This window comes from Leptopilina heterotoma, unplaced genomic scaffold, assembly GCF_015476425.1.
Source record: "Leptopilina heterotoma isolate Lh14 unplaced genomic scaffold, ASM1547642v1 Lhet_165, whole genome shotgun sequence".
Classification (NCBI taxonomy): Eukaryota; Metazoa; Arthropoda; class Insecta; order Hymenoptera; family Figitidae; genus Leptopilina; species Leptopilina heterotoma.
In genome coordinates this window covers 10,874-82,962 of record NW_025110881.1, presented here as the reverse complement: position 1 = coordinate 82,962, position 72,089 = coordinate 10,874, and the positions used below count along the sequence as shown (strand labels likewise).

The window sequence follows — 72,089 nt, the reverse complement described above, 5'->3', positions numbered from 1 at the left end:
CTAACCACTTAAAACGTTCTTCTTCTAATAGAGGATTCAAAGTTTTAAACATCGTTTGATATATATTTACATCATAGGAAAATGGCACTTCAGATTCTGCTGAAAAACAACATACTGCCATATCAAGTTCAATATCCTCCATGTAATATTTATAGTCATCAAATAATCCATTTGCCATTGCTTGTACGTGAAAAGAAGAGTCACTTTGATTTAAAATTGTTGTTGTTGCATCTGACCAGGTTCTTTCACATTTCTCATCTTCAATAATAAGTAATGATTTTTCGGTATATAACTTCTTAGATGTCTTAATATTCGATTTACTCCAAAAACTAATGTCTTCATCAATATCACTTTGATATTTTCTTTTCAGTGTTTGGTTCTTCTCTTGACTCTTTATTTCTTCTTTTTGTGAATTATTATTCTTTCTAGTTTTAGGCAAAACTTTTGTATTACTCTTGTCTGCATTTAAACCTCTTGTTCGTCTCTTTTTTATCTTTATTTTGTCTAATGTTTACGTAATCTGATAAATTCCTTTTTAAGTTTTTACTTTCGAAGTGGGTAGATTTTTTTCCAGGACGTTTATCTTTTCCCTTTTTCCACAATTCTTGTAGAGCTGGATCATTATATCTAGGAATAAGTGATGCCTGTTTAGAAAATTCAGGTTTTGCAGTTTTACTTCCTTTGTAATTAAAACCAGATCGAATTGAAGTAGTTAACGATTGAGAATATTTTTTTAATTCTCTAACAAAACGTCCTGCTGTCGTATCCTTTTTCCTTTTTAAAAGTGTGTACTTAACAGTATGGAAATGTGCTTCAACATGTTGATTATGAACATGCGATATATCAGAATTTCTTTTACTTAGTATAATTGCTGACCAAATTGGAGCAAAAGGCATAAAATGATCAACAATGTACTTTGCTAGTTTCGGCGATTGGAATTTATTTTTGCTGCCTTCTTTATTATTTGAAGAAAGTTCCAATTCAGTTTTTATTTCTTCAAGAATATTCGTGTAATGTTCGTGAAAAGGAGAATTTTTATATATTGGCATTTTATCATTTTTCTCTTTTAAAAATTTATCTTGTAATTTTTGTCTTTCGTTCTCTTCTTTTTCTTTTTCATCTTCTTCATTTTCCAATTTAATATTTTTTTCTTCAGGATTTGAAACCTTATCAAATCCTTCGAAACGCATTTGGCATAATTCCTTCCTTTCTTTTTCAGCTTCATTCTCATAATCACATATAAGTATTGTAATCATTTTTCTAAAGACCATATCTAATTCTTGTATAGTTTTACACTGAACCATAAAGGCCATACAGTCCATTATGAATGATAATCCAATAAATTCTGGTTTCTTTTCATAAAGTCGATCATATACTCTTTTCAAAAAATGGACAACACAAGTTAGCATTATTAACCATTCTTTAGGAAATGCAGTTTGATTGATCACGCAATCATAACATTTTCTTAAATATTCATGAACATTTGTTGAATTGCACTCCATTATAAATGAATGTATAAATATCCAACTCCAATCCATTATGACAATTGGAAAGTAAGGCCACGTTCCAGTTACATTTTCAACAAAATATCTAAAACGTTTCAACTGTACACTTATATTTGTTGTATCATGATTTGTTGTCACAAATTCTAAAATGGGAAAAACTATCCCACAAATATAAGTAACAAATGCATAATAGTAGACACGTTTAGCTTCAATAAATGTTGGCTGACCGCAACAACATCCAGTGGAATCTGCTCTTAATATTTTTCCAGGTCCAATTATTAGCAGTTTTTCTTCATTGTACATTACTATTGACATTGGCAACTCTACGGTTCTTAGAAACGGATCTCTTGTCCTAGTTTCTTCGATCCACAGTTGAATAAGATCTTGTAACTCCATAGACGTTAAAGTTAAATCGTATTTTGATGCTTCTTCTGATCTTGCTTTCTGGTAAACGCTTAAGCTTTTTGCTTGCTGCATATTTCCAGAGCTTGCCGTGTATTTGTCGATCGTATCTATAACATTTAATTGATATAAACGAGGTTCAATATTCTTTAATTCTTGTTTTAATTTTAATCTTTCTTTTTGCCTAACTTGGTAATTTGCATCTTCTTTCCGACAGTGATTTTCATCACTGTAATTAGTACTACTGATAAAAATTGTTGTTTTCAAGGGCCATTCAGAAACAATGTCAAACTTGAATTTTTGACGACAATCCTGTGCTCTACATGTCGAATATAACACATGATTTCGTTTATTTTTTCTTAATGTGCCAAATGTCATTCTACATTTTATATTTCTTGAACTTGGAAGCGTACCTCTTAGAATTAAACGTAAATTTTCTGGATCTAGGTCATTTGTACCAGGTATTGATATGTCTACATTAAAGGGCAACCTTAATTCTCCACGATTTTTACAATATTTTGCTTTCATTTGTTTAGACACATGTGGACGTGCTACATCTGTGTTACATGGATACTTTTTTGATGATGAAGTATTGCTGCTACTTGAACGTACACTACTATCGCTGTAGTTACTGTTACTCATACTACTGTCACTATTATAATCTTCTTCATTATTAGGTTTATCTTTAAAATCTTCATCCAAATCAGAATAACTTTGACTTTGTATTGTTAATTCTTCGTTGTCATCATCTTTTCTTTTTAAAATTTCAATATCATTCATATGTGATTCTTTTTTTTCGTGATTATTTTCTTTAATTTTGATTTCATCATCCTTTTTTTTATTCTTTTCTTCTTTAATATGTTTATCATTAGAATGTTGCACTACTGATTCTTTCCTTATTTTATTGATATTTTGATTTAATTTTCTTTCTGAATTTATATTTTCATCTTTTCTTGTTGTTTCAAAATTACCATTAATTTCCTTCTCTTTACTTTTATCATTTTCTATTTCCTCTTCAACTTTTACACTACATCTATTTTCATATTGAGATCCTTCCACTTTCTGTTCTATGTCAGTTACGATTTCTACATCTACATTTACAAAATCACTTTTTTCTTTACATATATATTTCCTTTCAAAATTAATATGTTCTTGATTTACTTCAAGTTTTATTAAACGTGTTTCCTCTTCAGTTAAAACTTCTTGAATTATTTCTGAATCTATGTTTTTAATTTCAGAGTTTTCATGATTAGAAACACTTACCTTATTCGTCTCTAATAATACATTTCTATCAGCAGTTGTTTCTTTATACAACAGATAATTGACTTCCCCTTTAATGTTATCGACATTGTTATCCCACATTCTTTTCATGGTCAAGATTTCTTTCTTGGTAGCAGACCTTTTACTTTTCTCGAAAACCTACATTTAAAATGATGTACATATGTAAAAATATATAACTAAAATTGAACTTTTTAAATAATCTAATTTCATATTTTAATATACCTAAATAGAAACATATGTATACATTATTCAACGTAATCTTGTATCTAGATCAATTGCTATATCGCTAGTTAATAAATCCTGAACACAATTCAGGTTGCGCTAAATTTGCACTACAAGGGAGTGCTATATTACTGACGCTATTTAAGGCTATAACGTTGTTTGTGCGATTCCATCCACACGTGTAGGAAGAAAATAACAGTTTTTATTATGGAAAATAAGTATTTATAATAAGCCACGAAGAATCGATTCCTAGTAGCCGCTGTCATTCATCACCGCCAGAGACCAGATATGAAAAACAAATAACTCCACGCCGAAGTAGATCCCGCTCTTGTTCCTCCTCGAAAATACATAAAAAAAACGCAGCCCGAGAGGTGCGTCAAAACGAAACCAAAGTCGTTTTACCTTATCCCCTGAAAACAATTCAAACCACCACGAGCCGAAGTGCGCAGCCCGACAGACGAGTTAAAACGCAAACGTTCTTGACATCGTTCTTTATCCTGTATCCTCTTTCTTATATACTTCATCATCCTCAGACATTTCCTCTGACTAATCGAACGGCCGTCGTAAAATTCGAGATAAACAACATGACAATGCGAACATAACAAAAGAAAATTAACGAAATGATTCAGTAATAGATGAGGAACTAATGCCATTATTATGATTTCAGTCATTTTTCACTGATTGGTCAATTAAAAAATAACTGAAATTTTCAATATGCGTGACAGAAATTTTCAGTAATTTTTTAAGTGGCTAATTCGACGCCTCCCGTTCATATAATGCTTATTGAAAAACAAATGCAAGATCATTCTTATTCAGTTTTTAGTGCAAGACAATTCTTATTCGATTTTCCGTGCAATAAAATGCTTATTCAAAATTCTATGCTAAAAAGTACAATCTGAAATTAGCTTACACTATGAGTTTTATGAAATTTTCAATTGAATATAATTTTTAATTACAATTGCTTAAACAATATTTCTTAATACGTAAGAGATAATCAAGTATTAAATTTTCTAATAACAATAGATACGCACTGAAATTCTCAGATATTTAATTGCAATTTAATATTAAAAAGATGATTTAGGGTTACATTTATTGTTCTGTCAGTGGCAATTGTTTTGCACACAATTTTGAATAAGCATTTTATTGCACGGAAAATCGAATAAGAATTGTCTTGCACTAAAAACTGAATAAGAATGATCTTGCATTTGTTTTTCAATAAGCATTATATGAACGGGAGGCGTCGAATTAGTGAAAATTGACTGATATTTCAGTAATTTTTAACTGTTTTGCAATGAATTTCCACTGATTCAAATCGCGAAATTAGAGTCACTGATTCTTAGTAAAATTTCATTAATCTTCAGTTGAATTTCGCTGATTCAGATTTAGAGAGCAGGAAACGTAAACGAAAAAACAAAAAATGGTCTTGACATCAACCATTCTTTTGCAGAAATTTGGCTCAAGGAATTGAAGAAAGATCTCTCTAAAGAATCTCAAAAAAAATCTTATCGAAAGATATCCGACGCCCTGTAATTATAAGATGCTAAAATCCACAAAAGTGAATCCTGAAATAAAATTTGTTGCATGCCAAATGTCTATGAAAAAAGATCACTATCAGGAATTTGACAAGGTCATTTGTCGCAATTTTTTATATAAAATACGTATACATGAAATTCGGAAAACATACGTGTTTCGAATTTCAGCTCATTAAGTTCAGATATGTAGAAGTTAAGGGAGCAGACACCCTATACTGGAACGGACACACGAGAGATTTCATACGAGTTTCGTCGGCACACCTGCGGTTTACGGAAGCCTGACAGTGAATTTTTTTTACTGCTATGATAAGTTTTTTTTTACTAAAAATAACGCAATTATAAATGTTTAGTTAATATGTTATCTAAAATAAACTGAAATCATTCAAATCGTATGTGTGACTTTAATTAATTACAGTTGATCTAGAGGATGAGATTACGTTTCAGAAGCAGTCGATTAAACGAACTGACAGTAAGTAAGGTACAATTGAGATTATGCAAGTAGATCTCACCCAAATGAATCACTCTCGCCTTTCTCTTATAAAACCAATTGATTTTATAAGGAATATTTGAAAATAAAAGTGTAATGTCGTTATAAAGCTCCTTTTGGAACGCAAAATTTTGTGCCAACTTTAAAAAGTTATGGTCACGATCGACCAATTAGGGTTACTACAGTTGATCTATTTAGACGATATCTACCTGCATTTTCTCAATTGAACTTCACTTAAGGTAATTTTCTTTAATCAATTAAATAAAAGTTAATGTAAAAACCTGAAAAAATTACAAGTTTAAAGCTGTATAAGTGGAAAATTCTAGGATTTTGTAACTTAATAAATATCTCAACCAGGTAACAATTTGGAAACTACTTTTGGTGTATTCCACGTCAGTTCAACACAAAAAATTTTATTAGGTTTTGGGATTCGGTTGAAATTGGGTAGATTATATCCTCTGGTGGTAATAAATAAAATCCCTAAGCGATTTTAAAAAATTTCAAAAATTGGCGGACACATTGGATTTTTAATTTTTTTGTACTTTTTTTTGAAAAATATATATCTCTGCTTGTTCTTAACGGATTTTAGTTTATGACCTCTTAAATTGTTCGTATTGAAATATACTTTTATTTAAAAAATTAAAATTAAAAAACTTATTTAAATTTTTTGTTTAAAAAATTAATTTAATTTTTTGAAAAGCCATAGAAAAAATATGCTACTTTCAATTTTGATCATTTTTTTACCATTTGTAGCCATAAATGTGTTGAACTTGTCCTAAAATTTTCATCGTGGGACAGCCAGTAGTTTTTGAGAAAAAAAATAAAACGTAAATCCTCGCATAGCGCTGTAGCGCTCAGTTTTAATGCCGCACGATTGTAAATGGAATTTTAATGAAAGTACGAGTTTTTATTAACCCTAGAACTAAAATATGATTTTTTTATAGACTAACGAAAAACTGGGGTGGTTTGGTACCCCAGATTTGAAACAATTGTAAAAGGTTACCTTTTTTGTAATTTTTTTAATTTGTCAACAATGTGGCTAATTTGAAAAAATTAAACGGATTTTAAAAGGTAAATAAAGAAAAACTGTAAGACCTCGGAAACTCCGCTGAAAAAAATAGAAACCTCCTTTGTAATAAATGATTTTTATTCTATTTTAAAATCATTTAACATTTGTATATATTGTAAATAATATTTAAATTTTCAAAATGCCTTAATCAAAATAAAATTGTCTCTATTTACCTTTTAAAATCCGTTTAATTTTTTCAAATTAGCCACATTGTTGACAAATTAAAAAAATTACAAAAAAGGTAACCTTTTACAATTGTTTCAAATCTGGGGTACCAAACCACCCCAGTTTTTCGTTAGTCTATAAAAAAATCATATTTTAGTTCTAGGGTTAATAAAAACTCGTACTTTCATTAAAATTCCATTTACAATCGTGCGGCATTAAAACTGAGCGCTACAGCGCTATGCGAGGATTTACGTTTTATTTTTTTTTTCTCAAAAACTACTGGCTGTCCCATGATGAAAATTTTAGGACAAGTTCAACACATTTATGGCTACAAATGGTAAAAAAATGATCAAAATTGAAGGTAGCATATTTTTTCTATGGCTTTTCAAAAAATTAAATTAATTTTTTAAACAAAAAATTTAAATAAGTTTTTTAATTTTAATTTTTTAAATAAAAGTATATTTCAATACGAACAATTTAAGAGGTCATAAACTAAAATCCGTTAAGAACAAGCAGAGATATATATTTTTCAAAAAAAAGTACAAAAAAATTAAAAATCCAATGTGTCCGCCAATTTTTGAAATTTTTTAAAATCGCTTAGGGATTTTATTTATTACCACCAGAGGATATAATCTACCCAATTTCAACCGAATCCCAAAACCTAATAAAATTTTTTGTTTTGAACTGACGTGGAATACACCTTTTTAAATGGGAATGCGTCATTAGTAAGAACACCTCATTAGTGAGAAGGAAGGTATACGTAATGAGAGGATTAAAAACAGGAATGGGGGAGACCGGGGCGTAATGGCTAACAATAAGAGGCGTAATGAATAATTGTAATTTATTTAAAAACGGTAAATCGTAATAATTTCGCACAATAGACAAGTTATTGTATTTTTTGAGTTTTCGTTAAAAAATGCAAAATATTTCTAAACATCACCATAAGTAGTTAAAATCGTATTATTTAGTTCTGTTTTTTCATTATATTATAGGTGAATATGTGTAGATATGTATACTTGTATCAAAATCGAGATAATAATAAAATTTGTGTGAGAGTCCTATATTGTGTTTACATGTGTGTGTTGTGATTGTATGAGTAATGAGAACGATGACTGAAGGTACGAAAACGTAGAACAGTTCGACTTGAGCCTTGGCTCCGATAACTTAAAACTTATTATATATATTCATTATCGCAGTTATAAAGATTATAAGTAATTCTCGAGATTCCCATGTGTTTTATTGCGTTTCCCTCTGATTGCATCCTGACATCCCTTACAGTATCAGAAGTGGGATATGTGCTCAATTGCTCCTAAAACACGCGAGTGCGGATTTTAGATCAGAATTCGGTCAGGAAATTGAGACTTGTTGGCGTCTGTTAATGGCGCGAAGGTTTGGAATGTTTCTTGCAACTGCTAATTCGTAAAGAATTATTTGTTGATATAGCGAATAACGAAATTTTAATCCCTAGTTTCGGTTATGTCGTTGTTCGAGTTTTGGTAAAGTAAACTATTTGAAAGCTTTGTGCCTGAAGACGGGTTAGCGTCATTGGCGGACATTTTGTCGAAGTTTGTTCTTCGAGTGTTTGAGTTTTTTGTATCATTCCTTCTGGGAATAAGGGTTTTGATGTTTTGGTAATAGAAGAGGGAGAAATTGTTTTGCATTTGGAAATAAAGATAAAATTAGTGCGCCTAACCTTTGACTTTGTGAACTGTGAAAATTAGGAAAAGTACTCTCTAAATCTGAATATGTGAAAATTTACATATTTGTACGTTATAAGTCGTCTTTTCGATCAATAAGTGCATATACACTTATAATAAGTGAAATTTCACTCAGAATAAGTGAAAAATTCACTTATTTATAAGTGTATATGCACTTATTGATCGAGAGGACGACTTATAACATACAATAAGTGAAATTTCACATATTCAGATTTAGAGAGTACGCCATTTTGTGCATTAGTCATACTTTGGCTATGTGATTTTATCAAGTTTCTTAGTGTTTGTGTAAATCACTAGCTGGTTTAATATCAGAGCCGTGTTTGAAGTGACTCATGTCGAATACAACCTTGTGAATTGTTGAGTGTCATACCTCACTGTGTTTATTTTTTTTGTGTATACGAGTTTTGGACGATTTGAGATGCTTGTAAAACCGTTGAATGCCTTTACAGTTGCTGAACTGACTAAATTACAAGCATTAAATTTATCAACGGCTGGTTCGAAAGCAGAACTTATTGGTCGATTGATGGAAGTAGATCCTTCGGGTGAGTGGATGATAATAGAATAACAGGAGACAAATCAATCAGGTAGTGGACCACCTCAGATTCAGGTACGCACTGTGGAGGATATGCAACGCGAGATTGATCTCTTAAATAGGGAACAAGCTGTAATGCAAAGAGAATTAGCTGTATCACAACAGGAGATTGCCATGCTTAGAAGGATGTACGATTCGGACACAAATGGAGTTGTTAGAACTGGCACTCCAATAGTTTCTGCTAAACAACCTCAAGCTAATCTTCGAGTTTTATCTGAGATTCTGCCAGAATTCACTGGAGCAAAAGACGCATTTTGGAAGTGGGAGAAACAGCTGCAGCTTCTGATAACAACCTATAACCTTGACGAAGATTCGTCTCGGTTGTTGATTGGTCTTCGACTTAAGGGTGGCGCTTTGGAGTGGTTTCATTCCAAACCGGAATATTTGGGAATGACCTTGACGAATATATTGGATGAGATGCGAAGCATGTTCGATCACCGTCCGACGAAGTTGGCTCTTAGGCGACAATTTGAGGGTCGAGTGTGAAAGTCTTCGGAGACCTTTTGTGAATATTATAAAGATAAATTAGTTTTAGCGAATCGTGCCTCAGTACCCGAGGATGAGATGGTCGATTACATTATCGACGGGATACCTGATGATCTACTTCAAAACCAGACTCGCATTCAGCAATTTGAATCAAAATTATTATTGCTGAAGGCTTTTGAAAAAATTCCGCTGAAACCAGAAAAAAAGGATGAAACAAAAAGAAAAATGCATCCTGTAATAAAACCCGGAGTTCCTACTACAAGTCAAAGGAACATCTCATGTTCAACCAAAAGTGGAAGGATCAATGTCATCTCAGGAAAATAGAATGTGCAATTATTGTAAAAAACAAGGACACCTTAAGTACCATTGTCCATTGCTGTCGAAAGAACGCAGAGCTTGTTTCAAGTGCGGTGGTCTAGATCACCAACTAAAGGATTGCCCGAAGAATACGTCACAGGTCGGCAACGTGGAGGAGGAGACATCTACACGATCCTGTTACGATGAGTATTTTCGCAAGGTTTCTTATTTTATGAATTGTAATAGTAATGATTTTGTTGATTTAAATACGTTATTGGACACGGGAAGTCCAGTTAGTTTTATAAAAATAAAATATGTGCCTAGTGATATTATTAATTCTATTGATGAAAATAACAGTAGGAATTTTTGCGGAATAAACAATAGTGGGTTAGTTGTCTTGGGATCAATTGAAATAGATGTTCAAATAGATCACAAAAAAATTAAAAAATTGCGTTTCTTTGTCGTGCCTGACAATTCTATGTCATCAGCTGTTGTTATGGGAAGGAATAGTTTAAAGTGTATCGGTTTTGCTTTGAGGGAGATTGACTATTTACCAGAGAATAATATTATGCTTATTGATGATATATCGGGTAATGATGAAGATGAATTATTAATTGTGAATCCTAATATTCTTTTTGAACATAAAACAAAATTAGAGAATTTGTATAAAGTAAAATATCAAAACGCGGAAAGACCAATAGTTCCGGAAATACCGGGAGAAATCAAAATAACTTTGACAGATTCTAAGCCGATTAGTTTTCAACTACGCAGATTGTCACATGACGAAAAGAGTCGTGTGCTTTTGCTCCTCAAGAAATTGCGAAAGAAGGGGATCATTAGACCAAGTAAGTCTGAGTATGCTTTCCCGATTGTTCTTGTTCGTAAGAAAAATGGGGAGATACGCATGTGCACTGACTACCGCCCTTTAAATAAAGTGACACAGAGAGTCAATTATCCACTACCGCTTATTGAGGATCACATATAAATTTTAAACGAAAAGAAATATTACTCGATATTAGATTTGAAAGACGGTTTCTTTCATTTACGTGTTGCCGAAGAATCCATAAAGTATACTGCGTTCATTACTCCTTTTGGATTGTATGAGTATACGCGAATGCCATTTGGTTTAAAGGGGGCACCTCCTGCCTTTCAGAGATGGATTAACGAAGTATTTAGACAATTAATTGAAGGTGGTGATGTCGTAGTGTATCTTGACGATATTCTTGTCGCCACAGAGACAATAGAACGTCATTTTGAGGTGTTGGAATCGGTATTTAACATTATGGTTCGTAATAAGTTAGAATTGCGCGCTGATAAGTGTACATTTCTTTTCACGGAAATTCAGTACTTGGGATATCGCGTTAGCGGGGAGGGGATTCGCCCGACTGTAGAAGGGATAGAAGCTATTGAGAAGTACCCCACTCCGCGTGACGTTCGAAGTGTCAAACGCTTTCTCGGCATGAGTTCTTACTTTAGAAAATTTTTTGGGGTTTTCTACTCTTGCTAAGCCGTTGACAGATCTGACAAAAAAAGAATCTGTTTTTAAGTTCGGTGAATTGGAATAATCTTCTTTTGAAGCGCTGAAAAGAAAATTAATCGAATCCCCTATTTTAGCAATTTATAGTCCACTTGATGAGACGGAATTACACTGTGATGCGAGCTCTCATGGTTTTTTTGCAGTGCTCATGCAGAGAAAAAGCGATCGCAAATTCCATCCTGTATTTTATTTCTCTAAACGCACAACCGAGCCTGAGAGCAAGTATCACAGTTTCGAGTTAGAAATGCTATCGATTATATATGCGTTGCGTCGGTTCAGGACATATTTGCAGGGAATCAAATTTAAGATTATAACAGATTGCAATTCACTTAAAATGGCACTAAATAAAAAGGATATTAATTCTCGAATTTCGCGATGGGCTCTTGAATTTCAAAGCTATGATTATGACGTTGAGCATAGAGCGGGAAATCGTATGCAGCATGTGGATGCTCTAAGCCGAGTCAATGATATTTTAGTGGTAGAGGATAACTCTTTTGAGGTCAATCTCTCTCTAAGTCAAGGACGGGATTTGGGTATAAAAGAGCAGCGTGACCTATTAGAAAAGTCAGAGTAGAATGTTTGAGATGCGAAATGGCCTAGTATATCGGAAAGAGAAGGATAATATTTTGTTCTATGTGCCAAAAAGTATGATTGTGCATGTGATTAGAAAGTGTCATGACGAAGTCGGAGATCTGTCATTAGAAAAAACTTGTAACGCGATTAAAGCTACATATTGGTTCCCAGATATGAAAAATGTTGTCAAAAATTACATACAGAATTGTTTAAAGTGCATCGCGTACAATCCTGTGACGGGAAAAGCTAAGGGTTACTTACATAGTGTATCAAAGGGCAACGTTCCATTTTCGATTGTGCATGTTGATCATTTTGGACCCATAGAGAAAGCAAGATTATTAAAAAAACACATTCTTGTTGTTGTAGACGCATTTACAAAGTTTACAAAATTATATGCTACTAAAAGTACCATCTCTGAAGAAACAATTAATTGTCTTCGACGTTTTTTTGCGGATTATAGTCGCCCAAAATGTATAATTGCGGACAGGGGAACCTGTTTCACGTCAAATGAATTTTCCGAGTTTCTGGAGCAGAATAATGTTAAACGGGTGCTGATTGCAACAGGCTCGCCAAAGGCAAACGGTCAAGTAGAGAGAATAAATAGAGTCTTAGGACCAATGCTTGGTAAACTAACTGATAATATTTCGGGAATGTATTGGTATAAAGTATTGACAGATGTCGAATTTGCTCTCAACAATTCTGTGCATAAGGCAACAGGAGAAGCTCCTGCTAAACTTTTGTTCGGAATCAATCAACGGGGTAAATTGCCAGACGAAATTAAAGACTATATTGATGAGAATGTTGCGATCAGTACGCGTGACCTTGAAGCGATTCGTGAAAAGGCTGCAGAAAATATTGTAAAATCTCAGAAATATAATTAAACCTATTTTGATAGAAAACATAAAGAATCACATAAATATGAGATTGATGACTACGTCATGATAAAAAATTTTGAGAATGCACCTGGGGCACTTTAAAAAATAATACCAAGATTTAAGGGTCCGTATCGAGTGATACGTGTATTTCGCAATGATCGTTATGTTATCGCTGACGTAGAGAATCATCAACTAACACAAAGACCGTACACGGGAGTATGGGAAGTTCAAAATTTGAAACCTTGGTGCAATCTCAAAAATAATGAATAAAAGAAAAATTTAAGATTGAAGTATGACTGATAATTTTATAAATTTTAAAATTTTATTATGTAATTGATTCGGTGATGGTATAAAAAAATTTATATATTTTTAAAGTATTGTATTTAAAAAAAAGAAAAAGAAATGTTTAGTCCGAGACGGACTATTGTCAGGACGACCGAACTGTGAGAGTCCTATATTGTGTTTACATGTGTGTGTTGTGATTGTATGAGTAATGAGAACGATGACTTAAGGTACGAAAACGTAGTACAGTTCGACTTGAGCCTTGGCTCCAATAACTTATTATACAGTAAGAGTATCTAACTATGAATCACCCCTAAGCGTGAGTGCAAGTTAGCGAACATTGAACGCCGCATAAGAGTCTCCTCTTCGCACTCGTGGACTGACTGACAGTTAGGTATTCTTACTGTATATATTCATTATCGCAGTTATAAAGATTATAAGTAATTCTCGAGATTCCCATGTGTTTTATTGCGTTTCCCTCTGATTGCATCCTGACATCCCTTACATTTGTTTATGTTTTTATTTTCTTATTCAAATTTTGACGGCTTTCGTTATAAATTTTGAAAATTGTAAAAGATATCACCTTATGAACCAGATTTTAAATTGAAAAATAATTTTTGGTGGAAAAAATGAAAAATTTATTTTTTTTCAAAAATTTTTTATTCAATTTTAATTTAGGAAAAAATGTATTCTAAGTCTAAAGTTTTGGCTTCATTGTAAGTATTAACACTTTTTTCTATTATAAAACAAAAAATATTCCTAAAAAATAGAAATTTTTTAAATTTCAAGTGAAAGCACCCCACAAATTGGGTGATCGCAAAAAATGTATTTTCTTTTCGAAATTTTTTTTTACAATTTACTTTCTCTTTTTAAGTTTCTAATTAAATATAATTAGGGAGCATCCATAAATAACGTTACACGATTAGGGGAGGGGGAGGGTGGTCGAAAAGTGCAACTGATAGCAACAAGGGGGGAGGTGGGTGATTTTGAAATGTAACGTTGCAAAATGTTTCTTAATATTATTATAAATTATTATTGTTGTGTAAATCATTATCAGAGTTAATTTTAATAAATAATAATAATATGAGAAATAAGAAAAATTACTTCATTAATCCAGAAAAATAATATAAATCTTATTTTTGGGGGTATAAGTCATTTTTGCAACGTTCTATTTAGAGGGGGTGTTGGTAATTTGCAACGAAGGGGGGGGGTAAAAAACCCGAAAATCAGTGTAACGTTATTTATGGATGATCCCTTAAAGATGAATAACGAAATGAGTAGAAAATGACGAAAACAATGTAATATTGTAAAGATAAGTTGGTTTTTAAACAATTTTACTTAAGGGGCTCCACTTCCCCCACGCTCCCCAACTTATAAATGTTTTCTCTTTTTTTCCTACTTTAATACATTTTAAACTTAACATTGAATTTTATAAAATATTTTTTAAGAATAACAAATTTATATTTCCTTAAAATGTTAAATTGAATTTAATTATAATATCATTATTATAATACTATTTAAATGTAAATTTTCGAAGTTTACTAACAAAATAAAAGTAAGTTAAGGATAACTACCTTGTTATGATTCACTAATTTTAACTTTAAGTTATGTTTTTTGACTATTAAAATAGTTGGCCGCCTCACCCCACGTTTTTGCAAATATGCCAAAATCGTGGTCCTTTAAGTAAAGGTTGTTCTACTCTACCTTTTAACCAATTTTAATCAAGTTTATCTTTTTCTTAGATTCACACAAAAAACACAAGAATTTGGTATAAAATTTCAATTTATAATTGAATATAAAAATTTAATTAATAAGAAAATCAATTTTTGGTTGACCTGGTATAAAATCAAAAAATTTAAATCTTGCGCACACATTTTTTCAAAATTTTTTATTTTCCGAAAAAAATTACTTTTCAATTAATCTGAATCCGGTTTACTGTAATTTTCTCAAAATTATCTCATAAAAATGCACCAAAAAGCAAAAAGTACGGAACCTTAAAAGCTAAGTGAGTAATGATAACTGAATGCCAGTTTCAACTTCATAATATAATATATTTGAACCAAATAAATATGTTTAACCTCCATACGGTTAACCCCGAGTATACTCGGGATGCATCTTTCATTTATTTATTTAAAAAAATTAAATTCGAGAGTCATATAAATAAAACTCTGAGTGTAACTTGAATAAGCTAAATAGTTGTATTTAATATCAAAATAAATAAGAAATAGTCAAAATAAATTTTAACAAAATTATAAATTTATTTCCTGCAAAATTGAAAAATAATAAAACCGTAGGAGGGTTAATAAAATATTTGATTAAAATATTTCTTTTACAGAACAAAATATTTTATTAAAAAAATAAAAGTTAGTTAACTGCAGTAATGTGTTTGGTTCATTTAAATAAAAATATTTAATTGTAAAACTTCATTTAATTAAAGAAACGTTTGGTTAACTGTATAGCAATACATTGATTTGGTTGATTCGACTTTAATTTTGTTATTTCCAATATTTTTTTTCTAGTGTAAGGGTTAACCCTTACACTAAAAAAAAAAAAAAAAATGTAAGTGGAAAAATTGTAGCGGTTCATATTAATATGAACCACTACAATTTTTCCAATCGCTTAAATATTAAATTTTTCGAATTTGAAGGAAGCAACTTATGTAATTTGACAGCAATTTTGAAATATAAATAAATTTAAATGAATTTATTTATTTCTCATTTGTACGAAAATAGGAATAATTAAAATTAAATGTTATATAATATAAGAGTTAATTAAAAGAACAAAGAAAACTTTACTTAAAGTAATAATTTAATTTAATTAATTATTGAACATTAATAGGCATAATTTAAATTAATAAAATAATAATTATTAAAAGAAAATAATTTAAGTAAATCTTATTTTATTCAAATCAAGTTTAAAGAAAATGGATAGGGAATATAAAATTCCCGAACTAAGAGAGGGCTTCTGTAACTTTTTAACCTACCAAAATTAATATTTTTGAATAAAACCATTTTTATAGTGATAACAGAAAGATAAAAAAATTTTTAATAAAAAATTTAAAAGGAATCTATTTCATCACCTTATTTATTACATTCATGTCAACTCGATAGTTTTTAAACTCAATATGTGGGTTTCCTCCAAATGAATGGCAATTAAAGATGCCAATAAAGATGTCTTGCTTCTTGAAGTCATGATTTAGATCACTAGTTTTAACATTCAAATATAACTCCTTCAGAAATATTTCAATATTAATTTTCCACAAAATTAATAACACTTTATTAAATTCGTATCAATGTTTCTTTACAAAACGTCAAACTTTAAAAAAGTTAAGGTTACAATAAAAATTGAACAGTCAATTATTACATTGTGCCAACTTTACAGCAATGTAAATATGTATATTACGAAAGTTGTAAAATCAACAATTTTTCAATCTTGATGAAATAAAAAATAACTAAACATTATGATGAATAAATTTCTTCTTTGGAAAGCAACAAATGCTTATAACATTAAATTAATTTTTAAATTTTTTTACGAATATTTGCTGAAATTTAAACTTTTTATATGTTAATTGCTTCACTCTGCATAATAAAAATTATTCTGAAATAAATATTATTATTAAATAATAATAATTATTATTTACAATAATTTCTAAAAATTCAACATTTTAATATTTTGTTCAATATAAAAATAGCTCCTTATTATATAAATATTGGTAAAATGTATTGAATCGTTTTGTTGCTACGAGTAGAATTTTGAGAAGAATTAATTAAAATTTCTTATAGGAAAAAGTTATATAAAACAAGTTGTAAACTTAAATGTTTATTACATAAACATTTTGCTTCCTCTTTACGATAAAAAAAATTTTTTTTCGTGGAGAAAGCATTAACGACAAAAAAATAATTGTAATTATTTTTCTTTGTTTCTAACATTTATAAAATCGAGTTAATACGTTTGAATGGAAAGAATAACATTTTATTATTCAGTAATATGATTCTAAATAAACAAGAAAATTTTTATTAAAAGTGAATTTTTTAAATTTAATTGTCTTGATGTAAAGAATAAGATTTTTTATTCATTTTAAAGTAAAAAATAATATTTTATTGCACAGAAACATAATTTTGAAAAGGAAATGAATTTTTAGATAAAAAGTGAAGTTTTCAACTTTAATTGTAATTAATTATATTAATTTCCAATGCAATATAGCATTATAAACAACAATCCGTCCGTCTTAATGCAAAGAATAAGATTTTTTATTCATCTTCAAGCAAGGAGTAAAATTTTATAGTGGAGCAACATAATTTTGCAGAAAGAATTGAATTTTGAATAAAAATGCGAGTTTTTGACTTTAATTGTCATTAATTCTATAAATTTTTATACAATCTATACTTTATATAAACCAATCGATTCATCTTGATACAAAGAATAAGATATTATTTTATAATAAGTTCAATATTGAACTTAAAAATTTTTAAAAGAATTTTGTTTTGATAAAAGTAAAAAAAAAATTTCCTGATGATTTTTTAAAACCCGTCAACCCATTTCGAGATATTATTATCACGAATATCCCTAGCAATTTTTAGCCAAATTTGTTAAAATGTCTTCGAGTTATTGTTTTCACAAAAATTAAACTACCACTAATCTTCCTCCACGAGGAAGCAAAAATAAAAGAAAATTTTTTTCTTATAAACAAAAAGCCTACAAAATTAAAGTTCAATCTGTCAAAACGTGTCTGAGATAATTTGTACATAATATTTTGTGACATACATAAACACACGTACATCAGGACATTTGCTAGATAGTAGTCTTAACCACTATAATGATTAATGTGGACAATAAATGAAATAAATAAATAATATAATTCACGGGGATACTATGAACTCACATATTATACAAACATGTCATTTTCAATACATAGATAAAAGAAAAAACCATGTAAAATACAACTTTATTAAAACTTTATTTAACAATAAAAATCTTACCTGAAAAATGTAGCACAGTCTCATCACTAAACACATTAGCCACATAACTTAATATTTCTAAACAGTAACCAAAACGATTCACATTTTTTCTTATTTATTTATTTAAATTCTATCAGAAAACGCTGAATTAAAATGAATAAAAACGATATAACACAATAGAACAGAAAAAAGAGTTTAAATTACCTTTTACAATACATACCTACATGAAATTCAAAATATTACTAAAAATGCAAAAATTAAATGAAATATAGAAGTCATAGAAAAATAATTATACGAAAACATTAAAAGATAATCACTGCAATGTAACCAAACAAAAAAGTTCTGTGTCCACAAAGTATTTCTAACATTTTAACACTGAAAAATAAAGCAAACTTTAAATGCAAATATAGGCATTGCAGAAAGCTTGTCAGTATTAGAAACAATCTATCTCCAACACATTTTCTATAGAAATAAGGTACCGACACGGACACAAAAAAAACAAAAATTCGTATCGTGTCCGTGTCGTGCCTTGACACGACACAAACTACGCATGGTAATTCGTGTCGCGTCAAAACACGTTTTTTAAGAACACGCATGAAAGTCAAGGCTCTATTGATTGGTAATAAGCATAATGGGAACAAAATTTAGTAATTAGTCAAAAAGCCATCGTTAACGTTTAAAAACTGTAATTCGAAGATTTACTGCTCCTTTTTACCCCTTTCCGAAACATTTTTTGAAACATCTCCGACTTTTTTTGACTCACTTTTTGAGGCTCTATCGATTGGCAATAAGCATAATGGCAACAAATTCTAATAATTACTCAAAAAGCCATCGTTAACGATTAAAAATTGTAATTCTAAGATTTTATGCTCCTTTTTACCCCTTGCCGCAACCTCTAATGAAACGACTAAAACAGTTTCTGACTCCTTTTTTTATGCTCTTTCGAATGGTAGTAATTAAAACGGGAAGAAATTCTAATGGACACTAATAATCACGTTTTTAATTTCGTTAAGGTTTTAACGTTACGTTCTTCAGCTCAATGAAATATCTAGAAGTTAAGGGAGGGGGACAGCCTGTTCTGCGTTTCTGGGACGGACACACGAGTGATTTCATAAGGGTTCTGTCAGTACATCTACGGTGTACGGAACCCTAATAATTGGCTGGTACAGCTAGAATTATGTCTATTTTTCCCATAAGGAATTGGTAATAACCTGAAACTGGCTACTGCCAGAAATTATAGGTAGTTCATCTATACTGATCGGAGCGCTACACATACATATGTTAACGTCAATACATCAATGTGTAACTTGTAGAGCTGTGCAAAATTCGAACCGAACCAAGTTTTGTTCGGTTTTGGGGCGCCGAAATGTCGAATGTCGAATATTCGACATCCGAACTAGACGACTAAAATGTAGAATTTTAGAATTTTTTTTTTTAATTTTATTTTTTTATTTCACGAATTATCAGCTGGGTGGAAATGATCAACCAAAATTTGTCGCTGGATCCTAGACTATTCCCCATAATATCACGCCATCTCTCGACTGCTCACTCTTTCTTTTCGACGAATTACTCAGAAATTTCGCGGAAATATTCGGGTTCTCTTCAAATTGTCGGTTTCCTCACAGTTCACACACATACACACATTATTCTTATATGACAAAAATTCCATCTTTCAAATAGTAGATATTGGAAGGATTTTATTATTGATAAAGATAATTTAAGTTTTTATGGGAACTTGTTAAAATTTTTGAACATAATTGAATTTCTGTGAAGAATTTTATTACTTTAGAAAATAATTAAATTTCTGCAATGATTTGTAACTTCTCCAAAATTCAATTTTTAAAATGTTTTTAACTAAAATTCTTGTATATAAGTAAGAAGTTAGCCACGCGCAAATTTTTGCTAGTTTTTTTTTATAAATTCTTGAAAATACGTCCCTTTAGAAAATTAACCATTAATTTATTAATGTTGGTGCAATAATAGCAACGAACATTGGACCACAATTGCTAGAGTCTTGGGATTATCACGACTTTGACAAGCATTGGCAGCCAATATTAATGACCAATTTATTATTTACCAATGCTTGAAAAGTAAATTAATGCTTGATTTTTACATGGTTACGAATATTCGACCAATGCTTGAAATCAATATTTTTCAAATACCAAAACTTAGCAAAAATTAAAAAAATAAATCATTAGTCTAAAAAAGGACAAGTAATTAAATTAATTCGAACACTCCATTAAAAATAGAATGTGATAAAAATCAGACGAAGATAATATTTGCCTTAAAGTTTAAGAATGCAAGCGTTCCATTTTTAGAACAATAATAAGCACTAAAGTACTAAAACAATATAGTACAAAATTACAACTAAATGATTTGGTTTAGTTAGCTTCACAGACATTGTTAACTTGACCAAAGAGGAAAGGGGCCGTCCATAAATTACGTAACATGTTTAGGGGGGAGGGGGGGTCCGAGAAAATGTTATCATATGTTACATGGGAGGGGGGGGGTCAATCATCATTGTTACGTAATATTTATAAGGATTTAAGGAACTTAATCTCTTTATAATGGATAAATTTTTAAAAAGCTGTCCCTTGCCGACACTTCAATATAAGTAAAACTCGAACCATTTCGCGAATCGATTCTTAGGAATAATATAAAATTATTGTTAAAAAATCAATGTTATATTTTTGGTTGTTCAGTATGATTAATAAAATTATTCCTCTAAATGTTTTTTATATTTAACTTAATTTTGTATTGTACGATATAACTACTAAAACTAACAGTAATAAACAAATTTGTTTCGAAAAACGTTAGTAAAAAAAATATTTTAAAAAATTACGTAACTATGATAGGGCGGGGGGTGTAAAACGATTTTGTTACAACTTGTTACATAGGGGAGGGGGGGGGGGGTTCAAAATTTCACTAAAAACGTGTTACGTAATTTATGGACGGCCCCAAACAGAATATCGTCAAAAGATCGAACCGGAAATCGCAAAGTTATAGTTAATAATTATAAATTTTGTAATTTGTATTTTTGTAATCTGATAAAGAGAGTGCATTGGTTTTTGACGGTTTTGAACTATTTTATAGACATTAAGGGGGTATTCTGGTCTAGAGGCCTCAATTTTAAGGCGTTTTTCCGAGTGGGATAAAAAAGAAAGTTTAACATTTTTAATATTTACTTTTTTTGCAAGTTGTTTATTAATGTTCAAAGAATACAGAAAAAAATTAGGAAAAAAAATAATTAAAAATTTTAAAAGTTATGAACTGGTGAAGTGGGAAATGAAAAAAATTCTTGTTAACACGATAACTCAAAATCTACTCAACCGATTTACTTCAAATTTTGTAGAAATGTTCTTTGTATATCTCTTTATGGTCGGAACCTTGGATTTTGAAAAATATTTTTTTTACTATTTTTAAAAAATTCAAAAAAGTTAAAAAACAGAATCAAAAAACACCATTTTTTTAAATCGTCGCCATTTTGCTAAAAAATTTTATTTTTTTTCCAAGGTACCGACCATAGCGAAGCCTTTAATAATCAAGAATTTCTTTGAGTTTTTTGTTTTAGAACATTACAAAAGTCTCCACACAGTCAACCAGTACGCACTTTCTTTTTTTCAGTCACCACTTCATCAGTTTATAACTTTTAAATTTTTTTATTATTTTGTTTCCTAATTTTTTTCTGTACTTTTTAAACATTAATAAACAACTTGCAAAAAAAGTAAATACTAAAAATGTTAAACTTTCTTTTTTATTCTACTCGGAAAAACGCCTGAAATTGAGGTCTATAGACCAGAATATTCCCTTAAAGGATTATGAATGCAAAGATTACCAGAAGAGAGGTAGTTTTGATCGAGTACACGTGTCGTAATATGCGATAAATAAAAAAAAGAAAATATGGGGGCGCGCACAATCGAACGAATATGTTGAAGGTACGCTTATACATATACAAACATATACTTCAGACATGGTGATTACTTATCAGAATTTATTAATTTCCTTGATGGTTTTTAGCTGCTTCGAGTGACAGATTGTACCCGAGTGTGTACTCGCGTATGTCACGGTGCTCTTATAATTAAACTTGATGAAACGTGGAGCGCAAACGTGTGTAATTCGATTCGCAGCTGCATTAAAAACCGGGAGGATGTGTACCTGCTTAATTATAATGAGGTAATATTTCTTTTTAAAGAAGCATCGGCATTCTTGTGCCTTTAAATCAATATTGCCATACTTATATACACTGAAAAAAATTTGGTCAAAATCTTCAACTACTATTACGCCTAGTTGAGTGGAAAGTTAAAATTAATTACTTTTTTAGTTTTGCTAACAATTTTTGTGTAGTTGATTTTACTACTTTTGATGTAGTTAAAGAATAATAGTTTAGATGACTAAAAAAAGTAGTTAAATTACAAGAACAACTATAAAATCTAATTACACCAACTAAATTCTTAGTTCGTTTTACTACTTTTTGGTAGTCAATATAACTTTTTAAATTCAGTTGACCACCTATTGAATCACGCAGAGTAGTTAAAAAATAGTCAAACGTACTAGAAATTTTTTTAAGTATAACAGTAAATGCACAAAAAAAGAACTATACTTTTTATTTCAATTTTGGGGTGAAAATTTCTTGCAACTTTCTTTTAGGTGAGGGCGCCACACTCTATGTGAATTAGCATACGAAGAATAAAGAATAATCAAATTTACTATGAGGAGTGTCAAACTAGAAAAAGTTGACACTCTTCTGTTTACAACTTAACCTGAGGAGTGTTAAATTTACATTCCTCATATAATAAGTTTAATTACACAGGGAGACGCATGCTTATTCCCGAAATCTTTTTTGACCAAATAGTTATTTGATATAAAACTACTTAACTTAAAATTCACATAATATGCACATTATTTGACATAAATTTCATTGCACACAAAAACCATTTAACATAAATATAATTTGTCATAGAATTCATTAAACAGAAATATTATGTTACATAAAACTCAGATAACTTAATTCCCATTTGACATAAAAATTATATAACATAAATTGCTATTGACATACACTACCGTCCGTGAGTATCAGGACGGCCCTTTTTTCATTCGAGTGGAAAAATGCTTAAAACGTAGAAAATAAGAATGACAAAAAATTTTCGTATTTTTTTCCTGAAAGCTAATTAAATTATGAAAAGACTGAGACCTGATCGAAGAATTTTCGTTGACTATTCTGTCAGATACAGAAAAAATACTGGATTTTGCATGCTTTTCGTAATTTTTTTATTTCTCGAAAACTAATTAACTTTTATTAGCGCTCTTGGTCTTGTTTTAATCTCTATTTAATGTAGAATCTAAATTATTAACTGGTATTGTAAAATAAATTTTTCAAAAAAAATTTGAAACTGTAAAAGTAGGATTAAAAATATTCAAAAAATTATCATGAATATTAAAGTGTCAAAAAGGTTAATGTAAAATATGTTGATTTAATAGATATACTAAAATTCAAAACAGCTTTTTCATTACTTAATTATTTAATTAAAAAAAAATTTTTTTTTGTTGAAAAAGTGTCAATCTGTTTTTCAAAATTTTTTTATCCGACTTTCACAGTTTCAAATTTTTTTGAAAAAATTTATATCACAATACCATTAATTAATTTAGATTTTACATTGAATAGAGATTGAAACAAGACCAAGAACGTTAAAAAAAGTTAATTAGTTTTCGAGAAATTAAAAAATTACGAAAAGCATGCAAAATCCAGTATTTTTTCTGTATCTGACAGAATAGTCAACGAAAATTCTTCGATCAGGTGTCAGTCTTTTCATAATTTAATTAGCTTTTAGGAAAAAATACGAAAAATTTTTGTCATTTTTATTTTCTACGTTTTAAGCATTTTTCCACTCATGAAAAAAGGGGCGTCCTGATACTCACGGACGGTAGTGTAAAAATCATTTAACATAAATTTCATTTAACGTCAATTTTATTTGTTATAAAATTCATTTGACATCAATTTCATTTGGTATAAATGTCATTTAACGTAATTCTCATTTGACATAAATATCATTATATCTAATTGGTTACTTTTAAAATTCGCGCCGATATTGTTATGTAAAATGTAATTTGTGTAAAATGATTTTTATGGCAAATGAGAATTTTGTTGAATCACTTTTATGAAAAATGAGAATTGTGTTAAATGTCTTTTATGTCAAATGAACTTTATGTCAAATGAAAATTATGTTAAATGGGATTTATACTAAATGAAATTTATGTCAAGTAAATTTTATGCCAAATGAGAATTATGTTAAATGGCATTTATGCTAAATGAAATTTATATAAATTAAATTTTACGTTAAATAATAATTATGTTAAATGATATTCACGTCAAATGAAATTTATGTCAAGCTAATTTTATGTCTAATGATATTTATGTCAAATGAGAATTACGTTAAATGACATTTATGCCAAATGAAATTGATGTCAAATGAATTTTATAACAAATAAAATTTACGTAAAATGAATTTTATGTCAAAAGAAATTTATGTTAAATGATTTTTATGTCAATAGAAATTTATGTTACATAATTTTTATGTCAAATGGGAATTAAGTTATCTGAGTTTCATGTAACATAATATTTCTGTTTAATGAATTCTATGACAAATTATATTTATGTTAAATGGTTTTTGTGTGCAATGAAATTTATGTCAAATAATGTGCATATTATGTGAATTTTAAGTTAAGTAGTTTTATATCAAATAACTATTTGGTCAAAAAAGATTTCGGAAATAAGCATGCGTCTCTACACAGGACCACACAATTTTTTTTAAAGAAAGTATTGACCTGACCATGTTTTTTATATATTTTTTGGGTCGCTTAATTCGAATCCGAACTCAGTTTTGCGCCATCACGTCAAGTTTCTTCGAAATGGCGGATCCAATATGGCTGTAGAATTTTTTAAAAATATATCAGATTTACTTCAAACTTGTTACTCGGGGGTTCTTGGGGTCGCTGAATACGAATTTCACCTTAGTTTTTAAAAATTAAAAATGTCGGATCCAATATGACTGATGTATTTTTAAAAAAATTATCAGATTTATTCGAAACTTGTTATTTGGGGGTTTTTGGGGTCGCTGAATACGAATTTCACCTTAGTTTAAAAAAATCTAAAATGGCGGATCCAATATGGCTAACGAATTATTTAAAAATTTCTCAGATTTAAAATTTTTGAAAACTAAGGTGAAATTTGTATTCAGCGATCCGAAAACCCCCAAGTATAACGTTTCGGGTAAATCCAATAATTTTTTTAAAAATTGGTCAGCCATATTGGATCCGCCATTATGAATTTTTCAAACTGAGGTGAAATTCGTATTTAGCAACCCCAAAAACCCCCGAGTAACAAGTTTCAGGCGAATTAGGTATATTATTTTTTCAGAATTTTAAAGTTGTTTTCTAATAGAATCTTCTGCTTATTTTTATTTAAAGCTTGTTTACAGTCAGTTTTTTTTAAATTTTATTAATTTCTGGAGAAACTTGACGTGATGGCGGAAAACTGAATTCGGATTCGAATTCAGCGACCTAAAAAACATATAAAAAACATAGTCCGGTCAATACTTCCTTTAAAAAAATGTTGTGGTCTTGTGTTATCATTAATTTTTTATTTTTCTCCGTGCATTGGTTAAGGGGTTACACTACTTTGACCCGTTCAAAACATAAGCTTTTTCAACAATTTTTATTGAAGAATAGAAATTTTTTTAGGAAAATTAAATTACAGTAAGGTATTGTACTACTCTTGAACTACAAAAAAATATATATAAGGGGCATTCTTTCTGAACGGGAGACCCCTATCCATCCAAAAATAAATTTGACCTAGAGTGTTCTATTTGGTATTAAAATTTAGCTCTTTGTGTCTACTTTTGAATGCAAAGTGGCCAAACACGAAATTCAAGATGGCTGACATAATATGGCTGAAAATGTAATTAGAATTCATAAAATTCATTTTAAATTCCTATGCCAAAAAGATTTATTTTGACGAAAAAAGTTGTACGAGGTCTCAAAATTTAGCTGTTAATGTCTACTTCAAAATACAAAATGAAAAATTAAAATATTCAAGATGGCGGCCACAATATAGCGGCTAATTTTTTAAAATTGATTAAATTCACTCAAAACTTATTACTCGGGCGTTTTTTTGGTCGCTGATTACGAATCTTGAGTTAGTTTTCAAAAAATGCAATATGGAGGATCCAATACGGTAGACGAATTTCTGAAAAAACTCACGAATTCGCAAAAAAACTCGTAATTCGAAAGTTTTTTAGGTCGCTGATCACGAATCTGCTCATTAATATCAAACACTAAAAACAGCGGATCTAATATGGATAGTTAAGTTCAGGTTTGTTAAGACAAGACTAGTTTTGGGCCAATAAGCTAAGGTAAATTAAGATCAGTGTCCAGGCAGTCAAATCAAGACTAGTATGGGTCCAACCAGCCAAGGTAAGTGTCAAGGCAGTCAAGTCAATTCTAGTTTAGGTCCAACCAGCCAAGGTTAGACAAGATCAGTGCCCAGGCAGTCAAGCCAAAACTAGTTTAGGTTCAACCAGCCAAGGTAAGACAAGATCAGTGCCCAGGCAGTCAAGCCAAGACTAGTTTAGGTCAAACAAGCCAAGGTGAGACAAGATCAGTACCCAGGCAGTCAAGCCAAGACTAGTTTAGGTCCAACCAGCCAAGGTTAGACAAGATCAGTGACCAGGCAGTCAAGCCAAGACTAGTTTAGGTCCAACCAGCCAAGGTAAGACAAGATTAGTGCCCAGGCATTCAAGCCAAGACTGGATTAGGTCCAACCAGCCAAGGTAAGACAAGATCAGTGCCCAGGCAGTCAAATCAAGACTAGTATGGGTCCAACCAGCTAAGGTAAGACAAGGTCAGTGCCTAGACAGTCAAGTCAATTTTAGTTTAGGTCCAACCAGCCAAGGTTAGACAAGATCAGTGCCCAGGCAGTCAAATCAAGACTAGTATGGGTCCAACCAGCTAAGGTAAGACAAGGTCAGTGCCTAGACAGTCAAGTCAATTTTAGTTTAAGTCCAACCAGACAAGGTAAGACAAGATCAGTGCACAGGCAGTCAAGCCAAGACTAGTTTAGGTCCAACCAGCCAAGGTAAGACAAGATTAGTGCCCAGGCAGTCAAGCCAAGACTGGATTAGGTCCAACCAGCCAAGGTAAGACAAGATCAGTGCCCAGGCAGTCAAGCCAAGACTAGTTTAGGAACAACCAGCCAAGGTTAGACAAGATCAGTGCCCAGGCAGTCAAGCCAAGACTGGATTAGGTCCAACCAGCCAAGGTAAGACAAGATCAGTGCCCAGGCAGTCAAGCCAAGACTAGTTTAGGAACAACCAGCCAAGGTTAGACAAGATCAGTGCCCAGGCAGTCAAGCCAAGACTAGTTTAGGTCCAATCAGCCAAGGTTAGAGAAGATAATTGCCCAGGCAGCCAAGTTTGTCAAGCCAATTTGATACCCATCAAAAAATGAAAAAATGGCTTGACTGCCTGATCACTGATCTTGTCTAACCTTGGCTGGTTGGACCTAAACTAGTCTTGGCTTAACTGCCTGGGCACTGATCTTGTCTCACCTAGGCTGGTTGGACCTAAACTAGTCTTGGCTTGACTGTCTGGGTACTGATCTTGCCTCACCTTGGCTGGTTGGACCTAAACTTGTTTTGGCTTGACTGCCTGGGCACTGATCTTGTCTAACCTTGGCTAGTTGGACCTAAACCAGTCTTGGCTTGACTGTCTGGGCACTAATCTTGTCTTACCTTAGCTGATTGGCCCAAAACTAGTCTTGTCTCGACTTCCTGGTCACTGATCTTGTCTAACCTTGGCTTGTTGGACCTAAACTAGTCTTGGCTTGACTGCCTGGGCACTTATCTTGTCTCACCTTGGCTGGTTGAACCTAAACTAGTCTTGGCTTGACTGCCTGGGCACTGATCTTGTCTAACCTTGGCTGGTTGGACCTAAACTAGAATTGACTTGACTGCCTAGGCACTGACCTTGTCTTACCTGGGCTGGTTGGACCCATACTAGTCTTGATTTGACTGCTGATCTTAATTTACCTTAGCTTATTGGCCCAAAACTAGTCTTGTCTTAACGAACCTGAACTTAACTATCCATATTAGATCCGCTGTTTTTAGTGTTTGATATTAATGAGCAGATTCGTGATCAGCGACCTAAAAACTTTCGAATTACGAGTTTTTTTGCGAATTCGTGAGTTTTTTCAGAAATTCGTCTACCATATTGGATCCTCCATATTGCATTTTTTGAAAACTAACTCAAGATTCGTAATCAGCGACCAAAAAAACACCCGAGTAATAAGTTTTGAGTGAATTTAATCAATTTTAAAAAATTAGCCGCTATATTGTGGCCGCCATCTTGAATATTTTAATTTTTCATTTTGTATTTTGAAGTAGACATTAACAGCTAAATTTTGAGACCTCGTACAACTTTTTTCGTCAAAATAAATCTTTTTGGCATAGGAATTTAAAATGAATTTTATGAATTCTAATTACATTTTCAGCCATATTATGTCAGCCATCTTGAATTTCGTGTTTGGCCACTTTGCATTCAAAAGTAGACACAAAGAGCTAAATTTTAATACCAAATAGAACACTCTAGGTCAAATTTATTTTTGGATGGATAGGGGTCTCCCGTTCAGAAAGAATGCCCCATAAATTTCTTTTTTTTTTAAATTGTCGTTTCGACAGATGATATGTTTAAGTGCTTTAAAAATGTATCGCCATACGGTGGACACTATAACTCAGTCCAGAATTAAGCTAGACCAAAAAGTAAAAATGCTTTAGTTTCTGTAGCTCAAAATCTAGCGAAATACGTATCCGTTTTAAAACAAATTTATTTTTTGCAAATTGGCATCGATTTGAAGAAAAAAGTCCGTATTTTTGCCTAAACGCGTTTAAAGTTTTCATTACAATGTTAACGTTAGCGCGCGACCCTGCTTGATCAGTTCGAAAATTGTCTTTTTACTTGAGATATCGATATACATATGTATAACTAATGACATACCATTTTGATGACCATAAGGAGTATTTTAAGCAAAAAAAAATTTCAATTTTTTGAAAATTTCAAAGTGGTGTAACCCCTTAAAATCACCCGCAACCAAAATTGTATTATCTGTGGGTGGATAATATATAATACCATAGTTACCATACCATACTTTTAAAGTTACTTTTAAATGTATGAATTAAAATAATATGTATCCTTTTTTTCATCCACATACATTTGTATACAAATAAATCTCAAGAATGTTATCCAAACCAATCATAACATTATCTATTCAATCCTTATTAATACAATTAATTCAAAATTTAATCAATCACTATTTATCTTAACTTTTCTATCCAAATTTATTCTGGTTTTTTCTTTGTTAATCTCTTGTAATCCCTACATTTATTCATTGTAGGGATAAGTAAATTTAAGTGATCCATACGAATTACTTAAATTTTATCTTAATCCATAATTTCTTTACCTGATTCAATCGAAGAGGAAACCAATCTTTCTTAATCATATTTTTGAGGGGCCGTCCATAAATTACGTAACACGTTTTTAGTGAAATTTTGAACCCCCCCTCCCCTATGTAACAAGTTGTAACAAAATCGTTTTACACCCCCCCCTATCATTGTTACGTAATTTTTTAAAATATTTTTTTTACTAACGTTTTTCGAAACAAATTTGTTTATTACTGTTAGTTTTAGTAGTTATATCGTACAATACAAAATTAAGTTAAATATAAAAAACATTTAGAGGGATAATTTTATGAATCATACTGAACAACCAAAAATATAACATTGATTTTTTAACAATAATTTTATATTATTCCTAAGAATCGATTCGCGAAATGGTTCGAGTTTTACTTATATTGAAGTGTCGGCAAGGGACAGCTTTTTAAAAATTTATCCATTATAAAGAGATTAAGTTCCTTAAATCCTTATAAATATTACGTAACAATGATGATTGACCCCCCCTCCCATGTAACATATGATAACATTTTCTCGAACCCCCCCCTCCCCCCTAAACATGTTACGTAATTTATGGACGGCCCCTTATCAAACATAATCTATTTTAAATAATCTTCAATATTTTCTATCTCATGATCTAATTAGAGTTTTATATCTATATAAATCTCTGGAATTAAATCTAAAACAATTTTTTCAATAGGCTAATTTTATTTAATTACAGTAGTCTGGAACTAAATATATCTTTGACTTTCAAACATTATGGTATCCAAATCTATCTATTATGATTGTTTCTAATGGTTGGTTTTACTATCAATCGAATAACATAGATAACTTGCAAACTAAAATTTATATCAGTTATATAAAAATATTGAAATTAAATTTCAATTTTATTTATTGAAATAAATTTATTTTTTATTTTATTTTTAATTTTATTTTATTAAATATTAGCGTATAAAATAATAAAATATTAATAATAATAATAATATTAGCGTTGTCAGCTAAAGATCGCGTCCGACTTTTTGAGGAAGGGATCATAGACGTAACCTGGGCACTTATCGGGCTTCTGGCTGGATCCCAGCCAGAATTGATACACCATTTTATTCGGTGGCTATTTGGGCGAAATCTAAGAGCACTCTACTAGGGCCTGACTAATATTATAATGGTTTTTTGAAAATTATTTTTTTTAACTAATTCGTAATTAAATTTGTGTTTTATATGCAAAAACAAATTGAAATGTCAAATTGACATCCTGGAACAATAACTGCTCGCACTAGGTTTTAAAAAAGCAACCTCTTCAAAGAAGACTTGCTCAAATTTTAATTTTATTTTTAATAGAAAAAGTAAGCTATTCAATGCACAGGAAATGTTTGGAAAATTTTTTGTTTTTATGTCTTTGGTTTCCTGAAAATTAAAAGGTTAAAATAATAATGTGAAATTATTCATCTTTTTTATAACTGTCATTTTTGAGGGTTAAAAAACTTTATCTTTTTTTATAACCAATAAGATTAGAATTCGAAGCAGAAATAGAAGAATAATTTCAACTCTAAAAAAAGAATATATTCTGAAGAATTTTCAAACAAGATAATTTATCGAGGTAAAAATATAATTTACACATAAACTTTGTTTAAGTTTTTGTAACCTATACAATTATTCTGTTAAACCTTTTGCATAATTGAATTTTACTTTGCTAAACTTTTACACATATTACTTTTTCTTTTAATATAAAATACACGTTTATAAACACAAACAGTATTAATTTTCTATATTTTATTGTTAATCAGCTGTGTAGTTTGACAGAAAATAATTAAATTTTGAAAAGTTCAAAAATTTTATATGATCTACATTTAAATAATTGAAATATAATTATAATTTAATTTAAATATAATTTTCTATTTCTTTATATTTTCTATATTTAAATGTTTTCTATTTTTATATATTTATTGTATGTTATTGTGTCAAATTTGATAACTGAAAATTTTTGTTTGTTATTTTGAAGTCAAAATAAAAAAATTCCAGTTTTCAACTAAAGATGCAGATTCAGTGGCAGGTAAAAACTTTATTAATATAAAAAAACAAATTCTGAATTAAGAAATATTACTTTTATGTCAAGATAATAACTTTAAATTTTTTAAGTTGAAATTAAACTGTCCAGAATTCAAGTATTTCCTAGTAAGGCTTTCAAAAAACTGAAACCGACTTGTCCCCTACCAGATCTGATATTCCTTTTACGTGAAAAATTAGTCCATCTAGCCCCTGACCAGAAACCGACTTCTATTCGGGCGAACTTGGGCTTTTTCCACACGGGACAAATCCCAGAAAATTAACTAACATACCATTCGAAAGATTATTAAATTTTGCGATTAATAATACATAACTGAAAATTTTAATAATTTATACAAAGTTTGCAGCAATTGACAAATTTGACAAAAAAATTTTAAAAATAAAATTTTTTTAATCCCTGCACATTTTTTAAAAATTGTAAAAAAAATTTGAAACTTATATAGGTGTGATCATTCAAGTCTCATATTTAATTTACGACCAAAAGAGTTCAAAAATCTTATTCGGTGAATAAGATATCATTATAAACGTCCGAGCATGTTTTTTGACAAATGCAGTGAATTAGTCGATTTTGAACGGTTTTTGGCTGAAAATGCTTTGCCGTTTATAATGATATCTCGCTAAACGATTAAGATTTTTTAACTCTTTTGGTTTTAAATTAAAGATGAGACTTGAATGATCACACCTATATAAGTTTTAAATTTTTTCTACAATTTTTAAAAAATGTGCAGGGGTTGAAAAAATTTCCAAAAAAATTTTATTTTTAAAATTTTTTTGTCAAATTTGTCGATTGCTGCAATCTTTGTATAAATTATTAAAATTTTCAGTTATGTATCATTAATCGTAGAATTTAATTATCTTTCGAATGGTATATTTGTTAATTTTCTGACATTTGTATTTACAAAAAAATCGTGATTTAAAGATTTTTGTTTTTGGGCCGTGCGCGTGCAGCCGTACCGATAATTTCCGACTGTAGTGTATACTAAACTGTTGATTTAGAAAACGATGTTAAAACCGTTAAAAATAATAAGTGATTAATATTTAATGCTGTTAAGAAACAAGTACATTAAGAAAAAAGAACCTCAAATGTCCCAGTTCTGCTTATTCACTTTTAAAAGTGAATTACTGTCATGCATATCACTGCAAAAAGAGGTGTCTTGGGTGGAGACGTTTTTGGTGTCTTAGACACCAAAAATGTCTTAAACCAAGACACCAATCAAGACACCTCTTTTTGCAGTGTTCAATGAAACGTTAATGAATATTACAAATAAATAAATAAAAAATGCAAAAAATTAAACTTTGATTTGCTTTATAGGATATGTTCAGGTATTGAAATGACGGTCTAGTGATAATCTAGTAACTTTATCCTTTTACTTTGATAAAATAAGAAAACTTTTTTTGAATAGAAATGGATAAGAAAGAATTTCAACATAGATCTATATTGTTAGAAATTAAAAGATATTAAATAATAAAAAAAATGTTTCTTTGGGATGGATTTAAATAGATAGAAAATTCTGGATAGAAAAAGATAATTTTCAAAAGACGCAAAGTATATACTTAGTAAGGATAGAAAACTTTTATCCATCAGTTTTTACCTACTTCTATCTTTCTACTTTCAACAAGGTTGGGTCGTGAACTTTTTAGCACAAAATAAATGCAATTTCTTATGTAAATTATAAAATAAATTCTTTTATATCATTATTAACACACTATAGATTACCATGATCCTAGATTAAGTAATAAATACATGATTATTTTTAAATAATATAACAATTTAAAAACAAGTAGAATTTATGAAAATTTATTTTTATTTAAAGTCACATTTAGTGTATAAGGGTTTTTAGAGTCGGTGAATTCGAATTTGACCTTAATTTTAAAAAATTCAAAATGGCGGACATAATTTTTGAAATTCATTTGGATTTTTATCAATTTCAGTATCTAAGGGTTTTTCGGGTCGCTGAAGTGGAGTTTGACCATCATTTTTAAAACTTCAATTCATTTACTTTTATTTAGCTTTAAGTTAGATTTTTGTACCGGAGGTACGGTACAAAGTTAACGGTAAAGGCAAACTGGAACGACGCATCGCTTTTATGAGAGTCTGGAGGCACGTCTGACTCGCCCTGTGTCTCCCGCTCGACTGACACTCGCTGTCGAAACCTCAACCGTACCGTGCTTGCGCGGAACGGGTGGGGGCAACTCACGCGCTGATTGGCTCTTGCCAAGGTGGAAGGGATGTCGCGGATGCGACTCAGTAGAGGCGCATAAATACCGCACATTTCCCTGACTCGCTTTCTCAGTTCAGATCATTTACATGGTTGCCACACAACCTGGAAAACCTGGAAATAGCATGGAAATTGAAAAAGGGTACCGTAAACTGGGGCTATTAGGAACAGATTTCAACTTTAAAGTCTTGCAACTTTTTTGTGTATTGAAGTAATTTGCCTTAATATTTTGTTTCTTTTCTTGATCTTGGCGAGCACATTGAAGGGTTAAATAATTGTCTTGATTAAAGCTGGAATTTTAAGCAAAAAAGACGAAAAAGACTCATTTTTTCGAAATTACAAAATGGGGCTATTAGGAACAAGGCGGTAAAAACATTTGGAAAACGTATTTAAAGTTAAATAAGTTATTTTTTATTGCTCGAAAGTAAACACAGAATATAAAACAAATGTAAAAGCAAAACTAAAAGAGCAAATGTGTGTTTTAAACGTTGCTGTATCATCAGTTGAGGTCGATTATGGAATCACTGGTCGTTTTTTGTGACTTGTCGGTACCAACACTCTTTTACAATTTCGAATCATCTTTGAACACTAAAAACCAAATTAGGTGATAAAAAACAAAAGAAATTACGAAAAACTTACGTTCTGACAACACACTATAACAATTCGGAAGAAATAATTGTGTTCCTTATATACCCGCCATTTGTGAATTTTGGTTTTTGTTTGTAAAATCTTACTGTAAATACAAAATAAATATATTTATTACTTAATGAACTCAATAAAGTTTCCCATAAGAAATCCTATTAATAAAAAACAATCACTTTGAGAAGTTAAAAATGAAACAACATACCTCAGCAATCAAATGTTTTCCACGTTTGGAACTTCACTAAAACACATTAAGTCACTTACAAGCTACTATTGTTCACAAAATAATTAATAATCACAATTATTGCATTGAAAAGTGTTGCCAGTTACTGCAGCAACAATTTTTCAAAAGCAAGTAACACAATTTATCGATAAACGGCGCCGATATCATCAACTCCACCCGAAAACAGAATTTTGTCCCTAATAGCCCCAGTTTACGGTATGGAAAACCTGGAAATAGCATGGAATTTGAACGAATTTCTGGAATTTTTTTCGGTTAATGAAAGATATTAAGAAAAATTCCATTTAACATGTTATTTTTCTTTAAAAATGTTAACATGCAATTTTCCTTTTCCATGTTATCTTCTCTTTAAATCAATTTAATTTTTTTTTAATTATTGACTAAAACTGTGAAAAATGTTGTTAAGATTGTTCTAAAAAAAGGATTTTATATCTTTATTAGTATTACGATTGTTAAAATTTTTTGTTACTATTTGCTTTTTGTTCAACATTTTGAACAAAGTTTAAAGATGAAAATTATTTAATTTAGACATGACTTCAATGTTCTAATTATGGCTGATTCTTTCGAAAGTGACATTTTTGATAACTCGATTAATTTTATAGAATCTACTCTCTAATAATATTATTAACCATTTTCATAGTAATAATTTATAATTGAACTAAATTTTTATGGTTTTTTCAAACTCTTAGAAATTTTTTAAAAATAGTGCCAAAAATACTATGTTTTTCTATCATTATGTGCATTTTAAAAATTTTTGGACCTACGTTTTATATGTGATAAAAATGTTTAAATTTTGTCTTCAGTTTAAGTTAAAATTACTTCACGATTATTAATGATGTTTTTATACATTAAAAATATTTTTAAAAAAATTTTAATGCACATTAAAATACAGTTAATGGTCTGATGTTTAATTTTTCTATATAATATTTATAAAAAAGAGGAATATTATTGCTTTTATAAATATCTAAATTTTACATATTGGACTAAGTAAAATTCAAAGAAGAAAGACTTTAATATTTTTAAATTAATTTTGCGCAACTTAAATTCTTACTTTTGAGTATGAAATAAAGTAGTTTCAATAGAAAAAACCATATAATTTAAAAAAAAAATTGAAAAATCAAATATCAAAAGTAGGGGAGAGTCTCCAGTTGTGAGACGGGAGTAGACATACAAGGGGGCTTCTGGGACACGGATCTAACGGAAAGTTATATGTAAGGTTTCTCGACCAATCAGGAGCAAGCTATAGTCTTGTTCCATCGGAAAGTTTGTTGTGGCTCGACCAAGAAGAATAAAAACTCTCAGCCAATCAGAAGCGAGTTTAAGCTTTTAAATAATAATATCGTGCAGAAATTGCCCTACCCGGGCCCTGACGCCACGTGAAACAGGGAACCCGACCGGGCCCTGGCCTGGCAGCTCGGTAAATCGGGCTTTCGTCATGGCCCCGGCCGGTTTTTTATTGTTTCATCCTGGTTTGGGGAACCCCGGTCTGGTCCCGGCCAGGCCTTTATCAAAAAAAAATTTCTACACCGATAATATCTCTCAAATGAGTAGTAGAAAAGAATTTTTTTTATTCCTTTTTTTCCTGTATAACTTTCACAATTTTATTATTTATTTTAATTATAGAAATGTTACAATCGAGTAAATAAAAACCTTGTCGTGTAAAACGTCTGCCGCAGCCAAGACACAGTTACATAATGATGTCCTCTGACGTGGGTGTTTACAAGGGACCTTAAGGGGATGTCAAAGTCGATGCGATTTTCCCATTGAAGCTCAATGCAAAAATCCAATCGACTTTGACACCGCCTTAAGGGTCCTAAAAGTTAGAGGGGATAGAAACCGGTTTTGACTATCTTGCAGAGAGTAGTAGGACAGAAATCGTTACACCCCTCAACTTAGAGTAAAATTAGTCTCTAATTTTTCAATTTTAAATTTCGTGTTGCGATAACATTTGTTTCAGGAATTGCTATGTATTCCGTTTGTATTGGAGCCGTCGGTGTAACATAAGTTTGTGGCGATGTGTTGACATTCGTTTTTACGCATAGTAGATTTATACAAAAATTCCTAGGGAATAACTTCGATAAACATTTAAATAAACCTATTTTGTAACCTGAATATAATAGTACAATTCCTATAGAAATATAACCGAAATAGCTAAGAACGGTATTACCAGTTTCTATTCAGGAATGTTTTCTTTTATCAGTTTTAATACTTTGTATTGTGGATTCTATGTTGTCTAGTGTTACCTTAAATTCTTTAATTTTATCGCTAGTTAACGATTCTTGTATAAGTGTCAGTTTATGTTTTAATAAGTCTAATTCTGTTACATTCATTGGCAGAGATACATTTTTCTTATAGTATATATTGTTGGAGATAGAGAATACATTTGATAATTTAAGTACAGATTTTGGTGTTTGTAACATACAATTACTTCTAGTAATATGAACAGCTGATTTCAATTTTATGGTTTCCGGGTGTCCATCACATATAGTGTTTATGTCCATCTGACTTTCTGGTATTAAAATATACTGGTTTTGCGCATTAAAGGAATGAAAATTAATTCCTGTAGGTACTTGGAATATAGACACCTGACAAATTTTACTATCTAACATTTTTACACGAGATCTGAATAATTAACTTTCGCAAGAGTGAATTTCGCTTAAAAAATAAGAAGGCTGGGTTCTCTTACAGATTTTAATTTGTTCGACTTGTTTACAAGATTCTATTATGTATTTATCGCTGGGAACATAGTAACTATTATCTTGGTTAAGAAGAATAAATTCATGATTTGGGATAGCAGCTAAAAAGGTTTTTCCGTGCGGTTGAGTTATATGTATAAGGTGTAGGCAATGGAGAATGTCTGGTTCTGGTAGTGGTACAAGTAACGTATACGTCAGTTTTTTATCAATCACTGCGACGGAAAGTTCTGAAATATCTACGATAAATTGGTAGTTTTGTTCTTTAAGTCTGATGGGATATTTTAGATTTCTTTCCTCTTCTAGTTTCTTGAGTTCGTCCATAAGTACTTTTGGCGTTAGCAGCTGTGGGTGAACGATACCATGTTTTCCATCATTCACGGCATCTATCATAAGGTTAATATCTTCGCTAATTTCCCCTATTGTGATGGAGAAACTAAGTAGATGGTCCGTTAAATGTATATTTGTCTCGTGTTCGTTTGTCATATTTATTAATTTGTTAATGTTTTCAAACGTTTTAGAATTTGTACGACCTATATCGTGAGAGGCAGAATTGAGTAAGTTACGTATGATTATTGTTTGATTTCCTATCCTTCTTGAAAGTTCAGAATTATCTTCATAAAGTTTGTCCATGTTGTCATTTATCAAGTTTAGGTCGTCTTCTGTCAAGGTTCCAAATAGTGTCTTCGAAATTGCTCCTATTCCGTTGATCCATCCTCTTCGCTGTCGTGAATGTCCCAGAATATGGTCGAGGTTATTTTGAAGGGTTTTTAGTCTATCTAGCCGTCATTTAATTAATTCGATTTCTCTTCTTTCTGGGCAATTATTTTTACACTGTAAAAATTACATTAAAATGTAATCGAAGGATTCCTAATTTTCGTTCTAGAGTTTGTAATGCCACTGTATTAATAACATTTAACCATCGTGTTTCTAAATAACTATTTAAAAATAAATACTAACGATGCTCGTAGAATTTGGTTCTCGTTTCGTTAACTGTCTCTACAATTTCCCTACAGCGTTGGGTTTCTCTACTTCCCTGCTCTCCGTTTGTTGAGAGAACCATCGGTAGTATTCGTTAGTCAAGCTTTTCCTGTCTTCATTATTAGGGGTCTCAGGTTCCGGTATTGGTGAAAATGATAATCTTGAGAATGGGGTAAAGGATGTGTTTGGATCTTCTGTGTTGGGTTCTGGTGTCGAGAGATCTCGTTCTTTGTTGCTTTCGAGCACTTCTATCTCAGGTAGTTCTGCCTGAAGTTCCACGATTTATGGTTAAGTCTTCTGATGACAATTCTTCTATTGGAAAAACGCGAGATAATGCATTAGCGGATTGGTTTTCTGAGCCCTTTTTATATTCTATCTCGTAATCAAATTCTTCCAATCTTAATCTCCATCTCATAAGTTTGGAAGAAGGGTCTTTGACATTAAACAACCATTTTAATGCCTGGTGATCAGTTAAGATCTTGAATTTTTTTCCCAATAAATATTGCCTCAACCTTTTAACTGCTTACACTATAGCCAAGAGTTCTTTTTCTGTTGTGGTATAATTCATTTCTGGTGTGTTGAGTGTTCGTGAGATGTAACAACAGGGATGCCCGTCTTGAGACAATATTGCCCCAAGTCCAACGTTAGAAGCATCTGTAGTAAGAGTAAAATTCCCTGAAAAATCTGGGTATTTTAATACTGGTGCCGAGAACAATAGTTGTTTTAAATGTTCGACAGCTTCTTGGCAACTTTTGGTCCAGAGAAAGGGGTTATCCTTTTTTGTAAGTTCGGTTAGGGGTTTGGCGATGGTACTATAGTTACAGATAAATTTTCTATAATAACCTGAGAGTCCCAGGAAACTCCTAATTTCAGTAATGTTTTTTGGTTGCTTAAAATCAATTACAGCTTGGATTTTATCAGTATTTGGTTTTACTCCTTCAGACGTTATCACATGTCTTAAATATTCCAGTTCTGGTCGAATGTACTCATACTTGTCGGGTTGTAACTTTAGTCCAGTTGTGCGGAGTCTTTCAAAGACGGTAACGAGGTTGGTATTATGTTGTTGTAGCGTAGATCCAAAAACTATAATGTCGTCAAGATAAGCGAAGCAAATTTTTCCAATCAGTCCGCGTAAGGCATTGTCAATCATTCGTTGAAATGTGGCTGGTACGTTTTTGAGTCCAAAAGGCATTCGTTGGTACTCAAAATGTCCGTCAGGTGTGGAAAAAGCGGTATATTTTTGACTCTCCGGATCCATGGGAATTTGGTGAAACCTTGAACTTAAATCAAGAGCAGAAAAGAATTTAGAGTTTCCAAGGTTCGAGATAATCTCATCGATGACCGGTAGGGGGTAAGCATCTTGATCGGTGTAAAGATTGAGGTTACGAAAATCAATAACTATCCTTCATTTCTTCTTACCAGATGCGTCCATTTTCTTTGGTACAACCCAAATGGGTGCGTTGAATGGCGAATTTGAATCGATTATAATTTGTTTTATTTTTTGTTCTGAAATTTGTTTTTCAATCTCTGGTTTATGGTGTTCAGGTGGTCTGTAACCTTTGGTGTTGATGATTTTATCCTCTTTAAGGATAATTTTATGGGTAGTCAAATTTGTACAAGGTAAAGGGTCTCCTTCTAGTGTAAATATGTCATGGTATCCGCTAATGATTTTGATTATGTGTTTCTTAATTTTTGGTTCTAAATGATCCAATCGTAAACAATCTAACACCCTTTTACTCCTATCTAACCATTTCTCGTTATCAATTTGTCTTGTCGGGATACCGTTTAGCTTCATTCCGGTCGCTTTAATGTTGAAACCTTTTGTTTCAAACGTCTTATACTCGTTTGTTGGATTCGAGATTGGTATTTTTATCGAGTTGTTCCTTATTGTATAAATAGAATCAGGAAAATATTTGTTGTTTATGAGGACCGCGGTTTTGTGCGTTGACCGAATAGGGAAAGTGACCAGTTGTATTGTGTAGGGTGGTATTATAATACCATCATCGATGAGCGGGTGGCAAACACCATTGAGCCGTAAATTGTCGTTAGTTAGGACATATTTGTATTGGTGAAGAAAAGGTAATCCCATTATGCTATCTTCTGGTATGGGAAAGTTCTCCTCCACAATGTGGAACACATGTGAAACTCCTAAATAACATAGTGTTATTTCATGCGATGAAGTATGTTTTTCGTTACTCATGCAAAATCTTTTAGTCCTTTCTATCTTTGTAAATCCGGTGGGAATTTTATTGTTCTTTAAAAGATTTATTGATGATCCTGAGTCGACCAATAATCTTGCGTCTCCCAGCTTGGCTCCTCAAATGATTGCTGATTGCAATCTTCTTCCGGATATAGCGGATACTCGTTCTTTGTTACCTCCGGGTCCCCTCCAGTTATATTGCAATTCAGATTGCCCGCTTCTTCTTGCTCTTCTATTGTGTGCACTCTTTGGGGAGGTCGTCTGTTGTACTGTCCCACTGGAAAATCCTGCGTTGGTCTGTTGGGACACTGACTTTGCAAATGTCCAATTTGTTTGCAATTGAAACATGTTATCTGGGCCCTTTGTTGTAGGGGCATGCTGTGATTTGGAACTTTATTCACAGCTGACGGTCGATGATTTTAGGTCCCGGAATAGAGATTTGACTGGGATGAAAATTTCTGAGATTGATTTAAAATAGACGGGTTTGGATGTGGAATTGAATAAGCTGTTCTGGGGCCTAATTTGTTGTTAACAGGGGCTCTGTTTCTCAATCTTTCGCGATGCCATGCTTCAGCTTCAAGCGCAAGCTGTTGAGCTTCTGGAAAAGATTTAGGTCTTAAAGGTTGCACCTGTATGCTAATTTCGTCGCGCAGGTTCATTATATATCTTTTAGTTGCTACACGTTCCTCTATTTTTATAGCAACGCTCCTCTCCATACGTTGCGTATGCTCTCCTTGGATAGCATAATTTAACTCGTTGAGCAGTTGTCTGTACTTCAAGTTGTAAGATTGTACTGTGTCATTCCCCTGACGACAGTTTTCCAATCTACTCCGACATAATTCAATAGAGCAGGAAGGGGATAGATTTGATTTTAGGGCGTCATAAAGGTCTTCATAACTTTCTATACTTGCATACCTTATTGCTCTTTTCGCGTGATCAATAATTTTTCCTGCAATTATAAATCTTAATAACAAATCAGGTTCAAAACAATCACGCCGGGCCCTTTTTATACTTCTAATAAAATCTTGTACGCCCATATCGTCCCGTCCATTAAGAATTTCTGTAGTTCTGATGAGATCTTTAGCAGGGGAGAGACATGTCGCGTGGTTTTGTTGATGGTTCGGGAGGGCGTGAGCACCTTGCTGTGTTGAAGATGGTGGGGTTGTAACGTTAGAAGTGAGATTGCTAGCATGGTGTGTGGCAGGTAACCCGCTTGAATTTTCAGTCCTATGTAAAGATTCTTTAACTGTTGACGCTTCTACCAAATTCCTATTGTCATTATCCTCTTCGTCTGACGTCATATCTTCTTTATCTACCTCGGATTTCTCTTCGTCTTCTGTTAAAAGGTGACCGCCTCGCCTAGCTAATATTTTTATTTCGTCCGCTCTTCTTAAATTTTGTTCGTTTAACAATTCGATGTTTTTCTCTACTCCGTCCATTTTGTTTAGTACTAAAGAAAGTTGTCCCATAATTTGTTGCAGTGTATTTACGTCTACATTTGTTAGTGATGTATCCATTTTGGCAATTGTTTTGGAAATTTTGTCAGTAATAATTTCTTTCTCAGTATCGTCTGTACAAGGGGATGGAGTTTGACGGAGATAACGGGTATATGCGCTAAATGCCAGTTTAATTTATACACACACAAAAATTAAGGATTATTTCAAACTACTATCGTTTGTTAACAATACAATTTAACCCGTAAAATGTTAAATTCAAATAATTTTGGTTTACTATTATTACTTTTCGCTTCACAAAAATAGTTGGAAAATATAGTAAATCAATAAAATATGTTGTCAGAAATTTATAGAATGCGTTAATCGAAGCGATTTTAATTTTAAATGAGTTGGTAATAATATATAACATATACCTTGTGAAAATTTTGTTACAATACTTTGATGCGAGGAGAGTGTTGTATGCAGTGGTGTACGTAGATGCAGCGCAGTTGGTGGTCCCAGTTGTCGTTTGACTCAGCTATGTTGAATAAGTATAGAAATTTGGGGCCCTGTTGCGTGGCGGCGACGGTTGTCCTTGAAATTCCTTTCCTCTATAGTGTGTTTTTTTCTGGGGAAAACTCACAGTTCGAATTTTCCTAAAAAAGTCTGTTTAAAACTTTCACAATTCAAAGAATTATTTCTTTGTTTTTACAATTAACTGTCACCGTAAAAACGAATTTCTCTGTTTTTTAAGTTCGAATTTTAAAAAAAAGTGTGTTTTAAATATTAACAATCCAAAGAATTATTTATTTCTTTTTACACTTAAGTGTCACAGTAAAAACGTATTTCTCTGTTTCTCACTTAAATTTCACAATTAGAATCGTTACACTGGGTCCTTTTTTGTGATATTATTTTACAGTTTAAATGCGCACATTATTTGTAAAACGTCACTTCACAGGTTCACTTCAAAGATCACACAGTGTTTGAATCCGCGGAATCGTTCTGTGGATCCTGGCAGGATCGCCAAAATTGTAACGGGTCTTTTAAATAAATTATTACACAATTAATTTATTTATAACTTTCACAATTTTATTATTTATTTTAATTATAGAAATGTTACAATCGAGTAAATAAAAATCTTGTCGTGTAAAAGGTCTGCCGCAGCCAAGACACAGTTACATAATGATGTCCTCTGACGTGGGTGTTTACAAGGGACCTTAAGGGTCCTAAAAGTTAGAGGGGATAGAAACCGGTTTTGTCTATCTTGCAGAGAGTAGTAGGACAGAAATCGTTACACCTTCTTGGGAAAAAAAAATTTTGTTTCTCTGAGTGAAGAGATCATTTTCTTTGGTTTGAAATCTGACACCCACTTCTGACGTGTGGCCATCGCCCGGCGCTGCTATGGTATTTTATACATGTCCAAATCGACACGTGTAAAGACATGTGTTTTTCAACACCGTAGAAAAAATCTTTTTTTAGGGTCTGTCCATATATATATGTCGTAGGCAATTAGAAGAATCAGCCAATTAGCTAAACGCCTAGGCGATTAGCTAAGTGGCGGCCAGTAGACAAATATGCTTGGAAATTATTTGTATTTGTCTACTGGCCTAACAAAATTCGCCATTTAGCTAACTGGCTAGGCAGTTGTCTAATCGCCTAACACGTTTTAGGCGAATAGAAAATATACATCATCCAATGCATGTAAGATTAAAGAAATATTTCACTTTCTCATTTATTATTTTATTGTAATATATATTTATACATGTTTGAACTAAACGAAATGTCACTTTCATCAAAATTATATTGACATAAGTTTTTAAAAATTTTCGCAATTGAAAAAGGAAAATATTAATTTATACTAAAATAAAATTAAATTTATTTCATAAATTCATAATTTTTGAATTCTGGTTTTTCATTTTATAGTTTTGTTTATTTTTCTCTTTTCAAAATTATTTATTCTTTGTTTCCGTAGATATATTGTTTACTTTTGCTATATTTAATAACTCGTATATTAGATTTAATAAATTAGCATTATTAGTATTTTCTGCACAGCCGTTGAAAGTAGATGTATATTGACATCTTTATATTATATATTTACTTTTAAAAAATATTTGACAAAGTGCTTTATACTTATTCGAATAAAAAATGAATGAATAAAAAATGAACAACTTTTCTTCGACTCCGATCCTTCAAAATGTTTTAAACTTTCTATCACAGTTTCCAAACGACTTTTATTCCATACACTTCTATTACTTTTTTGATTGGAATAAAATGATTTTAATTTTTCGATAAATTCTTCACTGTTTACACTGCACTCACTCATTTTTTATTCGAATAAGTATAAAGCACTTTGTCAAATATTTTTTAAAAGTAAATATATAATATAAAGATGTCAATATACATCTACTTTCAACGGCTGTGCAGAAAATACTAATAATGCTAATTTATTAAATCTAATATACGAGTTATTAAATATAGCAAAAGTAAACAATATATCTACGGAAACAAAGAATAAATAATTTTGAAAAGAGAAACATAAACAAAACTATAAAATGAAAAACCAGAATTCAAAAATTATGAATTTATGAAATAAATTTAATTTTATTTTAGTATAAATTAATATTTTCCTTTTTCAATTGCGAAAATTTTTAAAAACTTATGTCAATATAATTTTGATGAAAGTGACATTTCGTTTAGTTCAAACATGTATAAATATATATTACAATAAAATAATAAATGAGAAAGTGAAATATTTCTTTAATCTTACATGCATTGGATGATGTATATTTTCTATTCGCCTAAAACGTGTTAGGCGATTAGACAACTGCCTAGCCAGTTAGCTAAATGGCGAATTTTGTTAGGCCAGTAGACAAATACAAATAATTTCCAAGCATATTTGTCTACTGGCCGCCACTTAGCTAATCGCCTAGGCGTTTAGCTAATTGGCTGATTCTTCTAATTGCCTACGACATATATATATATATATATATATATAACGTCACGCTAATTTTCGAAAATTTTGACCACACCCCATGTAACCACACCCCATTCTATGAAAACTTTATAATTATGTTTGTAGGTACTTAATTGTTAAAATGAATATATTAATTCTTTTAGATTGTTTAAAGAATGTTAATTTTAATTATTTTTCAGAAATATTGACTATCCTTTGTGTTAAAAAGGAATCTCGGATTTCTCCAATCTCATATGTATTATTTTTTTCAGAATCTGATAACTAATTTAAAGAAATGGTTAATGGTAATTAATTCTAAGATATTTTTATCACTCTCTTGTTAATTTTTTTTGTTTTTATAATATGTAAGCTTAGAAGCTTTATCTTTTACCTTCTCTGTCCATCCTACAAATGTTTGTCCTTTTTAATTTTAATAATATAAACAAATCTTCGCATATAAAAAGAGGCTTGCACAAAAGAGCTTCATTCGTAAAAGTTATATCCAAATTGAAAGTTATTAGTGATTTGCTCTACTTCTACAAAAAAATTACTAGTGATTGTTCTGCTACTACATTAATTGTAAAGTTTACGTGAAATGTAAGTGAAAAGTTTTTCAATTATTACTTATAATTTTTTTAATAAAACTTACTTTTAGTGTCGTTTTTTGAAATTTTTATTTTTTTTAGATTTACTATTCAAAAGATATCTGCAATTCAGTTATTTTTAATTTTTTTAAACTAACTTTTTAAAATGTTTATAATATTTTTTTATTAATTTTTATCTAATTTCAATTGTTTTTAACTAAACAGTGCTTGAGATTTTCCAGGCGCGAAAGACCAATACTGACGATAAATTAAAGCTTGATTGAGTCTTGAACGCTCAGTGTGGGTAACCCACAGTAGAAGCAGTCTTTACATCACTGTCACTTAATATTAGTTCAATATTGGTTCAACATTAGGCCCAATGCTCGTCCCATGCTCGATTCAAGACTCGGTCAATCTTTATGAGTGAAGCTCGAACATCTAATCTTGATTCAAGCTTGAATCAATCTTTACACAATATTCAGTTTATCTTTATTTATTACCGTGTTCACTTCATTAAATAATATTATAATAATTATAATAATTGTTTCAAATAATAATAATAATTAACCTTAAGTTATCAATTGATAAATAAATATTTATATTTATTTAGTATAAATATATTATTAATTGTAACTTTCATATTTAAAAAAAAGTTTAATGAGAAATTTTTTTTTATAAATCTTTTTAAAATTATTATAGATAATTAATAAATAATAATTAAAATGTGCAATAAATATTCCTGACACTGCATCATATTTAATAATTTTATTAATTATGTTAATTTTTAATATTAATTTAATTAATTATTATTTATTTATTAATTAATTATTATAATTATTAATAATTATTATTGAATTAATAAATATTATTATAATTAATAATAATTATAATATTTAACATTATAATTCATTATTATTCCAAATTATATTTATTTAAATAATATATTATTAATATATCTAATAATAAATGTTAATAATTTTGTTACTGAATAATAAAAAATATCAATTATTTATCGATGTTTATTAAATTATTCATTAAATATTTTTAATTTTAAAATGTTTTAAAAGTTGAATTTTGTAATGATTATAATTTTATTATGAGTTACTTAATATTCATTTTTTATAATTAAAATAATTCAGGATTAGTATGTGTAAAATTTTTAGTCATAGTTTTTACTTTGCCCTTATAAGTAATTCAAAATATACGACATTGGCATTAATATATTAGATTAGCCCGAGTTCTCATCGAGACTCAGTGGCCGTGCGGTTTAAGTGGTTGCGTCAAGGACTTCCGGAATGCGTCTGGGGCGGGGGGACGTGAGTTCGATCCTACATGCGAGCGGATTTTTTCATTATAAGCGTTTACATAAAATAATAAAATTACTATTTAATCTGTATCATAGAGTTATTAGAATAGAGTGCGCGAGTTATACCTTTTACCGTGAGAGGCATTCTTAGGCGCATAGAAAGAGACAAAAGCATGAAAGTAGACCCCTTTTCTTACCTTGTTTATTGGCGCATGTGCAAGAATGAAAGTTTTTGGTTAGGTTTTTGTCTAAAAAGATCGCATGAAAAATTGTTTTAAATATTATAAATGTTTTAATTTAATTTTAAATTTATTTTAAATTATTTATTTGTCATGTAAATAAAAGAAAAATATAATTGCAAGTAAGCAACAGTTGTTTCGATGCATCAGCTGTTTCACTATCGCGCATGCGTTATTAGAGAAAGAAAGGAAAGGGGTCTTCTTTTCGTATGGCTGTCTCCGTCTATGCGCCTAAGAAACATTTTGGTCGCTTGCGCACTCCATTCTAATAACTCTATGATCTGTATAATTAATAAGTGTTGTGAAAAAAAACTTATGAACTTGTTTGTAAATAATATTAGAAGTCTGTTCAAAATGAAGTTAAAAAATGTACCAATTATCACAAATTGTCTTTTTTTGCTAAAATTATTTTTCAATATTATTATGTTAAATGACATTTATTGTTAGTAATATAATATTTATATGAAAATAATATAATTATTATAATAAGAACTTATTGTCATTAAATATGTAAATACATATATATTAATAACAGTACTGTTTATTAATAATAATAATTAATGTATTCACGTTATATTGAATGAACGCGTGAAAAGCGTGTAAATTTGGAAACAGTGGAAGCAGTCTTGTTCAGTCCTGCTTTCGGCTTCCGCAGCATTGATTGAAGATTGAACGCCAGTCTTCAACAAAGACTGAGCGTCAGGTTTACATCGATGTTACTATTCCGGACTCAAGCAGCCTTGCTTTCGCTGTCCCACCAATCTTCAACCAATACTGACCAAGCCTCAATCAAGCTTCGTAAAGCCTGAACTCACTGTCAGCTCGCGCCTGGGTTACTATTTTAACAAACATCTGTAATTGAGTTTAGTTTTAACTTTTAACTAATTTTTTTAAATATTTAAAATATGTTTTCTAAATATTTATCTAATTTTAATTTGATTAAATGAACAATGCTTAAGATTTACTACTTACAAGTCATCTGTCATCATTTTTAATTTTTTTCTCATTTTTAAATATTTTAAAATTTACCTAATTTTAATTGTTTTTAACTAAACAGTGTTTGAGATTTACAATTTAAAAGACATCTGTAAATAAGTTATTTTTTAATTTCTTCTAATTTTTAAATATTTTATTTAATTTACCCAATTTTAAATGTTTTTAACTAAACAGTGTTTGAGATTTACAATTTAAAAGACATCTGTAAATAAATTATTTTAAATATTTTTTAAATTTATCTAATTTTTTAATTGTTTTTAACTAAACAGTGTTTGAGATTTACTAATTAAAAGATATCTGTAATTACAGTTTATTATTTTTAACTAATTTATTCTAATTTTTTAAAAAAAATTTTAAAAATACTTTTAATTTTTATCTAATTTTTTAAATTGTTTTAACTAAAAAGTGTTTTCAATTTTTTAAAGTTTACATGTTTTTTATTTTATATTTTACAGATTAAAAATGTACTTTAGATTGAATACTAAAATCTATGGACCCAGGAAGTGGGCTTTGGATTCGAGTGATGAAAATTTTGAAATCGTGTGCATGACAGCTCTTGCATTTCGTGCAAGGGATAAATACCTTCGGAATACTAATAATGACCACAAATTCTTGGTTTAATTTATCAACGTCCGAGGAAGTAGGGGAACATAGTCGAGGTCGGCCACCTTTTTGACTTTTGTTTATAACTTTTTTTTAAAAATGAATTTGGACAATTTAAGTATATGGTTGGAAAGTCCTGTTTAATAGGAACATCTTTTCTGTACAAAGTAAATTTATTGGTTTTAAAATGAAAAAGTTATAAAGATTTAAAAAAAAAATTTGTAGTCGAGGTTGGTCCTTACAGTCAAGGTCGGCCATGTTTAAAATTCAAAGGGCATTAATCGTTAAAAAATAAAATAACATGTTTGGAGTTACGGAAAATTGATTCTTTATTGTTTACAGTTTGTAACTTAATGAAATAACAAAATAATACAAACAAACAATATAAAAAAATAAATATAAATAAAAAAAAAATTTTGCACTAAAATATTAATAAAATTAAATAAAAATATTAATAAGATTGTTGTCGCCGTAAGAAACAACTAATATTATTATTTTTGGTGAGTTGGTTACTCAACTGAGAGCCAACTCTACTTTATTTATTTAACAAGTAAAAGTACAAAAACTTGGAGATAATCAATCCTTCCAATTCTTCACTGAGCCTTATTGGAAGACAAACGTGCTATCACTTTGAGTAGCGACTAATTAATCTGACCACACCTGCTTATGCTTTAGTTTTAAAGGACTGTGAACTCGTCCCCACTCTTTACAATACACACTCATACTTCATACTGTCGACACCTCCCCCCTTTAAATTGTCGATGATTTTTAAATTAACTTTTATTTAAAAATTCGATGCAGGTTTCCTTCTAGGAGGTTTCGAATATAATTCAAAATTTAATCCTTGCAGATTTTTCTCAATAGCTACATGCTGAGTTGGACCTGTATTATTAAAACTACAATTTGTGTAACAATTCCCAATACAATATCTCATGAAATTTAAAGTACACTGCATAATTTCTGTTTTAAAGATTATAAGTACAATACTTGCATATCCTATATACTCTAAATTCGTCAAAAACTATTCTGTCAAACTCTCAAATCTTTCATATTTTTCTAAGTCTTCTAGCATCATTTCACTTCTTACTAATTTCTGCTTCTTTCATTTTGGCTACATTGAAAAACCTTAGTAATTTTGGTAATTTATCATTAGTAAATTTTAAATCGTCTTTTTTTAAATCTAATTCTATTCTGATTGTTTCCTTAAAGTATCTATTTATATTTCACAATTTCTTATCATTATAATTATTCTTTTCGCATTCTATAGCTAGAACTATTTCTTTTACAAATATACGTATATAACCTATGGCTGTTTTTCACAAATGTTTCATCGCTGAGTAATAATGGAGATTTTAGACAATTTTCGTTAAACATTTTTATTAAACCCGCGTCACAATTTTCTGTTTGATATATTAAATAGCTCGATTCGTTTCTCTTACAACTTTATATTCTTCTATAGTGCTACATTTTTCTAAGTCTGTCTTGTCAATCGGTACGTATTCAGTTTTCGTTTGTAAAATGTATGGTTTGCTTTGTCATCGTTCGTTTCTTCTCAAATTGTCTTTAGTAAGTAAGTAAGTACTCAAATACTTAATCGCATTGTCATTGTCCATATCGTCATACTTTGTTTCTCTTCTTACATTAATATTATACCATCTGATCCTTTTGGTACGTTCGTTTCTTCATAATATCTTTGCTCTTCTTTATCTTCTTTAAATCGTGTAGACATATAATTCGCATCTTCCGTTAAAGTCTTCAACATTTACTGTAATGCTGGTCCATTTCGTCATATTTATTTCTTTTGTTTATTAATATCCTATTCGTCGTAATATTCTTCATATCGTGTTGATCTATTTTGTTATATTTGTTTTCTTGATTCATTTATATTTCATCATATAGTCCTACTGGAATGTCCTATTCGTCATAATATTCTTGATACCTTTTTGATTCATTTCGTTATATATTTTTTTTATTGATTCATAGTTTATCATTCAGTCCTACTTAAATATCCGAGTCGTCATATTATTATCCTATTGGTTCATTTCGTCATAATTATCCTATTCGTCATAATATTATTTATACTTTGTTTTCTTCTATGTTTCTATATTTGTAATCAATATTTCTTTTATCCTTGTACGTTCAAATTTTCGTCGTAAAATTAACTATCCTTTTCTTTGTACTACTTTACATCTCTTTAATCGTATTTCATTTGCGTTATCATTATCTATTTAAGGTATTTCGTTTAATTGTACTATTTCTGATTGCTTCCATTTATTTTAATCGTTGACATAAATCACATGTTTTGATAAAGTCTTCAACATCTTTTGTAATGTTGGGCCAGTTTGTCATATTTCTTATCTTCTGTACTGTAATATCCTTAGAATAGTGTCCTCCTAATATTCCTTTATGTGCTTCTGCTATAATTTTTCTTCTATTTCTTTCAATGTGTTTCTTTATCAAATATATTTCCTTATCACCGCCTTTCCATATTTCACAAAGAATTCTTGATATTTTGTTTTCATCTATATCTTCGTAAATAATTCTTAATCTTTCTTCTCTAGTTTCTTTTTCTAAAAATTCTGTTAATTGCTGATTTCTCACCTGAGGACTAATTTTTATTTTGTCATCTTCTTCTGTTTTTTCTTTCGTGATCCAAATTTCTTTTATCCTTGTCGGTCCAAATTCTCGTCTTATGATTAACTGTCCGGTTTCTTCTATTTTGTTTCTTTTTAATCGCATTTTATTCGCGTCATCATTTTCATTTTGAGGTATATCTCTTATCCATTGTACTTCTTTAGTATCTGTAGTCAATTTTATATTCTTTATTACTTTGAATTCATCTTTAATTATTTTATGATCACTTTCTTCTGTTTGTGAATCTATTTCCATATTTTCGTTTTTATTTTCGTCATCAATTATTGAATTGTCGTCTTCTGTTTGCGTATCTATTTCCATGTTCTTATTTTTTTTGTTTACACCTGTAGTAGGCCAGTTCTGCTGTTCTAACGTGTCATTTGTACCATCTGTTGTCATCTGAACCCTTGGAATTAGCGATAAGGCGTCAGCGTTTGTGTTAGCAATTCCTTTCTTATAAATAATTTTATAATCATATTTTGTAATTGCTGAATATCTTCCTTTAAAATTAGTAAAACAGATTTTATCTCTCTTGTTTGCACTAGATTGCGGATAAAGTATTTTAGGTCCTAATTTTAAAATACCTTTTTGTAAATCCATTTTAAATTTTTGATCGTAAAGTAAATTCATTCCAATTAAACCGTTTTCTCTAAATGCATTTTCATCTTTTGTAACTTGAAAAACTGATTCTTTACCGTAAAGTTTTAAACAAATAGAATATTCGAACATTATAGGATTGTTTTCGATTGTTAAAACATTATGAGGCGCGTATTTTTTAAAGTTTTTCCCTTCTATCATACTTTCTTTTATAATTGATATATTTGATCCTGTATCAACTACAAATTTTCCTGATGCTAACTTATCAAATTTTAAAGCCACAATAGGTGTGTCGTGTCTTCTTCGTTCTCTTGGTATCGGTGGAAAGTCGTGCTTAGCGGGTTCTCCGATAAAGAAAATTCTTCGCTTAGCTGCACTCGGTCTGGTGGTTTGGTGTTGATTGGTCGTGACTGAAAATTTTGAGTTTTTTCTTGACGTGGTGGTAAACCTTTTAATTTTCCTCTACAAACATCCTCTGTATGTCCTAAATTTTTACAATGGTTGCATTTTTCTAAATTTCTCGGTTTGCTAAATCTTGGTGTTGGTACTGGGTTTTCATTTCTTGGGTTTCTGGTAAAATTGTCAATTCTTCTTTTATCTTTCAAATTCACGTTAATTTCTGAGGCAATATTAAAACATTCATTCAGCGTTTTCGGTTTCTGAGGACGGATTCTAATTTCAAATTCTTCACGTATATTTCTTAAGAATGTGCTGACACTTGCATTTGTTTCTATTTCCTGTCTTACGAAAGTTTCTTGAGGTGTTATATTCATACTATCTATAGACTGCCTGATTTTATCCTGACACTGCATAAATCTTGAGGTGAATGACTCTAAACCTTCATTTTTGCCCATTATACATGAATCGCGAGCCCTTTGAAGTGATTCTAAACTATCTTTTTCTCCAAATAAAATTCTTAATCTCTCAAAAAAATCGGCAAAGGTTTTAACTGCATCTGCTCTAATTGTATTTGCTGCTCTTCCTACTAATTTTTGTGCAATTATTGCATGCAGTAATGTTAATCTTTCATTTCTTTTCGTTTTTCTTTTAGATAATCTTATTAGATGAATGAAATTTTCTAAACCGCTTCCGTTAAATTCTGGTACTAATTTTATGCTTTTCCCAAAATCATATTCTGTAACTTCTTCTAATTCTTCGTGATCGCTATTTAATTCGTTTTCATTTAAGGGTAAACCTTCCTCTCTTCTAACTGGTTGTTCCATCGCTACTAATCTCGTTTCGAATCTCTCCATTTTTGCAAGAATATTTTGCAAATGGTCATTTGAAGCACTTGATGTTTCTGGCATGATGTTTAGAATATTGTCTAATTTTAGTCTGTCAGTCAGTGATATTGAAAGGGATGAACTGTCTGTGTCTATTGTTTCGTTTTCCCTACTTTCTCTATATGAATTTAAATCCAGTTTAATTTTATAAATTTCCTATATCGTTTCGTACAATTTTATTTTATATCCGTTCGCGTTTTCTAATTTAAAATTTCATTTCTTGCAATCCTGCTACAAGGAGTACACAAGAATATGAAATTCGTTTTTTTTTTGTTTATTGTCGATGGCAATACTCATAAAATCACGGAGTATACCAACGCTTTAAAACAAACTTAGCCACACCCTATGAAGGTCGCCGTTCAACGTACGTAAAGTGGACTTATACTCTTGTTCTAAAGATTCGTAATTTTTTTTATATACCTTACTGTTGGTCTGGATCGTAGTTCTGGATAATCTCGAACTCTGCTTCGTAGATTTGGATAACTCTCTGGATACCTCTGTAGATCTGGATAACTCTGGATACCTCTCTGTAGATCTGGATAACTCTCTGGATTCCTCTCTGTAGATCTGGATAACTCTCTGGATATCACTCTGTAGATCTGGATCACTCTGTAGATCTCTGCTTTTTCTTTACTTTCTCGTTCACTTTAGATAATCACTTTGTTTATCTGGAACTAACTCTGGGTTCTGGATACTCAAAATCTGGATGAACTTCCAAAATTTTTTGAATATCCTAGCGCTGCCACCAATTATGTTGTCGCCGTAAGAAACAACTAATATTATTATTTTTGGTGAGTTGGTTACTCAACTGAGAGCCAACTCTACTTTATTTATTTAACAAGTAAAAGTACAAAAACTTGGAGATAATCAATCCTTCCAATTCTTCACTGAGCCTTATTGGAAGACAAACGTGCTATCACTTTGAGTAGCGACTAATTAATCTGACCACACCTGCTTATGCTTTAGTTTTAAAGGACTGTGAACTCGTCCCCACTCTTTACAATACACACTCATACTTCATACTGTCGACAAGATGATCAATTATATTATGAGTTATACAGAATTGCAGTTTTTGCAAATGAAGTAGCTCGTCCTCATCTTTGCGCATTTTAAACACATAGTGGCCGACCTTGACAGTAAGTAACATTACCGAATTGGTGTAACTTTAAGAAATACGTTTCGGGATTCGATTTTTTACTTTGTTTTTCTTTCAACCATGAGTCCCACAAATTTTCTGCATACTTGCCTTGACAATTCAATTTGTTTTTTATCTTTTATTAATAGTTTTTCACATTATGCACAAAACTTTTTTTGAGCTTTTTTTGTACCGACGTCACAGAAAACACAATTTTCGATCCTACGAAAATGTAATTGAACAAAAAGTTAGGTTTTACTAAGACAAGCTTCGACAAATATGCGCGTAGGTGGCGCTAGTGAACTTGACAAAAAAACGCGAATGGCCTACCTAGACAGTGGTCCAACCTCGACTATACTCCCCTATTATTGATATTCCCGGTGGATTTTGGATTCAAAGAGACGGATTCTCAATAGATGATTTACTGATAAATTTTTTTAATTTTTTTAAAGAATTTTTTAAACCACTGATATTAATATTATTATTAAAGCATATTGTAAAAGAAAATTATTAACAATTTTTCGAAATTTAAGTATATTGTTTTTTGTTTGTTGAGTAAAAATTACAAAAAAATAAATTGTTTTCTGTTTCAGAAAGTTGAAAATTATCAAGAGTTTGAATTAGAATTTGATATCCCACTGGAATGGGTGGATTTAAATACAAATTTGGACCACATGAGAAGTTTCTTAGTTTTGGCTGCAAGTTGTAAAAAATTTAATCTGTTTAGAGAAGAAAACCAAACAGTAATGTTTAAATATCGACGAACCTTCGCTGAAGTTATTCAAAATGGAGAAAGAAAATTCTATATGAGGAAAAGGCAGGATTTAAACAGCATTGGAATACAAGCTGCGTGTGACCAAATGGGCACAGATTTCATCTATTGGAAATTAAGCGCCGAAGAGGATTTAGACAGTGAGGGAGAATCAGTAGAAATGAGTGTATCTTACGAGGAGGATGAGAATGCAGGAGAGGTTGACGCGGATAAGAATGAGGGAGAGGAAGAGAAGGTTGGTGTGCTTGAGAGTGAGGAAGATGTAGGGGTGGATGTGGAGTATGAGAGTGAGGGAAAGGAAGACGTGGACGTGGAGCATGAGAGTGAGGGAGAGGAAAAGAAGGTTGGTGTGCTTGAGAGTGAGGGAGAGATAGGGGTGGACGTGGAGCATGAGAGTGAGGAAGAGATAGAGGTGGACGTGGATCATGAGAGTGATGGAGAGATAGGGGTAGACGTGGAGCATGAGAGTGAGATGGACGTCGATGTGAGAGAAAAAGAGGGGGGAGAGCATAAGATGATAATGGGAGAGAAAAAAGGTGAATAATCTTTTGAATTGTGATGGATTATATTTTTAAATTTTTTATATAATTTGTACTTAAAAGAAATAATTTTTCATATGTAAATGTAGTCAAAAATCTGTTTGGATTTTAGATTTTTATCTGTTTTACGTACATTTTTTTATATTGTAACTCTTATAAAATTTGTACGAAGAAATAAAAACCAAAATTACATTTGACTGAATTTTTTTATCACAGTTTTTATCAAAAGAATTTCTTATTGAATCAAATTTTTTAAATTAACAGAATTTCAATTTTTTCTAAAAAAATATTTGTACAACTTTTTGGATTTTAAAAGTGGAGAAGTGAAACTGTGACTGGAAATCTTTCTGTTACACTTTTTTTTCTTGAGTGGTACTCTAATCATTATTTGTTTCTTACATTTTTTTAAACGACAATCTAATCATTATATACATAAGAAAAAAATGTTTTCAATTTTAGACGAGTACTCTTCTTTTGCAGTAATTTTCCCTCTTACATATGGAAATTAAAGTTTTTCTTTCTAATTCAGAGGATTTTTCCATTTTATATATATATATATATATATATATATAATTTTTTTCTATTATAATGTCACTTTTAAACAGTTTGAAGCTGCGTTCAGAAAAACAAAAACAACTTAAAAATCTTCTTTCTAGTACAAATTTGTTTCAATTTGAGAGGAATAGTTTCAATCAAAAAAGAAAAAAATTAAAATACATCTTTAAGTTGAAAAACTTTCAAATAAAAACAAAAATTCCTCGTTTTGTAGATGAACATTTTTTATATTGAAAAAATATGTAAAAATAATTGTTAAGCGGAATTTCCTTCTCACTTTGAGATTTTATTTTTTTCGGTGTAGAAGGGGATAAAGATCTTCTGACCGAACTAAGTCAACCTACAGTTTCTCTTGAAATTTGTCCCCTCCCTCATTAAATCTTTTCGTAATATACATGTCAGTAGAGCGAGATTGACCTTATTAGAAGCACGCATTAAAATTTGTGTCAATAAAAAAAGGTGCGGTAAATTTTTCAAAGAAGTGTTTTTTGTTTTCTTGATGTTTATTAGAAAAAATTTCAAATTGTTTAAAAATTTATTGTTAACATAATTTATTATTTTTTTAAAAAGTTTCTTTATTTTTTTTAATAATAATTTTTTATTCTGCTCTATAAAATAATACATTTTTTTGTAGCAGAATTATTGATATTAATATATTATTATAATAATTATTAGTTACAAATACTATTGATTATTGAAATAAATTAATTTTTTTTAATTTTTAAAATAATTAACAAAGTAATAAAAAAAATTTTTTATTGTTTATTTTAATTAATTTTTATAATGTTATTAATTGCAGCACGTTTTTGCTTGTAATTGGAAATAATAAACAAGAAAAATGTGAAAAAAACTTTTTTAAAAAATAAAGAACGATGCTGAAAAATGGTCAAAATTTGCCCCCTAAGGGGATTGTAAAAGAAGTATATGTTTTTATAGATTTTGACCTGCTGAATCCGAAAATCAACCCTAGAAAGTTCTGAACCTTGGGGAAAGGGTTGAAAAACCACCCTTAACTCACAGACACCGTTTTCAATAAACAACAGTAAAATATGATAAAATTATTAAATAAGAAATGTTTACACTATAATTTAATAAATTAAGGTACTTAACAGTAATAACAAACGCATAATTTAAATTACGATTACGACCCTTGCAGTTTAAAAAACTACCCCTCATACATCAACACTTATGCCAAACCCCCAAAAAGGTATAAAACGTCAATATATTGATACATAACAAAGCAATAATAATTAATCCTTTAAAAATAAACAACGTTTACCACTACTGCAGAAATATCGGCCACCCCTAAATATGTTAAAAACCACCCCTAAACAACCAAACCCGAAAAAAAAAATTAAAATGTCATGGACTAAGATTCTAATGTTTTTGTTAAAGAGTTATCCCTGCCAATAACAAATACGCAACTATTGTTACATCTACCATTAACTCAACAACCCTTAATCATGATCAGAAACTACCCCTATATGATCCTTAAAAAATTTACCTCCGAAGTTACAAATTAAAAACCAAATTATTTTACTATTTATGACACTTTAAATAATCAAATCAATTATTATAAGGGTTATCATGTCCAACCACTGAATGTAAGATACATTGTTGTCCAATCAATGAACATCAGAGTTATGAGGTCCAACCACTGAAGGTAAGAAACATTGTTGACCACTCAATGAAGATCAGTGTTATCAGGTCCGACCACTGAAGGTAAGAAACATTGTGGACCACTCAATGAAGATTAATGTTATAAGGTCCAACCACTGGAGGTGAGAAACATTGTCCAGTCAATGAAGATCAGGGTTATCAGATCAAACCACTAAAGGTAAGATACATTGTTGTCCAATCAATAAAGATCAGGGTTATGGGATCCAACCACTGAAGGTAACAAACATTGTTGACCAATCAATGAAGATTAGAGTTATCAGGTCCAACCACTGAAGGTAAGAAACATTGTTGACCACTCAATGAAGATCAGTGTTATCAGGTCCAACCACTGGAGGTGAGAAACATTGTTGTCCAATCAATGAAGATCAGGGTTATCAGGTCCAACCACTGAAGGTAAGAACCATTGTTGACCAATCAATAAAGATAAGTTTTATCAGGTCCAACCACTGAAGGTAAGAAACATTGTTGTCCAATCAATCAGTGGTTGGACCTGATAACCCTGATCTTCTTTAATTAGTCAACAATGTTTCTTACCTTCAGTTGTTGGATCCCATAACCCTGATCTTCATTGATTGGACAACAATGTTTCTTATCTTCAGTGGTTGGACCTGATAACACTGATCTTCATTGAGTGGTCAACAATGTTTCTTACCTTCAGTGGTTGGACCTGATAACTCTTATCTTTATTGATTGGACAAGAATGTATCTTACCTTTAGTGGTTGGACCTGATAACCCTTATATTTATTGATTGGACTACAATGTTTCTTATCTTCAGTGGTTTTATCTGATAAACTCTGATCTTTATTAATTGGACTACCAAAGACTGTACCTTCAAGGTTGGAATATTTTATGTGTTTTCTTTATTGATTGCAATAAATTGATTATCACCATATCAAACATTTATTTAAAGTGTCATAAATAGCAAAATAATTTGGTTTTTAATTTGTAACTTCGGAGGTAATTTTTTAGGGATGATAAAGGGGTAGTTTCTGATCATGATTAAGAGTTGTTGAGTTAATGGTAGATGTAACAATAGTTGCTTATTTGTTATTGGTAGGGATAACTCTTTAACAAAAACATTAGAATCTTAGTCCATGACATTTTAAGTTTTTTTTCGTTTTTGGTTGTTTAGGGGTGGTTTTTTTAAGATATTTAGGGGTGGCCGATATGTTTTCAGTAGTGGTAAACGTTGTTTATTTTTAAAGGATTAATTATTGCTTTGTTATGTATCAATATATTGGCGTTTTATATCTTTTTGGGGTTTTGGCATAAGTGTTAATGTATGAGGGGGTAGTTTTTTAAACTGCAAGGGTCGTAATCGTGATTTAAATTATGCGGTTGTTATTACTGTTAAGTACCTTAATTTATTAAATTATAGTGTAAACATTTCTTATTTAATAATTTTATCATATTTTACTGTTGTTTATTGAAAACGGTGTCTCTGAGTTAAAGGTGGTTTTTCAACCCTTTCCCCAAGGTTTAGAACTTTCTAAGGGTGATGTTCGGATTCAGCAGGTCAAAATCTATAAAAACATATACTTCTTTTAGAATCCCCTTCGGGGCCAAATTTTGACCATTTTTCAGCATCGTTCTTTATTAACAATAAATTTTAAACAATTCACGGTGAGCCTGAACCAGACTCAACCCAAAAGTCTTTGCGCAGTAACTTTTTGTTTTTGCTGTAAAAGTATAAGCAAAATAGAAGCCTTTCCTGTAAAAATTAAAACAATTGTCGGAGCCGTTTTTTAGAAATGTCCATTTGAATTTGGGCGATCGAAATTTCTTTACACATTATAATATGTGGACGTTCACATGAAAAGGGCCCATTTTGGCACTATTGGAGTTATCTATATGGGCGTATTCCTGGCAAAATTTGGAGAATTTTGAGTGGTCTTAGAACTTTTTTGGTTGAAAATTCGCTGAGTTACGGAATTTCAAAGTTTAGAACTCCAAAAACCTCATTTCGAGAAAAACGTAATTAAAGATTGCGATACCAACTAATTGTTGTATTTCTGGTTCTTCTTGGAAGTTATTCAGATAAGAATTGTTTCCAGTTCAGGGCACTTTGAAGATAGAGAACCAACAGGTTTTAAATTTTTAGAACCACCCCCTCCCCTTAATTTTGAAAATACGAAAAACCGACAATATGGGCCCTTTTCTAAAAAGGACAGTTTTTCTATTAAAAAACCATTTTTTTACAAGATTAATGATTGAATATAATTTTATTCTGTCATTTGAAGAAAAAGAATAGATATTAAACGTATTTAAAATTTTTTGACAGTCTCTATTATGAAAAAATTGACGCAATATCCAAATTTTCATTTTGACAATTACGAAAAAAATGACTCTAACATCAATATCTCTGATTATTCTGGGAAGTTATTCAGATTAGAATTGTTTACAGTCCAGGGTATCTAGAAGATTAAAAACAAATAGGTTTTAAATTTTTAAAACCACCCCCCCCCTCTTAATTTTGAAAATACAAAAATCGATAATATGGGCCCTTTTCTAAAGAGGACAGTTTTTCTATTAAAAAACCATTTTTTTACAAGATTTATGATTAGGTTAAATTTTATTGTGACATTTGAAGAATAAAATTTAACCTAATCATTAATCTTGTAAAAAAGTGGTTTTTTAATAGAAAAACTGTCCATTTTAGAAAAGGGCCCATATTGTCGGTTTTTCGTATTTTCAAAATTAAGGGGAGGGGGTGGTTCTAAAAATTTTAAACATGATGGTTTTTTATCTTCAAGGTGCCCTAAACTGGAAACAATTCTTATCTGAATAACTTCTAAGAAGAACCAGAAATACAACAATTAGTTGGTATCGCAATCTTTAATTACGTTTTTCTCGAAATGAGGTTTTTGGAGTTCTAAACTTTGAAATTCCGTAACTCAGCGAATTTTCAACCAAAAAAGTTCTAAGACCACTCAAAATTCTCCAAATTTTGCTGGAATACGCCCATATAGAAAACTCCAATAGTACCAAAATGGGCCCTTTTCATGTGGACGTCCACATATTATAATGTGTAAAGAAATTTCGATCGCCCAAATTCAAATGGACATTTCTAAAAAACGGCTCCGACGATTATTTTAATTTTTACAGGAAAGGCTTCTATTTTGCTTATACTTTTACAGTAAAAACAAAAAGTTACTGCGCAAAGACTTTTGGGTTGTGTCTGGTTCAGGCTCACCGTGAATTGAATGTTTTTTTAAAAAAATTGTGTTTTCAAAATAGTGCACTTGCAGACTACCTCAAAGGGATTAACAGCTGAAAAAAAATTACAAAATGAGTGACACAAAAACGTAAGTGCATAGAAAATAAGTTATAATATTTGATGGTCTTTCGTTTAATAGTAAACTACATTAAGTGAATATGAGTAGCAGATTCATTTGAATTCATATATTTTTATCAATTGTTTTAATACAATATATATTTTACCGTTAAAACAATTTATTTCGAATTCTACATGAAGATTAAGGAACGTTTTTATTATTAAACACCATATGTGACCTGGACAGTGAAAAGGGACCTTACGTGCGAAAACAAGTTTTCGAGAAAACAGCAGTTAAAGTTTAACTTAGAAAAACCCTTGTAACTTTTTTAAATATTAATATTTTTTAATCAATTTAGGCTTATTTTCTTCACCGTGAATCACAGTATCTAAATAAATAACATAGAAGTAATAAAAATTTTTTTAAAATAATTTTTTATATAAATTAATAACAAACTCCCCAAACATAGAAAAAATAATCTAAGTTTTCTAGCTTGCAACAATAAGTATAAATAAGTGATACATGTTTGTAAGGGTTTTCGAGGCCGCTGATTACGAATATGATGTTAAATTAACAATTTGACAGTTGACAGCTGTCAACTTCTCTAAAAAGTGATCGTTTTTTGTAAAAAAGACAGTAATAAGGTTTTTGAGGTCGCTGATTATGAATATGATATCAAATTTGAATTTTAACTGTTGACAGTTGTCAAAGAAACTGTCAACTTTTCTAAATAATAAAAAATTATCGTCTTCGTTATTTTAATTTGTATAATAACAAAAAATCAGTTTTTTCGTATTTTTACTCTTGTTTCTTTTAACTTAAAATTTTTTTTTTAAAACTTCTAATTAACTTATGATTTTTTGGTTTTCACCATCTTAAAGAGCGTTTCAAACCCTATCCGAATCAACAAAAAAGTAAAAAATGATTTTTTGACACGTAAGGTCCCTTTTCATAGACCAGGTCACATATATATAATTTTTTTGTTCTTTATCATTCATTTTATTTTTTTGTCTTTAGATGTTGCGCCAATATTAGCAACATAAAAATTATAAATATAATAACAAAACATATATTAAAAATGTTTAAAAATCATTGAAACAAAAATTTAAATTCATTTTATTTCAAAATAATATTTTACTAAAACTCGCTTCAAGTTAGATTGCAGCAGGTTTAAGATCGCGTTACCATGAGGAATTCCCGAAGTCAGCAAAACGACACTTAGAATACAGTGACTTCACTTGGCAACTCACATCCAAAAGAAATAATATAATTTTATTGTTTCAAAAATAATTTTAATTCACGTAAGATGCAAGCCCTTGAAGTCAACACGGATAATGAAAACGTATAAAGGATTATAGAATTTAAAATTAAATATAATACAATCATTATAATTCAATTAATTATAATTATTGTATTGTAATTATTATGATTTTAAAATTTATAATTAAAATTAATATAATTAAAATAATACCGCATTGTAATAGACGGGCATCGTGCGAAGAAAACAAAGGTTGTGTTCAACGACGAAGCGCTCTCTCTCGCTCTAACGGAATGTTCGCGACTCTTTACTCCTATAGCCACAAATGCACGGCGGGTTCTCGCTCGCTCTCATTTAAAATTTAACATAGAATACATACATACCCCGGGATCTTTATGAAATACGCATTCGCTTATGTTCCTATACCTATCCTCTCTTTACCCATTACACTTCCCAGACCTACAAGCTATGCTGCCATGCTAACACCAAGCATGTGCATTTCTTTTGATATCTAAACAACTGATCAATTCCAGATCAATATTGGGACAATTGATTTAATGTTGGAATTGTAGTAACCTTTAAAGCGTTACAACATAGAATGGAATTTCTATTTTTGAAATGTCCATTATTTCCAACTTACATTAATCCTATTTTCAGAGATTGATAAAAAAAGAAAAAAAAAATAATAATAATAATAATAATAATAATAATAATAACAAATAGACAAATTAATATTTGTTTCCAAAATTGAAAGAATATTTAAAATGTTCTTTCCTAAGAATAAAAGAAAAGGAATGCATTTCAACATAATGCACCTGCAAAATTGCAAATTCAGCAATTTCGGCATAGCAACAGGTCCAACGCCCTGTCCCCACCTTTCCACGTTCTTTCCGGAAGCAAACTATAAAAACACATTAATTACCCATCTAAATTGAACAGTACGGTCTCTACTCGCGAATAAGCGCGTACGATTAAAAATCCCAGGCAGTCTCCCGTCCGGTAACTAGGACACTTTATTGTTTGTATTGTCATACCTACAATATTGTTCGGACGAAAATAAAATCCAACTTACTCCGAAGTCCGCGGAGGCAGCCTAGAAGCCGAATCAGTGAAGATATATTTTATCTTGTTGAAAGACCGGCCGGATCCGCGAAATTTCCGCGTCCGCCCTGTGTTTGGTGGTTTAGGAGTTAGAATAAGAGACAATTTGTGAAAATTTGTTTAGCGCCCGTTGACGAGTGCGACGGTAGTTTTTAAGTGCGAACGCCAGGACGGTAAGTACCAATGTATCGTTCCAGGCCAATTAAATCCATTTTCTACCTTTCCTAAAAATTGTACGAGGGGCAGATAATTCGAGTCAATTTAAATTTAATAAATAACTGTATAACTGATATATTTTAACTGTTTTAAATTTCTTTATTCCTTCTTGAGATCTGATAGGGTAGATTTTCCGAATTTTCTAGGAGAATCTCAGCTTCGTGGATATAAATCGAATCCCATAATAATAAACAAGACCTTTAGTCTTGTCAGTTTGAACTTTCGAGAATCTTAAAAATAGGACCAACTTAAAAGTCTACTTTAATTTTAACAATTAATAAATTATCAATTGTTTTAAATATTAAATATTTTTCTGGTTCGTAACAAACTGATGGTGGCAGCGGTGGGATTTTATCCCGGCGAGGCCATCGTGCCCTGAAGATTTCAATTTCTATTTTTGTTTTTCTTTTAAAATGTCTTTTAGAAAATGCCACATAAAATAGAAACGTTTGGGGAGGGTCAAAATTAAAGAATTTGTTGAGAATTAGAGGTTCTTCTAAACTAGAAAAAGAGATATTAAGTGACAGAAACTTAAGTAAAATCATATCTGCAAATCAATCAAAAGTAGAAGCCGAAATCGCGCTTAAACGAAAAGAAATCGAGCGCCGTGTTAAATTAGCTTTGGAAAACAGAGAAAAGGAAAATTAAAACCTACCTTTCCTTGTTTTGATCTTTCTTGACATTACTACCCCCCCCTTTTTCAGAATTATTATTTTTTTTTTCCTTTTATTTATACTATCTTTTTCTAATTTAATTTCGTTGTTAACCCAAGAAAAGCAACGATTGAGATTTAATATTAAATCTTAATTTTCAATCTTTTAATAGGACTATTTAAGACAAGGCTCCGTGGCTCGCCCATTGGTAGACAAGTCTGCCTAGACTTAATTAAAGCTTGAATAGCTATTCTCGATTCGGTTATGCGATTTTACTCCATCCTTATTCCCTAATCCAAGACAAGGCTCCGTGGTTCGCCCATTGGTAGACAAGTCTAAAAATTAAAAAAAAAAAAAAAATTATTATATATATATAATTTTTCTTCCTTCTTTTACCTATACTATCTGTTTCCAATTTAATTCGTTGTTAACCCAAGAAAAGCAACGATTGAGATTTAATATTAAATCTTAATTTTCAATCTTTTAATAGGACTATTTAAGACAAGGCTCCGTGGCTCGCCCATTGGTAGACAAGTCTGTCTAGACTTAATTAAAGCTTGAATAGCTATTCTCGATTCGGTTATGCGATTTTATTCCATCCTTATTCTCTAATCCTAAGACAAGGCTCCGTGGTTCGCCCATTGGTAGACAAGTCTAAAATAAAATCCTTCTTACCCTTTCTTTAATTCTCTAGTTCTTGTATTCCGCTATTTTTCTTCCTTTACTCTGTTTTTCTCAATTTGTCATTTTTAAATGCCAGAAAGTTTAAGAAAGAGGGGAACGCGATCTAGAAAGAAGGGCAGATCAAAAAGATCAACAAGGGCCTGTTTAAAGACACAAAAAAAATTTTCTGCTAACTGAAAAACCGTAAAAACTCTAGACTCTGCCCCCTCACAAATAATTCTCCCTGAAACCTTTCCATCTCCAATCGTTAAATATCGCCGACTTACTTTAGCTGGTTGGAAAGAAAAATACCCAGAAAATTTGCATTATTCTGTGACATTTAACCAAAAATTACCATATTATAAAGGTAGTGTTATTAATCGCGGAACCTTAAGGGAACTTTCCCTAACCCTGGTACGATCAGCTGATATTCTCACAGACACCACAACTCTAAGTCTAAGAGTAAGACGAATCGAAAATTTCAACGACCAGAAAGTGAAAATTATCCGAGCTCCCGTTCTAGTTCTAGATTCAGATAATGACAGTTACGACAGTGACGCTACTGTGAAATACGAAAATGACGTTTTGATAATTGATTAAATTACCTCATATTTATTCAGATTTATTCAGTATAAATTGGATGGACGAACAATGATAGAGTTAAGAAACATGTCTTACCACGACATCGACTCCCCCTTTTCGACACCTATTGCACACATTAAGAGAATCCCCACTTCTAACAGTCGCCTTGTTATAAATTTCACCTCCTTGAATAATAAAGTGTCGCGTTATGAAAAATTGCCAACAACAGTGACCCCCAAACAATAGTTCGCGCCTCTTACGCACTCAGTCGATTTTATTTTATTTTGTGAGTGAAATTATTTTCAATTCCGATTTTAGTTATATTGTGCACTTAGCAGGAATATTCCGTGGTGGTGAAATAACTAAAAATCTGGACTATTGAAAAGATTCAATTGTGTGTGATTATCTATTATCTCGTGCATTCCCAAATTCAACATGTCTCGTCCCGAAGAAAATGGTAGCATACATTTTGTCGCCGACCAAGCAAATTTGCAGGGACAGCAAAATGCGTTCCAGCATGACACAACAGCAGCAATGGCCTCTGTACTCGAATGTATGACCTTGCAGCGTAGTACATTCCACATTCCGTGTTTTGATGGGCGAAGCCCACCTTTAAAAGAATTTTTGCAGGATGTTGCGAATGGAGCAGTCTTCATTAATGAACAAACTGAACCAGGTTTTATTAAAGCCATTTTAAGTAAGCTAAAGAGCGCAGCACGAGAAAGTGTCAGAGATAAACAATTTTTGACAACTCAGGAATTGATAAATCACCTTACTAAAAGATTTGCCACATCGAAAAAGTACCAATGGTATTTAGAAAACATCATAAACATTCGCCAGAAACAGTCAGAAACGGTCAGCGATTATCACGATCGCCTACAGGGATTAATCAGTGGAGCGAAACACGCATTGGACGCAAAATATCAACACAGGTACCGACAGGTAGAGGGCGCTGCCGTCCGTGTACAAGAAGAAGCTGAAAGCACCATCATGATGCGACCTATTATCGAGTGTGCACTAGAAGCCTTTATGAGAGGATTGCCCGAAGAGATGTCGATCTTCGTTGACACCCGAAACCCCGCCAATTTAGAAGAAGCTTTCGACCACGCCCTGCGCGCTGAAGAAAGGCAGGAATATGCAGAGAAATCACGAAGTTCATCTTACCGTATCTCACGACGTGATGATCCCCCTCGCCCACCTAGTCCATACTCACGCCAAATGGACCAACCAATTCAAGAAAGGTCGCGTCGAGAAACTGAACGGGATCATCACCCCCCTAAACAACATAAAAATTCGGTCAATGACACGCTCCAATTCACCCCAGAACAATTAGCCACCTTTTATCGGTCTTTGATGCCAACTTTCGGGAATGCTCAGCCGTGTATGTCGTCAGCACAGCCATCCCCTTCCCCTCAGCTAACGAACTATCAACTACATACAGCTCAGCATCAATCCATGCCCTATGCACCTCAAGCTATGCAACAATTTCAACAAACGAATTATCCTAGGCAAAATCCGAGTTTTAAACCTAGCCCTACTCCGCCTCGCTCAGTATCACCTGGTCCACAGAACGATTTAAACTCACAGCAGACTCGACGCTCAGACGCGGCACCGAGTCCAATACCCCAGCGTCATCGGAGTGTTCAGTTCGGAGAAACTACGGTAAGGTCCTTCGAGCAGGATCAACAGCCGAGGACTCCCCAGTAGTGGAACTTTCTGGACCAGAATTTCGAAAATCAAAAATCCGATTCTTTATTGATCCAGGCTCTGACTCTAATATTATCAAATTGTGCGCCCTAAAACCTGGTCTTACCATCAACCCTTGTAAATCCATCGAAATCATAGGTATCAATAAACATCCAGTCATAACACTTGGTACCATTGACCTTACAATCTTGAAATCCACGTTCGAATTTCATGTTGTAGAAGATGACTTTCCGATTTCATCACAAGGGATTCTAGGAAGACACTACATCCGCAAGGAAAAGGCCCAGATATCATTTTGACATAATGCCCTAATAATAATGTCCGACCCAACCAACCCTATTCCTTTCGTGGATAAAGAATCACGCGCTGAAAAAGAACTTTTGAAACCACTTATTAAACCCTTCAAAAGAGTGTTTCAAATTCATGCCAGGACGCGTAGTCCGATTGCAATCGACGTCATCAATCCTGACCTGCCTCAAGGTTACCTCCCACGGATCAAAACTCTAGAAGGAGTATTTATTGGTGAAGCTGTTGTGAATAGCAAGGATGGTGTTTGTCATGCCGTTGCAATTAATACCACCGAGATGGACGTAGACTTCGAACTCACCCCCCAAGAATTAATACCTTTTGACTTCTGCGAATTGCCTGGAGAAGAATCTTCTGAGATCGAAAATGAAAATTTTCCAATTCCAACGATTTCATATGCAGAACGCGTAAAAAGGGTAAAAGAGGCCCTTTTCGTATCTCATCTAACTCAGGAGGAGAAGAACCTTGTTTTTAAATGGGCAGAAGACTACGCGGACATTTTTCATCTTAACGGAGAGCAGCTATCCTGTACTCATTTGATCCAGCATCGGATCCCCACCATCGATGATAAGGTGATACATAAGAAGCAGTACCGATCACCAAATGAGGCTCTTGAGCAAATTGACGAACAACTACGTAAGCAGCTCGATAGTGGAATAATAAGAAATTCCACTTCTCCTTACAACGCTCCACTGCTGATAGTGCCGAAGAAACTCGACGCATCCGGAAAAAGGAAATGGCGCGTAGTCATAGATTATCGGGCCCTTAACGAAAAGGTAATAGGAGACGCGTATCCCCTCCCTAATATCACCGCCATCTTTGATAAGCTTGGGTCTGCGAGATTCTTTACAGTCTTCGATCTTGCAAGCGGATTCCACCAAGTCGAAACGCACCCAGACGATAGACACAAAACCGCTTTTTCGTCTCGAAATGGGCATTTCGAATATGAGCGCATGCCCATGGGAATTAAAAACGCACCTCCAACATTTCAGCGGCTTCTAAACAATGTTCTTGGTGGAATGCTCGATTCAGAAGCATTCGTGTATCTAGATGATATTATTATCTATTCTGACACCCTTGAGGAACATGACAAACGAGCGCGAAGATTGTACAATCGACTTCGAGACGCAAACCTCAAGCTCCAACCTGACAAATGCGAATTCATGAAAAAGGAAGTTGCATACCTTGGTCACATAGTGGGAGAAGATGGAGTGAAACCAAATCCAGCGAAGATTAAGGCCATCAAACAATTCCCCGTGCCAAAAACTCAGAAGGAAGTTAGAAGTTTTCTAGGTCTCTCAGGTTACTATCGACGCTTTATAAAAAATTATGCTATGGTGGCGAAACCTTTGTCCGATCTATTGAAGAAAACGAAAGAGTGGAAGTGGAAAGACCAACAGCAGAGAAGTTTCAAAAAACTCCGAAAATATCTGTGCAGAAGACCTATTCTCCAATATCCAGATTTTACGCAGCCCTTTAAACTCACAACCGATGCTTCGGAACACGCAATTGGAGCTATGCTGACGCAAAAAAAAAATGGTATTGACCTCCCTGTCGCATACTACTCTAAAGTGTTAAATGCAACTGAGCAAAAATATCTTAAGACAGAGAAGGAATGTCTTGCTACATTATATGCTGTGGAGCATTTTCGTCCATATCTATACAGTCAAAACAAAGAATTTATTCTTTCATGTGACTGTGAACCAGTTCATTGGATAAGTTATGTGGAAAATCCTGGAACTAGGCTCGAAAAGTGGCGACTTAAACTTCGAGGATACAGATACAAATTTGAGTATAAGCCAGGGAAAATAAATCGAATCGTTGAAGCCCTCTCAAACAACCCTGTTGATGATACCAACCCTCAGGACAAAGGGGATAGTATACAATCTACTGAATCAGAATGGTCAGAATCTTCCGAAGAATCTAATCAAGAGGAAGATCAACATTCCGGGCCACAAGATCCTTCACCCTCGTTACGAGCATTTCCCATCACGCGAAGTCAAGCCGAAAAGAATGACGGTGCGCGAGTGAAACCTGATTCGTCTCAGAATAAAATTAGTTCAACAGTTCCCCCACCAACTAAAATACTGACCCGAGCAACAGAAAAGACAACGAGTCTAAGACCCAATCCCACTTTCAAACTTCCATTGACCTCGAAATTACCTACTGCAAACAAGCAATTACGAAACCCTTCATCCTCATCTTCTGAATTCCGAACAACAAGATCCACCAGAGACACAATAAAAAAGGGTGTGTTTGCACCAAAGACAATTCTCTCAAGGCCAACAACAGTTCCCCCACTCAAACCTATACAAAAAAATCCAAAAGATTTCTCAGCCACTGGAAAACTCTTAAACCCAAATCTGCCCGGTGCAAGAAAAAGAGGTAGACCTCTAGGAAGCACAAACATTAAGAAGAAAGAAGACGATTATGTTGTCCCTTCTAGCAGCATAGTCACTGACCTAGACACTAGCTGTGTCGCAAGCAGAACACGAAAGAGGAAACGCGAATCTCTCACTGAGGCCAAACCACGAGAGGAAAGAGAATTCTCTTCGTCAGATGAATCCGCTACGGAAAGCGGAAACGAGGAAAATTCTGATCCTCCAGTTTTCCGAAAAAGCCATAGTGTATTTCCCAGCCTACCATTGCATCCCCCAATAAGACAATCTTCCTCCGCGAGTGACAACAATCTAAAACCAACCCTGCAATCTGAAACCCCCTTTTTTTTAAATCAATACACAGACGTTTATGTAGATGGCGCATGTTGTGATAATGGAGGTGTAAGACCACGTGCGGGAATAGGTGTATGGTTCGGACCAGATCATCCCTTAAATGTCTCCCGTAGATATCGAGGAAGGCAAACAAACAATGCCTCAGAGATTGAAGCTGCAACGGAAGCCATCAGACAAGCAAAACGTGCTGGCATCGACCATTTAAGAATAAAAACTGACTCCAAGGTTCTTTTACAAGGAATACAAGAATGGGTTCCAAAATGGCAAACAAATGATTGGAAAACAAACGAGAATAAACCAGTCAAAAACAAAAAGGCTTATGAACGTTTAGTTGACGCATTAAAGAACATAGATGTCATTTGGGAACATGTACCCGGTCATGGCGGAATAGATGGAAACGAGAATGCTGACTGCTTGGCAAGAGAAGGTGCCATGCTGGAGCCTGATTCCAGTTCTTCCGGCACCGAATCATCGGACAAAGAACAGGCTAATGAACTTCCGCTGGAACAGATAATCGTAACTGGATCTTCTCAACCTGTCTACAGCGAAGAAAGTTCTGAACTAGCCGAAGGAGCCAACCAAGAACAAGAAAATATCGCACCCGTTTCAGTCGACCATGAGAATTCTATTAATCTATCGATCAGAAAATTTGATGAATCTCTGCAACAACGAAGATTAAATCACAATAACAACACTCTGGCATGGGACCACGAAGGTATGGACAAAACTCCACGAAGAAAGGCTCACATTTCCGATGACGAAAGTGACGAAGAATACTTGGCATACCTAAAATCACTGGACCCTTGCCAAGGTCTCGACGATAACGTTTTCGAAGGGCGACTAAAAAGATTCCTTGAAGGTTTCGACAAGCATCGAACAAAAAGTCAAGAAACTACGGAGATACCGCATCCCGAATCTGGACCTCACTTGATATCGCAACCATCCCCATCTGCACTCCCCACCTCTGGAATTTTGAAAGATACACCGCTGACAAGCCGCGTCCCTTCCAAGAGAAAAGGAAGTGTAGTTCAATTCAAAGACATACCGGAAATAAGCGAAGTGCTAAATGTCAACGAAAATCTACCGATATTCACCCCGGCCCCTTTAACCTCTCCAGGGGCCCAATCTACCCCTTTCACTCAGTTTCGTGCCAGGGAGAATGAACTAGTGACCGACAATCGGAAACAAAAACCAAACATTGTGCCACGACAGTTACAAACTGAGAATGACAATTTGTCCCCTCCAAAGCGACATATCCCCCACTCCGCAACATCGGTAAATCTTAAAATCCCGGACCTGGATTCGTCGTGTTCGTCATCCACGGAAAATTCAGATAATGAATGTGTGATTACCCATAATCCTCGCGATTCTGTGGAAAACTCGGAAAATGTTTTCCACGAGTGGACAGAACCACTAACGTATAAGAAAGACAATATAGCACATTTCATATCAGAAGATTATGAACCAATCGACTCAGTTGCAAAACTTTTAATTGCTACAGAGAAGATTGATTTTCAAGACATCCGGGATAACAAACCAGTGAAAGGTCAAGTCCATGTTACACTTTGCGGTCGATACAAAGTATACTCGATTGTAGTGAAAAAGAGACATTCGGACGAACTAGACTGGAACGACGTTACGACGGGGTTAAAGAACCTAAAGTACGCACTGACCTTAGACAATCAAACACACTGCCGTATGGCTAATTCGGGAGATTTGTTAGGAAGTTTGCCACAAACAACAATGGCGGGCATCTTAGCAGGAATATTCC

General features: G+C 31.8%; 1 protein-coding gene across 1 annotated transcript; it reads left to right on the top strand.

Annotated features, from left to right (window-relative positions):
- Positions 1 to 22,056: 22,056 nt before the first annotated feature.
- On the top strand, positions 22,057 to 55,626 carry LOC122499077 (sodium/potassium/calcium exchanger 1-like). Its single transcript, XM_043607150.1, has 2 exons — positions 22,057 to 22,154; positions 54,872 to 55,626. The coding sequence occupies exon 2, from the start codon at positions 54,953 to 54,955 to the stop codon at positions 55,592 to 55,594; it is 642 nt and encodes a 213-aa protein (XP_043463085.1). The 5' UTR covers positions 22,057 to 22,154; positions 54,872 to 54,952; the 3' UTR covers positions 55,595 to 55,626.
- The last annotated feature ends 16,463 nt before the right edge of the window (positions 55,627 to 72,089 follow it).

Coding starts and splice junctions, on each gene's coding strand:
- LOC122499077 (XM_043607150.1), top strand. CDS start 54,953: ATGAGAAGTTTCTTAGTTTTGGCTGCAAGTTGTAAAAAATTTAATCTG.